Genomic DNA, 69,733 nt, shown 5'->3' on the forward strand with positions numbered 1-69,733 from the left:
CCCCGACGTTAACAAAGTCTTTGTTGTTATGGTGAACTTGTTGGCAAAGCGCCCAGCAGCCGCAGAGCAACATTATCATTCATTTGGAGTCGTGTTTCTGGCCACTCTGTGAATGTACACTCACCAAACACTTTACTATAAACACCATATTAACACTGGGTAGTTCCTCTCTTTGCTCTTAAACAGCCTCGGTTCTTCGTGTCGTTGATTCCGCAAGATGTTGGAATCTTTCCTTTGAGATTCTGCTCCATGCTGACATGACTGTATCACATCATTTCTGCAGATTTGATATCTCCACATTCATGCTGCCAATCTCCTGCTCTACCACAGCTCAAAGGTGTTCTGATGGATTCAGATGTGAAGACTGGGGAGGCCACTGAAGTCCATGACACCAGTTTGAGACAACCTTTGCTTTGTGACATGGTGCGTTATCATGCTTAGAAGTTGCCATTAGAAGACGGTAAACTGTGGCCATAAAGGGATGAATATGGTCAGCAGCAATACTTTGACAGGCTGGGGCATTCAAACCGTGATTGATCGGTATCAGTGTCAAAAACGAACCAAGAAAACATTTCATAACATTTAAGCAATCCAAAAAAAACGTTGCCTGTGAACCTAATCCAGACCGTAATTATGTTTGTCACGATGGTGTCACTGGGAAAACAGTTTAGTAGTAACTAAATATAATTTCTAGAAGGGCAGGGTTTACGTAGAGAAGGACATGAGACGATGAAATGTACAGCGAGGTCAGCGGTGAACACTTTTAGACAGTCTCGGTTGTGCACACAGAAAGCGGCAGAAGTAGCGTGAGGAATGCAAAAGGTTCAGAGGGGAGGCCGGAGCGTCTGCACCACAAGGGACTCTCAACGCTTTAGCGGAGACTGATGGGTAGAGCTGGTGTTTAAACACTGCAGCAGGCTGTAGAGGTGATTGGCTGATGAGTCGCAGGTGCTAAGGTGAATTGGCGGGAGCCGAGACCAGGAAGTCACACCCAGCAGAGACACACACACACACACACACACACACACACACACACACACACACAGGCAGGGAAAAAAGACAAAACCAGGAACGGACAAACACACAAGGGAGTGAGGGAGAGTGCCTTGCTGTGTCTCAATTCACGTACTTCCATACTTACACTTGCTATTTTGATCGCACAAGTGCGTTCACATCGACAAGTATGGCAACATGCAGTGCACTATAAGTACCCGGGTGGTGCACTCAAAACGGTCGAAAAATTGAGTGTAAAGCGATGGACGCTTCTCATCCTTAGCGGTCTCCATCTTAGCTACGTAGCGGAAGGGGAGGGACCACCAACGTATTTTCAAACTTGTTAAAACGGCGACCAAGCAAGGAGGACAGCTTGTCGGGGCCGGTGGCGGTGTAATCTACATGTCGCATGAAACAGGGGGCAAACACAAGAAAGTAAAACATTCATTTTCAAGTGAGCAAAGCAGACTCTGATTCAAGATAACACTACCCAGTCGAAATTCACACACTGCATCATGCGAGTGTACTGACTGAGGTATCCAATTTGAGACACAGCACATGTCTAACCCCTAACACTGCATCCGATGCATACTGAGGCCTTTAATGTCAGGCCAGGAATCCAAAGTGTCATTAACGACAGACTGAATACAACTAGGCTGTTTTACAGGTTTCAGTTTTATTTTCAGCCAGTTAATAATTTCATGGTGTCATTCCCACAATCTAAAAATCACCGCCACCTCTTCCCCTTGCACAAAATATCATCTGTTTTAATGGAGCGTCGCGGTGATACTGTTAATGAAGACATGTTAAGACATCTGCTGATGTGCCCGTCTATCACGTCTAAATCTGTCGGCCCACAGAAGCCGTGTAGAAGCCGACCGCACTTGTTTTAACTACATTCTTTTACAACCATCAAGGTTTTATATCAGTGTCCAGTTGCAGGGCAGCTCCACCTCTCATGTGTACAAGGATGAGGGATATTATAATTCACTATTTATAACCCCCGCTCACCCGGATTGACTTGTGTACAATACAGGCAGCGGCAGAGGTTTGATTCTTGAGAAATCAGGAGGAAAATTTGATTTGTTTCGAGATTTAAAAAAAAAATGCATTATCCTGTTCAGAATACCTGCATCCGGCTTCATGTCTGTGCACATGAGAGCCACCTGACCTGCTAGCAACACTTCCAGGAGAAAATGAAAGCTGATTGTGCTTCACAAGGTGATGGCCTGGGGGCTCTTGCCGGAAGCAGGTAGAACAGAGAAGAGGAAGTGGTGAATCCAGCCCCGGAGGTGGGTGGAGAGGGGAGTGGAGGGGGGTCGAGGGGGTTGGGGTGGACACGCCTGGTTGGCCGTGGCGGCTGTAGTGTCGCTCACACTGTGGCCCCTCTCGCCACCCGTGTCAACACTGATGACTTCAGCGTGTGCCCTTGCGAGCTCACCTTGCTAGAAGAGACGCAGGAAGTGGGATTAGAGCAGTGACAGTGTGGAGGGGGGATAACTGTGTCATACCTGCACTGGAGGGGGTTTCATCTATTAATGTGTGCGCGTTCACATGCACATGCAGCTGCTAATACCTCGGGGTTATCTGTTTCATCTGTGTTTATGGAGCAGATCCCCTGTCCAGGTTGGCTGACCAGTGACCGGCCACGTCCAAACAAGCCACTGGAAGGTCTCAAAGAGCAGAGAGGATGCTGCTTCACTGTTTCACTGAACCACTTTCTCTTTCATCCGGATGATGTGTGATTGGTTGTAACCTGTATGACATCACAAAGACATGCTTTGACAATCACAGTAAATGTTTGTGAAAGTTCATTTTGCATATTTGACTGGTCCCGAAACCTTACCTGACGCTTTCTGCCACCACAAATGAAAACTTCTTTCATCCAAAGTAAGTTCTGTATCAAGTTTACACATTTATTCCTTCTCAGTCCAACATTCAGGAGCATTTAAAGATGCTAATAAACATGCTAATAAACATGCTTGTGGTGACTAACATGGTTTGTGCTGGGAGTAACATCATCTGGGTCTCATCGTGTCTATTCTGAGTGTGGGACATGAAAAGTTTGTTCTCCAGTGCTGACACATTTGGGACAGGTCCTGACTTCTCAGAAAGAAACATCCACTTCAACTAAATCAACATATTCTGTACGTGGCCAAAATGCATTTCATTTCATTAGTATTAATGTATTAACACCACATGCTGGCATGAATATCCTCATATGGGTGTTCATAACAAATAAAAAGCCAGACATACAGTAATAGTTATTGTCAATGTGAATTTCATGAAGGGTCACGTCCTGACCCAAAGCACTTTAATTTGAAAATTCACTTAAAAAGAAAAAAAAGTTTTTCTCTCCTAAAAAATACATGTACAAATGGCATTTCTTTTATTTTGCATGAATTTCCATTTTATGACTCCACACACGTATAACAGCAATAACTGAAATACCTTATTAATGTAGACATGTAATACTTACCCCTACACACGCAGCCACTGGCTTTGTTCCTCCTGCAGAGGAGTATTAAAACTGAAAAAACTTTTTTGAGGTGTTTCTGAGGTGTTTCATGATTCAAATGGAAAATGAAAATTAAATCTGGTTGATGATTCAACCTCTCAACTCATTTATGGTAAGAAAGGACCACAAAAGTGAAGTGGCGCTTCACAGAATTAGGTATGGTTTACTTCAATTATGATAAATCACAGCTTTGTGAATTTAGACAAAGCTTCCTCTCAAATCGGCCAATAAGATAAAGAGAAGTGATTTGAAGGGGAAAAAAAACAAACTAATAATCCGAATTAATCTTCTTCAATATTTGATTTAAAGATAAAACAGGTCGGAAAAATGTGGGAATATTTAAGCTATAAACCACACTGCAGTTTATTTTGCTGTTTAATTATAAAGTGAATTTAATGTGTAAGACACTGTATGAATAACTGGTGCTGTAGTTAAATTATTCAACTAAATAATTATGTTTTAGTTTTAATTCTGTTAGTCTTTAGTTTCGGCTGTAAAAAACAACATCATATTAGGCTATAATTAATTATTCATTAACCTTTAACTAAATATCTTAAATATCCTGTGATGGAACTTTGTGCCGTTCAAGTGCCGAGTCATTTTTTATTTCCTGTGACGTTATTTTTAAACATTCCTACTTATCGATATCTTAAAATTCATTCAAATATCTATTAAATCAACTGCAGCCCTTTTGTTCTTGAAGGGCAGTGTGTGTGTGTGTGTGTGTGTGTGTGTGTGTGTGCGTGTGTGCGTGTGTGTTGTGTAATTTATGTTACTCTGTGATGATGGCGACGCCTCTTTCATATCTGGAGCCTATCACGTCCCCCCTGCGCGTCAGACACACCTCCAAAATATGACCACTTACTAAATGTATATATCATAGGTTAGAGAAGTCAGCCCGAGTCTGAGTCACTGGTAGAGACTCAACACGTCAAAAAAAGACAAGACAATCATCTACTCGGGCAATAAAGAAAGTTTAAAGAGACATAGTCCATTGAGTCTTTATATTAAATGAGTTTTTATATTTGAATGTTGAGGCTCTGAACGAGCGAGACGCCACATCTTAAAGTTAGTGGCATGTCAGAGCGCTGTCAGTCATAGGTGAGGATAACAGTCCAGACTGTGTTGTTTTGTGATTTTTTTTTTTTTTTTATTGTACATGCTCTTATTTGACGGGACACAAGAGCGGAGACTTATGACATTACTCACAGACCGGGAGCGGGGCTGCAAATGGGCGGCATAGGTGGCAATCTCTACCTCAGCATGTTGAATGGGGCTGAAACGCAAACTTTCGGAAAGAACACCGACATCAGCAGTCACCTCCACCGCGGCGGCAAGGATCTAGCCGAGATTAAAATGGGGATTCAGGACGCGAGGTTTTACTACCCGGACTCGGTTCAAAGCGGCCAGGACGCTCTGGCTCTGCCGTACCACTCGGAGCAGGCGGTGGGAGCGTACGGAGCGCAGTCCAGCAGGTTTTACGCACAGACCCTCAGCAGCTGCCCGTACGGCGGCGTGCGGTCGCCGCCGAGAAGCGGAGCCGGGCAGGGTTACATCCCGACGGCAGGAGACGGCTTTCCTACGGGCGGTAAAGACGTGTACTCCCCGTCTCCGGAGAATTACCCAGCGAGCTTTCAGCACGGTTACCAGCGGCCGCCTCTCTACCCTCTACCTGGGCTACAGGTGAGCGGGAAGACTCAGGCTCTGCTCAATAACTACCCGCTATGGGCCAAGTTCCACAAGTTCCAAACCGAGATGATAATCACCAAACAGGGGAGGTAAGTCCGACAGATAACTCCAGAGTTTCTCTCTTATTTTTCCACACCAGTAAAAGTGCAGACTGAGCTGGTTCTCCACCAGTATGGCCTGATTTTGGCTGAGAAAAGGCAGAGCATATTACGCACCGCTGTCCTTTTGGTTTTACACACTTTCTAATTTAGGCTACCAGTCTGACAAACAACCGCCAACATCACAGCAACTCCTTACAATTTAACTCAAAATTCATTTTTTTAAAAGAATGAAATAACATTTTATATCCTTGTAATGCTTCTTATGGGGATCACTGAATACAGGTCACAGGTTACTGATGTTCTGGCTCCTGTTTACTACGGAAATCTGCAGGTATCACCAACACATCACTAGTCAGGTGACGAGGGTGATGGCAGCTTTGAGTTTTTAGTCGACAGAGGGATAATAATGACCTGTGACCCTCATGTTTAGCACATTAAAGTGGAGTTTACACTTTATTTTTGCGCAAAACTGCTCAGAGCTGAGTCATGAGGAATTCAATTAACAAGAAACTTTACAGAACCATTTACAGAAGTTAATCAAAACATGTCCGAATAGAATAAGAACAATAAAAACAAGCGTATTTTATGTAATTAATTTTATTGTAAACCGCATATTTGCTTTTCCAAACTTTCTTTCTTTAAAAATTTGACCAGATCGAAATTCGCTTTGGGCAGAACTTGCGCAGGAGCCAGAGAAATGAAGATGGAGACAACATCAGTCACAGTTTGAGATGCTGGGAAACACTTTGACACCTGTGCTTGACCTTTATAATCACTGAGGTCCCTTCACTTTAACACAGCAGCAGATGAACGCCAAAAAAGGAGGCTAATCAATGACATTTTCTCTCTTTGCAGAGACAAAACGCACATTGTTTTACTTTCTATTCCCACTGGAAGCAGCGGTTCGCTACACCTTTGACTTTTCGTCAAAATAGGCTACTAGAAAAAAAAAAAGGCGTGATTTAATAAATGAGAATAAAATCTCATCAGTGACAAACTTATCTCTGACTGAAAGTATTTTTAAATGAAGAGGTGATAAAGCGATAAACTGACTTTTTGATAATTGAACCTCAGCGCTGTATCGCAGAGTCGGCGGCTTTGGAAACTATGATAGCGAAACTGAGATAGGCCATAAAATGATAATAAGAAGAATAAAAAATATAGTAATAGTAAGTAAAAGTGTGGCAGAGGCAGGTCTCAGCAGAGCAGGGAGCTCCACGCCTGAAATGGATGGATGTGTGTGTGTGTGTGTGTGTGTGTGTGTGTGTGTGTGTCGGGGGGAGGGGGGGGGGGGGGTTAGATGGGTCACCGAGCATTAAGACTCAGCCATCACGTCGATGAGGATTAATTCACTAATACGCCACACTCGTGTTTGACAGAAGGTTTGAGGCCGCGGGTTTCTCATGGCGCAGATCTGTGCACAGAAAACAAGTGCGCTGTCACACAAGAGGACACTGATATTTCCACTGACTTCACTCGGCTTGTCAGCTGAGGACCACATTTTTCATTAAAGTGACTTGAGTCAAAACAAAGATAAATATAATTAGAAATAATTTCGAAACAGTTTTTTTAAATACATTTTTTGTTGGTTTTTTTTTCGTTTTTAAAACCTGGAAGATTCTCAGTTTAACAAGAATTTCAATTTGCCAGCTGCAGGTTCCAGTCTTACTAAATATTCCCCTTTGACCTGCATGGTTTTCTTTACTTTCTGGTTGACTACTGGAGCTACACCTGCCGTCAGGGTTATTCTCACTGCACTTAAATTACATTTTTTTGAAGTTAGAAATGCTTTAAAGTAGCTTCTTGAGATTTTTCTATTTACCTTGAACAAAAAAAAATGCAGGGTTCTTATTGCTCCATTGTTGCATTAAGCACATTTGAAGGTGTGCATGGATTTTGTGAAGTTTTAGCAAAAGCAGAGAAAGTTTCAGGTAGTTTGTGTTGCAAATTTGTATTTTATTGTTTTGTTTTTTTTTGTAATTTGTGTGTGTGTGTGTGTGTGTGTGTGTGTGTGTGTGTGTGTGTGTGTGTGTGTGTGTCTTCTGCCATTTGACATAACCAGTCCTGGCAGATTGCTCTGTAGAAACACACACTGTGATCAAGCTGCCATGTAATTAAAATATTTGATATAATTTTATTTTTACCTGCCTTCAAACCAAAGACAGGGCAACACACGAAAGCACACACTTTCTAGACTTTTTGTGCACAGCTGTGTAAATACTACCCACAATAATAACATGATCGGTGAAATGGGCGCGGAGGTGTTATCCTTCCACTTGCAACAAAAAAGCAAATTTTCTTGTTGCGCAAAAACCACAAACCTCATATTACGAAAATTTCAAATCCTCCCGATGAAAATGTTTTTTCTCGCTTTTATCTCAGGTCCCTCCCTGACCTGCAGAGCTGCAATCACCCAGCACAATAAGCCATGAAGAAGGTGTATAATGACGGAGGGCTGTTTTTGCAACATAACAAAAACTCCCTGCGAGATTTTTGGAGGAGTTGAGAAAAAGAAAAAGATGGTTTTTCAATATCAGAGGCGAAATCCTTCTTAAATTTTCATCCTGGGTTCAGGCTCCCACTGTAATTTTACAGTGTTTTTTTTTTTGAGAGAATTCTGAGGGTCTGCAATGTTCATCAAAACCCTGGTTTCTACAGGAGAAAGGGTGAAAGAAGCTGCAGAGTAGAGTAGAGAGCAGGGTCAAACACCACTGAGCCTTTAGATGGCCACGCTGAGAAGCTGAGGCATCTTTGAAGTTCAGGAAGTCAGAGACGAGATTCTCTTTTTCTTTCTGCTTTCTTCAGCCTGCACTAGATGTTGGCTGCACAGCCCGACAGATCTCTCAGAAGTTTTGCTCATGTACCAAACCTGGGCTTTGAAATCTGTAGACATTTTCATGGGTCTGTGGCAAAGAGAGAAGAGGAGGGGGGCCCGAATTCATCTGCACTTCTCATGAGCCAAATTCAGATCACCACAATCGTTGATGCCATTTCAGGCCCTGCACGGTCTGCGTTTTGACTCACACATTAAGGCAGAGTTCATCGAGGCTGAAACGCGGCATCATTCATGTCGTCCAACAAATCAATGAAAATAAAAAACAGAAGATGGCTTTTTAGCTGCAAAATAATGGGATTTTCTAGTTTAGTAATAATGATAAAAAAAAAAAAAAGAAAAAAAAAAAAAATGAAATGACTAAAACTGAAAAGAGAGAGAGAAGGTTTTTTTTTTCATTTTTCATTTGTCTGACCAATGTGCTGATCCCACACCTGGGGAGTGCTGGGGTGAGTGAGAGATATGAGTTCACACATGAGTCAAGAGGAGAAACTTTTCCCTGTGGTGGTTTTCAAGAAGCACTTTCTTTAAAGGGACTTTTTTATGGAAAATTTAAAATCAAATATAGATTACAAAAAAGACGTATTATCAACCTGTAATCTGCTCGTGATTGAAACAGCAATTCAAACTGTTTTGAGAGATTGAAAGATAAACAATAACCCACAGATCGTGCTACAGAAGCTCTGTTTGACCGTACAGTACGTGATCTAGGAAGGAGATAGGACTGACTGAGTTCTTACCATACAAATCACCTTTCAGGGAAATAGAGCAGAGCTCGACTTCAGAGTCAGAGGAATCATGCTCATGTGCTCTCTCTGCTCCACTGAGTCCAAACTGTGACATGTATCAGTCTGATGTCTGGCAGTTTTTTACAGAGGAAATATTCTTTCATTTATTTGGGTCCCAAGAATAGAAGGTACTTGCAACAAAGTACAGTGATGAGTAGGTGAAGGGCAAGTTTCCTCACCACAAAAAAAAAAAAAACAGAATTAATATCACACATATCTACATATACTGCACATAATCAAAATTGAATATAGTGGGGGTTGTTTTCCAATGGAGTGCAGCTGCTCGATCAAATACAAAGTGAAACATTCTTTACATTTATAAACTCAATGAATAATCAAGCTTCTTTCCAAAGTAGGTTTCGCATAATTTGTAAATTATCACTTCACATCACCAAGGAAATAAGAGTGGGTGTCTTCTCTATGGTGCCTGCTAAAGAGATTTCAATACAGTAATGCCATACATGTCAGTAATCATCACATCAAAAAACAATATGCATTACAAGATGCTGTTTTTAGGAATGTTTGGGAGTCTTGTGCATTAACTCTCTCTCTCTCTCTCTTTCTTTCTCCCTCTCTCTATCTGAAAGCAGAAGTGGGACTATTTCAAGGTTTTGGCACTATGACTTGTCACTTCCTGTTCAGCTGTTTATGTGTGCATATGCAGCTTTTCGCAGAAACATCTACTGCCAATATTTTTCAGACAGCTAAACAAGCACTTCCTCTTACCATGTTATCACCTCTACTAATAACTCAGCGGTGAACTCCACCACTCTTTGAGCCACAGGCATTTTCCTTCTGCCCCCGACAATTTTAGTTTTCATTGGTGTCGCTCTGTATTCGGTTTTCGAGAGAGTTAATTAAAACCTTGAGGGATGAGAGGACTGAAAAATAGTTTATCAGCACAAGATTATTTATTTATACATTTATTTTTTTTAATTACTGGCAACAAAAAACTAACAATAAGTTGATCTAACTAACAAGTGTGTGTATCCAAAGCCTCATATATCTCATTCCTCTGAGCCATAGAGCTCCATTGTTGTTTAAAAACACATCACTGCTGCACTGGGTGACATGTTCCTTCATTAACATGAACACACACCCTGTAGTTTATTTTGACTGTGTGTGGGACTCACACACGCCGTCTTGCTGCCAGAAAGCGCTCACTAGAGCACCAAATGTGTATTAATCCACACAGCTGAAGTAAAAGTCATCAAATGCACTGTTTACTTCAGTTTGCTTAAAACTACCGTCCCCACCTGTTTTAGTTCATTTGAGTCTTTAAAAAAAATTTTTTTATTTATGACCTATTTTGAAGATTTATACCCTCACTATAGGAACAAATGTCGTCAAGGTGTCATAGACAGTCAGTTAAGTCCTGGTTTTGGTGTTTTTATAGGATTGGATGATGCTAAAAAACAATACAGAATAACACCAGCCTTATCCTTTATGAGGCATGAAGCATGAAACAGTATCAGATGAAATTTCAACATCTCTAGTGGCTGAATTTCTCTAAAATAAGTCAACACAGATACAAGAGTGCCTGCGTGTTGAAGAGTGCTTGTGTCCGGCAGCAGCTGTAGACTGGCATGTTTTCGTCACAGATGATCAAGCGTACACACGGTGACAAAAACTGGACCTGAACTCCTGTCCGGATGAATCAGCGGGTGCGCTCATGTAGAAAAGTCTTCTCCCTGGTGAATATCCAGTTCCTTTCCTCCTCTCGAGCCTCTGCCTTGCATCCCCAGGACAAACCCTCCACCCCTCCCTCCCCTCACTCCACCCTCTGCTCTTTCCTTTTCCCCTTTCTCTAACCTCCGTTTCCCCCCCGCGGTTTCCCCTCCCGCGCCCTCTGTCTACCCAAACCCAACCCCCCTCCTCTTCCTCTCTCCCCAACATTCACTCAGTTTATTTTGATTTTTTTTTTTTTTTTTTTTTTTTTTTTTAAATGTCACCACCACCGGTACTGTCTCTGTATTACTGGTTGGTTCACCAAACTCGTCTGTTTCTATGGTGTTTTGTCTGAAAAGAAGACTACAGTTATGAGTATTCATGTGCGTATATACCTGGATTGGGCTGAGGGAGCGCCAGCCATTTGTCGTTACTGTCAAGTTTCCATTGAATCAGAGTGGCACACTGGCAGGTTGGTTAGGGAGTCTGTCCGCTAGCTGCAGAGCTGCCGGTTTGATTCCCACTGGTGTCCAAGCAACTCCACGTATCTGTGTTCCAGCCTGCTGTAAAATCATCTGCTAAGAAACAGCAAACACTTCAGTCTTCCTCATGATTTTAACTGTCACATAAAAATAAAATAATGTATGTGTCACACTGTAGTCAGAAACTGCACCACGCCACCGCCACCACCACCACTGTCATGCTATCATGTGTTTTGGGTTTTTCAGCTTCTCTCGGTGAACTCTGTACATAAAAACCTAAATGCCGCCCCCACATGCAAATACCCCTCTGTGTTGTGTTTTCTATGGTTTCCCCCTTTGCCAAGTACTGATTTCCTATAAAAGCTCTAGTATAAGTGAATTGACAATATCAGTGGAGCAAAAACGATAACTACTCATCTACTTTCTAGATTTATCTCGCACAGTGTAGGTGGGTTCAGCCATTGCTGAACAGCCAAGTTTCTGTTTTCACTTGTATTAAACGCTGCAGCGGAAGAAGAGCCATGTCACCTGTTCTTTGCAAGCCACTAAAGAGCTGCTGCCACGATTGTGTTTCACCCAGAACTATGATTGATTGTTAAACTGGACTCGCCGTGTAGCCAGAAAGACCCAACTGGGACCAGTCAGGGAAGGGTTTTGTCTTACCAGTGAAGGGTAAGGAAGAGCGTGTGTGTCTGTGTGTGTGTGTGTGTGTGCTCAGTCCAGAAAAATAGAGAGCCATCATTAAAAGACTATATTTGTGAATATGTTGAGCTTTTTGAGGAGCCTGCATCACACAAATTCAAGCATATCCATATCTAATCCAATACAGCAAACAACAAGGCCTTAATATAGGGAGGGTAAAGATTTTTGACAGTGTTTTTAATTTATAGCTTTGTTAATATGAGGACATAGATGAGTAGTGTCAGCTCGAGTCTTGTTTCATTATCAATAGGTAGTGATTTAAAAGAAAAAAATACAAATCATTTTCAAAAAAACAACTGCGCCCTTTATTTATTAATCACACGTTACTCAAATAGGAGGAAATGATGCATTGGGGACTATTTTCAGCTGCAGATTAATATACATGCAGGACAGTGTGTGTGAGACTGAGTCAAAATAAACTGCAATGTGTGTGTTCATGGTAATGACGGAACGTGTCATTTTGGACGAGCTCGGTAGCACAGAGGGAACATATGAGGTGTTGGATACACACATGATACTTGGTTTATGATTTGTTGATAATAAGGCAAATATAGAGAATTACCAGCCTTTAATTGGCGTCTAAACAAAAGGCACAGTATGAGAACTTTACCTACACAAAATTAAAATGGAAAAATTATGAGTGACATCAGCATATATGTACTTAAAGAATAAGCAGGCCACACACACACACACACACACACACACACACACACACACACACACACACACACACACACACACACACACACACGCACACAAGCACTCTTCAATGAGGACGGGCCCTCCAGTTGTCCCACCAGTCTGCTGACAGTAGCCTCCAATGCACTCACTTGTTTTTACACCACTAAACGACCAAGTAGCCGCAGGGAGGACTAACTGAATTTAAATGAGATAACAGTTGTGGTAGTTTAAGCCTAAACAGCACTTTTATTCTTGTTCTCTAAAAATGCAAAGGACCAACGTATCACTATGTGATCGAAGGTTGTTTTGTACCAAGACAAAAGCGAGTTAGTGAATTTACAGCAGTAATAGATCTTATCTTATAGTTTCCACCTACAGTAAAATGTTTTAGAAAAGAAATAGCAGTGCATTTCTGATAAGGAAGTTTCTTTTTTTTTCCTTTTTATATGCACGCTTACAATGACTAATTTAAGCCATGCACCGTATAGAACAAAGCAACTCTATACTTCTTATCCCTTTCACTCCATTTGCATTGAAACTTGACAGTTGCAGGCAAAAAAAAAAACAAAGTTGTGCTGCAAAAGTGCTACACCCAGGATATACAGTTTAAGATAAAACTCAATCAAAGGGATGGGATGGGATGGGATGGGGGTGGGAGGGAGTATTTGCTCCATAGCCTCAGGTGCTGTTAGCCAGTGTAAAACAGCTGGGCCAAAATGTCAAACATGTTGCCCTGATTTATTAACACCAACTACACTCCAGTGACCTCATATAGACCGAGACTGCAGCGCTGTGAGTGGTGCATTACTTGGCCAGTCAGACATTGTACTTCTCCTTTAATGAAATAACTTTGCAGAGACTATGAGATGAGTAGATAAATATCACGACCATACCTGCCAAATTAAATGTGTTTCTCTGTAGCGTCCAAACTACTCTGGAGTTTTCCAGCCATTAAAACGCAAACGCCTGGAAAAGCTGCTGGCCTCGTTTTACTTTGAAAACTGATGTGGTGTGTCTTATCAGCCTCATGGTGAAAGCAACATGGATAACTTATTACAAGCGTTACTCACCTTGTTGTCTTTGCTAAATTCTGCATTTTAACGCTACAACTGCCTTCGCTGTTCCTGTATCGTAGTATTTTTAGCAAGTAACCAACTGCGGTGTAGACAGTTCGCTTCCTGTTTACACCGGCACGTGAATGGTCACGTGTTATGCGTAAAATAAGAGCCCACGTAGGAAAATATGGATAATACATACAAATAAAATAAATAACAGAAAGTAAAATAAATGCAACATAAAAATAAGAAATGAAACAAAAATAGTAAAAAAAAACAAAAAAAACAACTTTCCTTTACAGTTTTAAAATGAAAAACGTAGCAGTTTGGACGTAGCGTTAGCTTAGCTAAAAGACTGGGCGTAGAGGGAAACAGCTAGCTCACCCTAAACTTGTTGTTTGTACATTTTAGTGTTTGTACATGTTAATTAATGAGCATTAGTGTTACTGTTTTGTGGACTTGACTCTGAAACATTCCAACAACTATTATGTTGATTGTTTCTTGCTTTGTGTGCTCTATAATGTAAAATGATTACTACTCTGCAGGGTTGGTAACAGAGGCTGGAAGTGCTCCTCTGTCAGCACTAAATGCACTTAGTGTATAAATAACTATGCAACAGTAGCATGTCACAAATATCCATCTGTCATGGTGTGTTTGGGTTAGGGTTTTGTGTATTCAGCGTCCATGTCTCATATTTGTGTGTCTCTTTTTCTCTCGGTTTAACCCAGCCTCTCCCTCTCCTTCACTGGGCCATGGTGCCCAGGGAAAACATTGACCTCCTGGTTACCCCGTCTCACTGAAGCCCTCTGCGATCAAAATGAGTTCAATATGAAAAGCTCCTGCAATCATGAGCAGCTTCTGGAGCATCTTTTATTAACAGCAGCATTAAATATTCACTTACAGTAGGCCTCCCCAACTTCCCCCACCCCCCTTTACTCTGGTTCCTCATCTTTTGAATAAACAGAAAGAGTCTGGTCGTCATGAGGTCCAAACGAGAATCACCTCCCTGCTTTACAACATGCATCATTGTCCTTAAATAGCCTATCACTTATTATATCTTCATTCACAGCAGAGCCATTAGTTGTACAAATGAGGACAAATGGCACAAATGGAACTTAATAATTTAAAAGGGAGCATTGTGATAAACATGTCACACTAGGTTTTGTCACTGTCATTGCTTTGCCTTTAATTTGCAGAATTTGAAAGTGTGAATTTCTTTCATCCTTCCCTGTCTTTCAAGACCCTGTGTTCATTAAAAATACTTTACGCAAAGAAAATACTGCACAGTCTCAGCACAGTTGAAGTCGTACATGCATTTTAAATCCCAAAGAATGCACGCATACTTTGAGAAGTGTTTTTTCTTCAGGTACTTATGTATTTTTTCATTCAAACCAATTGTACTACATTTAACAACTGTCAACTTTCATGATCTTTTTTGAAGGGAACACAAAAACCATTTGCAAAAGGTGTATTAGAATTTCATGTAAATTTTAGCCAGTGGTGGAATGTAACTGCATACATTTACCCAAGCTCTTATGGTACTTTAAGTGTATTTTGATGCAAATACTTACGCATGACTCTTAGTATTGCTACTTTTACTAAAGTAAAAGGTCCGTAAACTTCTTCTGGCATCTATATTCTCAAAAATTATAGACATATGTGTACAAAAGTATAAATAAATATCCCCAAAACCACTAAATCTGACCAGCAGTGAATGTTTTTTCTTTGTGTGTTTATGCAGGAGGATGTTCCCCTTTCTGAGCTTCAACATCAGTGTCCTGGAGCCGTCTGCCCACTATAACGTCTACGTGGACGTGGTTCTGGCAGATCAACACCACTGGAGATACCAGGGCGGCAAGTGGGTCCAGTGTGGGAAGGCAGAAGGTAACATGCCAGGTACGTTTAACTCAATAAAATTCACAGTCACTTAGTCTTAATGACAATAATGATGCTGAAATGTGCTGTGTCTATCTGATAACCAAAAATGATTCAGGCTTTTTGTTGCGAAAGCTTCCATAAACATGATTTCCTTAGAAAGCAGACATTCATTATTGAATCAGATAATGAAAAGACAGATTAGAGAGCAAATAAAAAAGTTCTCTGACTCACTGACAACAAATGTTTTTCCTCTCTAATCGTTTAGTGTTGTGAAATTTGGAGTAATGAGCTCAGCTGTTTGAAGGTTAAAACATCACATCGATTGCAGGAAACATGCTTATTCTTCAATCTCTTTTCAGAGCACTTCGCCCAAACATTATAATTTTGTGTTCAATTACCCCCAGTGGCTGTAAATGAAAAAAAGAAAATCATCACGTTTCTTTCTGTGGCTTCCAAAAGCCAATTCTCACACAAAGTTAATGATGTGAGACCAGCTGATGAACTGAAAATCCTGGTCAGTCAGTGAGCTGGGTCCTCAGCTCAGTGCATGCAAAATGGAAGATGGTGAGGAAGTGGTTGATTTAGCAATATTGTAGCAAACCTACATGCATACAGTAGGGAAACCAAGATGTGCATCATGATGCACAAGTATTCTGAGAGGTTTCTGCGGACTATCTGATATTTGCTTTTGCTGTTATTTGAGTAAGCAGCTTTGTTGTACATTCTGCTGGGAGGATAAATGAGAAATGATGAACCTTTGAAAATCTGATCAAGAGAATTATCTATAAAATTAGAGCTAGATTTATTTTAGTTGTAAGATACCTGCTCTCAACCGTTATGCAACTTGCATCCATCAGCAAAAAAGATTGGGAGTTGGCCCTTTTTAATTTTAATTTCAGCATTTTATACTTTATGGTGCAGTGCAAATTAAATGCATTTTCACATTCAGTCAGTTTTTCTTGATCAAGTTTCAACCACGCTGTCCAGAAAAAAAACAAATACAGTTTTGCTGATTTTTTCAGATAGACTTAAAGTTTAACTCTTTACGGGGTGGAAAAAGTCTCTTATTTGTTGAGTTAAATAAACCATTTAAAATTAAATTAAATTATCTCAAACGTAAATTGTCACAAAGTTTTTTTATCACATGAAAAGTTTGAAGGACAATATTAGTATTTTTGGGATCATCAAAGGGCACTGAACTCATCTTTCTAGTAGTTACATAAATTTGGACATGAACAAAAATTGCGAGTATGGTTGGTCACGTTTCCTTTGCAGCATGAGGTGTACAGAAGTGTCTTGTTATTACATAGAAGTGATCTAATTAGTCATCAAATTCATGCTTCTTCCCAGTATCTTGTCTCAATCTCCCATTTCTGCTTCATCTCTAAAGACTCATCAACAGAGCATTTGATTTAGACCTTACAGTTCTCTGAGAAACATGGATTTGCTTCTTACCTCTGTCTCCATCCATGCCTCATACTCCCTGTGCCCTCTTTTTCCTTTCATTCATTCATTCATTATTTCTTCCTGTTCACACCTCAGAAAAAAAGCAATAGCAAGTCAACCAAGATGACATTTTGTGTGTGATTGATGATAGACAAACCACAATTATATAAATGAGAGAAAGTGCAAGGTGTTGTCACACATGTGCCAGGTGTTGCAGAAAGGTGACTATTGATGTGCTACAGTTGTGGAAACTGTGGTGAAACAGTTTTACTCAATTAGATTTAATAGTGCACTTATGTGGTGTGCTCATATAAGGTTAGCAGGTCATTGTGGTGAATGCTGTGAAATTTCATGGCGCTGAGATTCTATCCTGCAATAAGAATGTATGAAACATAGAAGGGATGGAAAGAATATCACCTTTGTCTGCAGAAACTTTAAACTAAATGTATGTTTTTTAAGGTAAAATATGGTGGGAATGTGGTATTTACATCTCACTCCTTAAACTGAATTAACCACATAAAAGTGATGAATTTTTTTCACATATTGGCAGTAAATCACACCCACAGCAACCCCAGCTATTCATTTGGCATGTTCAGTTTTCTGAAATAAATACATTGTACAGTCCATAGTGGTTGCACCATGAGGAGTTAGTTTCAGAAAATTCCTATATTTGATATTCATTATTAATAATTTAGGAATCAATTCAGATTTATTCCATCTCAAACATCACCATGGTTTCAGGTTGTATGTATATTGGCATTATATGGCTGATGCTGGGATTTCTGCTTGTTAAAGTGACATAATGTGTAAAATATAATGTTTCTTTTTTAGATGTGACGGGTCATATTTAACACTAAATATAATTTAGAAGCCGGTGGAGTCACAGTTGTATGTGTGGCTCATGATTTGCTTTTACGTCCGCAGGGAACAGGATGTACATGCACCCAGACTCTCCCAACACAGGAGCTCACTGGATGAGACAAGAGGTGTCGTTCAGCAAACTCAAGCTCACCAACAACAAGGGCAGCACCAACAATGTGGCACAGGTACTGTCCTTTCCTGCCTTTTTTGTCTCTAATATCTCCATCAGTGCCTGTCTCACTGTATGTAAAGTACATGTTCTGCATCTAGTGGCTGAACCAGTTTATTCTTTATTATTTTAACAAAAGACAGGCATCATATTAATTTTGCAGGTTAAAAAAGATACTGATTCAATTAATTATCTAATGACAAAAACACCGCTTTCAATATTTTGATATAACTGTAACACGAACAGCCACATGGCCTATCCGTGTTGTAAAAGAGAAGTTCATTTTCTGCATCATGCAATATCAAAATGAACCACATTATGGGATGTGACAGTGCAAAAGTGCTCTAAGATGCTTGTATCTGCAACACCCATCCATCCTTACATTTCCCCTCTGACTCTCTACTGTTTTCTATCAAATAAAAGTAAAAAATACCTCAACTACCCGTCCCTCTCCGCTCCAGATGATAGTGCTCCAGTCGCTCCACAAGTACCAGCCTCGTCTCCACATCGTGGAGGTGAAGGAGGACGGCTCGGAGGACCCCTTCCTCTCATCCAAAGCTCAGACCTTTGTCTTCCCGGAGACTCAGTTCATCGCCGTCACCGCCTATCAGAACGCAGATGTAAGTCGCCTCAATCACAAGAAAGTATGGTCAAGATCAGCCCAGTTTTCTCATTTGACTTGTCATTTTGGACAATTGTTATATAACCATAGCAACGCCTGTTATACCTTCTGTCAAAACATCTACATAAGAGTCAGAGTTCAATGATTTATGTCAGAGCCGTGTTTCAGATAGAAGCTTTTTTTTTTTGTTTATGCATGCTTGCATCAAAAATGCACAACACTAATTAACATTACTATAACCTGCTGTAAGTGTTAGCACGTACTATTACCACACAGTGGCTAGGTTCAACTGAGAGTCACCTCAGCTGACCTGAGTACTGTAGCTCTGCCCCCGCCTCCTAGTATGTGCTATATATCTTTAACAGCTGTTCAGATACATTGTGTGAGAGCTGCTGTGCGCCAAGGAAAGACACACTCACCCTGTTGTCTTTGGTGTTTATTGCATCACTACATGTGTATGTGTGGTGTGCCCACTCCTTCCTCCAACAACAAGAAAAAAAACTGCATGTTGTCCTCATTAATTATTAGTCAGCGACCTCTTCTTTTTCTGCTCTCTTGTTGCTTGTGTAGTTGTTCACTCCTTCTCTTTTTCCTATGCCTACATTCTCTCATTGCCCTCCTCCTATTCCCTACACAGATCACTCAGCTGAAAATAGACCATAACCCCTTCGCTAAAGGTTTCCGTGACAATTATGACACGTAAGTAATTTAAAAAAAACTGTTTGTAAAGAGAGAACTCTCCTTTCAGAGAAGATATCTTTATGTAAACCTTAAAACTGTTCACCATAAATAGTGAGGCTGGTAGTTAAATACCCTGAATGCTCATATCACCCCTGTAATATTAGAGTAGATGCAATTACAGCTGTGCTCAAGTATGCTGCAATGACAGGGTGTGAGGGGCTGTGAGATGTTTGATAGATAGTTTGAGGTTTGGGCAGGAAATAACACCTTCTTTTTTTCCTTTTCTTCTCACACTCTCTTCTCTTCCCCTCCTCCTACCTAGGCTGTACGCTCCTCCCGACTCTGATCGCCTCACACCCTCCCCCACAGAGAGCCAGCAGCTGCTGCCAGGGAGCTGCTACCCTCAAGGCTACCTCTCTGAGCAGTACATGAGCCCCCTGCCCCAGAGCCGCTTCTACAGCCGTGAGCCTATTGGCATGGGCCAGCAGCACAAAGACCCGGCCTCAAGCTCCAGCCCTCACAGCCGCTGGTACCTGTCGCCTCAGCAGGGTGTGGCCCCCAACCGGCTTGACTTCACTTCCTCCTATGAGGGGGACTTCTCTGGAAATGGCTTCTACAAGCCTTTCCCCTTGCAGACATCCGCTCACCATGCTCTCAGCTACTACCCAGACCACCCTTTTGCATCTACTAGTGTGTCTGTATCAGGAGCCACCTCAGCAGGCTGGAGCACCAGCCGGCCCACCCCTCAGTACCTTAGTCACCCCAGTAAACCCGGCCCAAGTCTGGGCTGGTTCAGACCCATATCATCTTCTTCCTCCTCCTCATCTTCTTCCACGTCACCTGGCAACCCCAGGCTGCACCCTCCCTCGCTCCTCGAGCCTCTGCAGCCGCCCCTGCTGCAGGAAAAGCCCAAAGACAGTGTGGGAGTGGTGGGAGAGGACCCCTGGCTCGAAACTCCGGCTGTGAAATCAGCAGACTCTGCAGACTCAGGCCTGTTTGAGGGCAGCGTGGGCGACAACAAGAAGAGGAGAGTGTCACCCTACACGTCCAGCACTGAAAACTCCCCACCTCCGCGAAGTGGAGACGTCTGCGAGAAGGACAGCAACAGCAATGCAGACTACTATGGCTACTACACCCACTGAAGACCTCACACGTCACCCAGGTCGCCACAGTCTCTCCCAGCATCCTCTCCCACACCGCCCTCATGGACACGCGTCGGTCTGTCCAGTCAGGTTCAGGTGCTGAAGATAAATACCAGAACCGCGCAACAGAACATGCAACCTCATCTACTGCCACATCACCAGAGTCCACACAGTGTGGCCAGCCTCTCTATAAAGTTCCCTATTCAAAGTGTCAAATGATTACAGGAGGAACTTCCAAGGTTACTGTCAAACTCAGTGTTGAACAGGAGTGGATTTGACTGGTACACTGCCCTAGAGTCACATAAACACCAAACAGACATACAGACCTGTGACTTAAGCCTTTGAAACATCTGGAGGAAAAAAAAACAACAACAAAAAAAACATCTGCATATCTGCTTGCTGACAGACGCCTGCAGGGATTGTCTGTTCTTTATGCATCAAACACTCTCTCCGTCTCCTTTGCTCTGTCTTGTCTCCGCCTGTCTCTTCCTTCTCACACTCAGCAATTCACACCTACTCTAAATATGATCACGTTCATTTCCCCCCTGATCAATGTGAAGCAGAATTAACATATAACTCGCTGCAGCCTCCTCCCCTAATCCGACCCAAGTCGTTTACCGCAGCTCCCACTAGTGGCGGCTCCGTGCAGAGTGTCTGCGTCAACTCATGTCAGGGGGGTTAAGAGAGCTTAGCAAGCACATGCTCTGAAGTAAGGCCGCTAATCTGCCTCAACCCTGCGAGGACAATCTTTTTGTGTGTATTTCTGTGTGTGTGTGTGTGTGTGTGTGTGTCTGTGTGTGTGGTGCTGTTAAGTAAATCAGCAAACACTTGCAGAAGGTACAACTGGAGGCAATCACGGTTTCTATGAATCACTGATGTGGGATTATAGTTTAGTTTACATTTACAGCAACACACTGCCACACTGTCTGGTTGCAGTGTCATGTGATTAAATCCAAACACTGGTTAATATGATAAAATCAAAAGGTTTCAGTTGCTCATGATCGATTCATGACTGAGCCAAACCTCACTTACAGATGTTTAAAGAGGAGGTTTTTTTCGTTTAATCGATTAGATAATTGATTATCGATCTATTTTGAGAATCAAATAATTGTTTTGATCATTTTTAAGTTGATTCTAGCCTCTCACATGTGAGGATTTGCCACTTTTCTTTGTTTTACATGATAGTAAACTGAGCATCTTTGGGTTTTGTGCGGTTGGTCAAACAAAAAGAGACATTTGAAGACATCACCTTGGGCCATTATAAGTTATAGGCTATTGATTATAATTATAACAACTTTCTCTATATTCAGACATTTCATAGACAAAAGCAGAAGATTAAATTAGCAGATTAATTGATTATGAAAATAATCTTAAATTGCTCAATAAGAAAAATTCTCAACACAAGATCCAACTTAGTTGTTTCCAAAGTTTTCAGGCGCATCTCATGGCCTTCTTCATTGAATGGAGTTGCCTAGTTGTAATGGAGATTATCAGGTGACTGAAATGTGGAACTTCAGTCACAAGTGTTCAAAGATGGTTTCTGGCATCAGTAAACTGACTCCTGGTTGATGACCTTTGACCTGCTGTGACTGGTTTTGGTCTGGGGTTGCCCCTTTTCTGGGCTTCATTCAGCGTCTTATCCAGGGTTTAACAGATGTAGAGTAGGCACATCTACACCACAAAATTACAAATTTTGATGTGAACTAATAGTGAAAAAACACATACACAAAAAACAGATGTGTGACGTGTGTGAAAATGCTTCTATTTTAAGGCGTAGCTCAACTTCTCCTTGTGCATCAGCTTTAAGGTCATTTAAAGAGATGGATGAACAGATGCAGTAAGGTTGAGCTGCTTGCTACCCGTCGTAAAAAACAAGGCCAGCTCCACACTTCCTGCGTTGATAGAGTGAAAAAAGCCTCATTATAGCAAAGGCTCAGCCCTCTCCTACAATCAGTCGATTTGAAAACGCTTCTGTCACCACACCATGTAATAAAGCCCAGGATCAATAAGAGCATTGATAATGGCGTAACTGGAAAACAGTATTGGCAGAGGGAAGTGTGACAGCTTAAAACACAAACACAATCTCCACCAGTGTACATGAACAAAACGTGGTCCACAGTACAGTAATATAACAATATCATCTATAAATTTATAAAAATTATCCATTTTGAGGCTCATGGAAAAACAAAGTAGTAGGACTAATGATACTCCCTAATCCTGTATCTGTTCCCCATACAGTTCCCTTACAGGAGCAGAGCAACAGTGCTAAAAGTGGGTCATTCAGTACAGCCACATAAACCTGCAGGTAAACAGACAAGGCACTGTCACCCTCAGACCACCATGAACAGGAAGCACAAAGTGACCAGACAGACACTCTGAACCCCCCCCCCACCACCACCACCACCACCACCACCACCACCACCACCATCACCACCACCGCCACCACCACCAGTCCGTTGACCTATCATGTGGTGACACTGGTTGACAGAGGGGCCCGGCTCCCGGCCTGGTGACAGAAATGAAGAGTGAGGCTGCAGTCGGTGCTGATCAGAGATCTGCTCCTCATTCCTCACCAGGTGTGCTAATGGCCTCAGACAACACTGGGGGCGACAGACAGGCACTCAGTCAGACAAGATGGAGCAGGGTTACTGAAGTCTTTTTACTGGGAGAGATGAAATTACTTGCTTTTTTTATGAGCTGATGAAAACAGTCTATGCTGTATATACTGTTGTATATTTACAATGCTCTGATTTCTAAGATAGGAGAACAACCAGGCAAAAAAAAATCATTTAGATTCTGCTTAAGGAAATATTTTTATTAATTAATTAATATTTGCTTCTGTCTTGCTGATTGATACACTAAAAATGGAGCTAGAGCCAGAAGCTGCTTAGCTTAGCTTAGTTTAGCTTAGTATAAAGCCTGGAAACAGGGGGAAAAAGTTAGCCTAGCTCATTCACCAAGAAATAATCTGGCACAGGACCCTTCATAAAAACGTAAATTGTCAGTTTTCCTTAAATTAAACAAAACAAGATATAATTTCAATCAGTGAGCTTTAAAGGTGTTTCTAGTGTAGACTGGTGTTTCCAGTCTTTATGCTAACCTAGGTTAAGCTAACTCTTACTGTAGCTTCATCTTTTCCATACAGACATGAGTGTTATCAGTCAATAAGCGTATTTTCCAAAAATGTTAAACAATTTCTTCACATTAGTAGAAAAACAGTAAAAAAAAAAACTTGATCGAATGATCGAAGCACATGCCACCATGCATTTTGTACATAAATGTGGAAATATAACTAACTGCTTTAGCTGCCATTGAGGACACTGAGGTCGTGTCATCTGGCTTTATTTCAGTCAATTATTTTGTGGGTATTTTACTGGCTGATTCCGGTATTTTAAGACTCAACATATTTGAATTTGATGAGATTTAAACCAGCAAAAATTGAACTAATTGAGGAGTTCCCATCCTGGCAGAGCAGAGAGGTCTTTGAACCAACATTTGGACCTTTATGTTGGGAGCTGAATTTATAAAATATGAATTAGACAATTTTACCTTTTGTTTTTGGTGTCTGGTCACTTTTCCAAAAGGATGTAGGGTTGTTTTATGGGGGATTTATTTCTATATATTTCTAAAATCCTGGCTACTGTTTGCCTTATTTCACATGTCAACACTCTCAGTTAAAGACTTTTAGCTCTTTTCTGAGCTGAGCTGATTTAATACAAGTGTTGTATAAAACACTTACACTGGATCTACTGGAAGTTAAATATAATTACAAGATATAAGATAGACAAAAATCTCTCTTCTGCAGCACTTGGTCTTAACGGCGATGTTGATGCAAAAAGGACAAACTGTGTGACAGTTCAGTCCTTTAAATGAGCATTTAAATAATGAAGTTAAATGATAATGAAGTGATTTTATGCTGAAAAGAGAATGGATATATTGTATGATGAAAAATATGATGTATGACGTGTGTTGCTTGTGTAACATTTCCAAAAGTTGTACCATTTAATGTTTATGTTGACATCTGTCACGGAAAGATGATGATGATTCTTAATGTACCTTAAGGAAGGTGTACAATGGACAATTCTTGTTTCAAGTGCAATTAATAGAAAGAAAATTAGTTTAGAATTGAAGATGACATTTTAAAAAAAACAAAACAATGAGCACTGGCCTGTGGACAATGTCAGTTATTTATTCTATGTGCTGTGGTTTGTTGCGTGGTACTCTCAGTGACCCTGCACCTACACAAGTGCAAGATCTCACATCAAACAGCAGCAGAGAAAAAAGCTTTCACACGCCTCAGGAACGACCCCTGCTGGATATCTCAGCTATCACAATCAACTTCAGCCAATGAACCACAAACCCCTGGCGTCACCTCCATTTCCCATGAGTCCGTGTTTCCCTTGAACACACATCTCTGTTGGCAGGAGACGAAGACTGTGCGTGGGAGCTGTCTTTCCACAGATTTTACTGTATAGTATAGAAATAGAGGAGTGAAGAAGGGAGAGCGGTCAAGGCAGAGCAACAAGCATGTTTTTTTTTTTTTTTTTTGTGTGTGTGTGATCCATGTGCACTGTCTTTGTCAAGGGAGCAATAATCCTCCTTTGACTCTTTCATTGAGAGCTTATAAATTCAGAAACAAATAAGAGATGAAGAGTTCTGAGGGGGAAACTGTTATTTATTAAAGGTGGCTTAATTGTGTAATGTACTGTTGTTTTTTTATTCATGAAATTAAAGCTTACACATGACGAATCTCGACTGTTTTGATGTGTTTTATGTAGGAAGGTATGTTCATTTTTCATGTGCATGTATAATAAATGAATTTCCACTCAAAAATAAAAACACAGTTGTGATGTTGACAGTTTAATGTACTGTATAAATACAGTATTTACATGTTTCCAACCAGCTGGATATTCTTTTCACTATTAATGACATAAAAATACAATATGATATATTTTCTCTTCTTTTTAAATGATTAATGAGTGTTTCCAGTAATTGTTATTTTTAAATAGTTACATGTTCAAAAAGAAACAAATTAAAAAAATTAAAACAGTAGATCTATGTTTGCAATGACAGAAGTATTTAGACAGATACTGTCTTAAATGTTTTCCTCCTTTCGGTCGCTGATGACGACGGCGATCATCTTCAACATCATACTCGCTTGTTAGTCATGCGGAAGCCACAGACACCAAGTTGGAGTAATTCATGTGCAATACATCAGTCCTCGCGCCCCCCCCCCCCTATTTGTAATAATTTGGTTGAATACAAACATAAATTTATTTAGGTGTATCCACCATGCACAGACTAGATGGGTAATACTGCATCATCTGCCTTAAACCTGCAATAACTGATTTTTCTTTTGTATGGAAAAAAACATTGACATATTATCACCTTTTAAGTTTGTTTGGTGAACTTATTAGTAAACAGCTGCTTATTCATATTTATAATATTCTATACTCTTAGCTGTTTTTGTTCTATTTCTTAATCAAGTCTATGGATGCGTGCGTATGTATATGTTTGCATGTTGATTTATATCTAGCTTTTGTGGGTATGTTTGCATTTATTTATTTGTTCATTTATTTGTTCATTTATTTATTTTTCCTGGGAAGACGGGGAGGGGTCAGCGGGTGTGGGAGGGGTTGGACCCGGGAGAGCTTGTGTGTATGTGAATGTAATCGTGCTATTGTGCTTTGTGTATTGCGTTTTGTGTTGAGGACCCCCTTGGTTCATCTCAAAGGGTTTATCTTTCCAATAAACATGTAATCAATAATTGTCTCATTGTTTTTTTCTCTCTTCTTTTTTATTAAACAGCTGACACTGTCATTTGACAGATTGTGATCTTTAAAAATATCCCTTATAGCCACTTTGAGGTTCTCGTCTTTATTGGGCTTTATTGGTGCATATTCCCGTATAAATCTGCATTAAATCAAATTATCACAAACCAGCTGACCCCCTCGTGGGTCTGGGGTCTGACTGTAGCAGCGACTTCAGTACATTTATACAGTCCAACAACTTTAGTTATTATAAACTGAGCTGTCAGCTGGTTGAGAGGAGGACTGAATGTTTACAGACAGTACACTAATATAACAGGCCTCTTTCTAACCTGACAGAAAAATATAATTTTGACAACTTTTTATTTCCAGTCATTTGTTGCTGCGTCACAGTCTTTTCAGCAAAAAAACAAAAACAAAAACAGTGAAATTCTCACAAGTATAAAGATATATAAGTTGAGTGATGTCATCTAAAAACTCCAGGTAACCCGACAGGTGACTCTCTGAGACTATATCAGGTGCTGACGGTTCCCATGAGCCAGTCATGGGTGTACAGAAGACGTAAGAAGAGCTCAGCAGCACCATCTCCTCTCTGCACCTTCCTCAGAGCGGTTCATATATGCTGCTCAGAATATCCAGCACTGATATTTTTCAGTCTCTCGACTCATGTGCTTTTTTCTTTTTTTTTTTTTGTTTGTTCCTGCTCATCGCTGCCGTCTCATCACCACAGAGTTATGTTTTCAATCTTAGCAAAACCTGGATTCTCCCTGAGCTTCCAGTAGGTCCCGTTGGTCAACCACACGTCCCGTCCGCAGGAGTCTTTGGCTTTCCTTCAGGAGAAAAAGGAAAACAATCGTTCAAAAACTTTACCAAATTTCTATGAATTATTATTTGCAAACAGTGAGAAAAACCTGAGAACAGAAACTTACTTGAAAAAACGTGGGGCATGCTCTTCACCCTTTTTGCCGAGCTCTTTCCTCCGCTCCCTCTGAAACTCCTCTATCTCGTCTTTCTTTATGTCTGCTTCTTCCACCTTTCCCTCCTCCAGCAATCTAGAAGAAAAAAAAAAGAAGTGACATCAGCCTTAATATTTTACTTTTCCAGACTTTGAAGATTTCTCCCAGCTCTGCTCACCTTTGGTCCGGGCGCAGGCGGCTGTCTGTAGGAGGCAGGAGAGGCTTCAGGTGTGGGGTGACTTCATTCAGCTCCATGGCAAAGGTGGAGAAGCCATAGTAGATCAGGTGATCCTTTGGCTGGGGATCTGCGGGGTGACACAAGCGACACTCAAGTGAGCTGCTGCACAAACGTGACGCTTGGATTTATGCTGATTAGAGGTTTTGGCAGCAGGGGTTGCTTGATCGTCTCACTTCACTGCCATTTAAACCTCTAAAGCAGTCTCTGCTTTAGAGCTAATTACATCAACGTGACACAGAAGACTCAAAACACAAAATTATATCATCGGGAAGAAGGACACAAATCGTGAATGATAGCATTTAAGGTTGAAAAACACTTGAGTAAACAGTCTTAAGTCTTGTTTTGGACGTTCATGGACTCACTTGGCTTCCAGACACATTTCGGAGTCGGGAGAGTGTCACAGAAGATGCCTTCATGCCACAGGCCTCCAAACCGGTGAATCACACTCCCGCTTTGGTCCAGCACCGTGCCCTGCACCTCGTTCTTGTTTGTGTCTGAGCCCCAGTATCGAGACTACAACAAAAGAACATTTTTTATTTTTTTGGAAAAACTGACAAAAAAAAAAAAAAAGTCACCTACAAAAAACCAACTTAGAAAAGAGAAGCAGCATCTAAATGTTTCATTCACCTTGACGAAGGTAATCTTGCAGGTGCAGACGTTGCTTTTGAGGTTTCGGATGGTGACCTCGCCGTAATGCTCCAGATAGCGCTGCTGACTGAGCACATTGTGGATGCAGGTCACTACTTTGTTCCACTCGTAGTGGTCGCCATACCTGGACAAATTTGGCAAATGTAGTTAGTAGTGAAACAGTTCAGCGACCGACAAAACAGACCGACGACTCTTTTGAAGTCGTTCATTAAGCAAAAAACGGCAAACGCTCTGATTCCAGCTTCTCAGGAGGTGAGGATTCGGGGCTTTTCTGTGTTTTATATTATTGTAAACTGAATATTTTGGGGGTTTTTAGCTGCTGGTCGGACAAAAAAAAAAAAGATTCATTTAAAGACATTAACATGGATTTTAAGGAACTGTGACGGACATTTGTCACCGTTCTATGACATCTGTTACCTGAAAACAGTAATCAACAGACAAATCCATGATGAAAACAAACACTAGTTGGGCACCCAGATGTCTAATGGTTAAGGTGCAAGCTATTTAGCCACAATGTCCCTTCTGTTTCTGCTGGGGACATTTGTTTGTCACACCCCTGTCTCTCTCTCCTCCAAGATCCTGCGTCTCTCTCCACACCTACTGTCAAATAAAGGAAAAATTAAAAAAATAAAAAACTAAAAACTAAAATTCAGAATTACTCTACTATCAACAGACACGAAAAAAACAACTTCTTTATGCGTTAGTTATTACATCACCTCATTATGTATAATCGGTCAAATGCAGAAGCGCTCGAGCAACATCTGGACAGATGGTTGAAAGTTTGTCTTGTCTGTGGTTCCTGAGACTGAATGATGGTGATAATGGTGATATTCATACAAAGTACGTCATGTCTCATTGCTCCCAACTGATCTCTGATGGATCCTTTATCATTTCACATAAAGTATGATTCCCAGTTACACATAATGGCCAGTTTCGCGCCTCATCTGACACAGACACTGTGATAAATTTGCAAACACAGACTCCGCCCGGTGAAAAGAAATTCAGGCTGTTTACCTTGGCAGAGTCACATTCACCATTCCTGTTGGCAGAATCTCCAGAGACTTCCCCCAGAACTTGTTTTTCCATCGCTGGTCTGGTGAGGAAGATAAACAAGTATTCATGATGATATTTCACAAATGCACGTCCAAAGGCAGCCTTGTTTTTAAAATCAGAGGACACAAAACACTTGGATTGATTGGACAGATGTTGGTTTGATAGTGAAAGCTCACTGAAGAGTCTCACCTTGCCAAAAAGAGAAGTTGTCTGAGTCTGCGTGGCAGGCAGAGATGGGCGGATGGTGGCAGACCTGGTACAGAAAAAGAGAAATGCAGCTTAAATAAATTTCCACACCACCTTTCTGCCTCTCTCTAATACGGCGAATGACACCGCCTCATTAAAATTAACATTTTCTCCTGACGGGCATCACTGCTGCCGAAAAGATCCTAGCTTTACATTGGAAACCCCCACACACGGTCACAAAAACTCAATGGATTAACACATATATTGATATTATTAATATGGAGCTGTCGGTGACGAGGGTGCATGATGCTGGAGCTGGGACTACTGCAGCATGGCAAACGATGGCACATAAAATGAAGGAACTGCGGTCATCACCATTTCTATTCTCTGGTAAATTTTGGATCCTGCTATCCTGCACATATTGAATATAAATGGAGACCTATAGGGCGGGGAGGGAGGGAGGGGTCACCACAGGGCTTTTTGTGTTTATATATGTTTTGATTTTTGTATTGTTTCGTCTCTGTTGTGTTATGTTTTGTGGTAGGTATACAGTATATCTGCCTGTCACAAAAGAACAATAAAAAAAATTGATCACAAAAAAAAAAAATAAGGATGAATTGATCGATCAAATTCATCTTTAACTTTGTTTATTGTGCTTTTTTTTCTCTTTTTTTTAGCAAATAAATCAGACTCAAATACGAGTGTAGGGAAGTGGAGAGAGTCCATTAAGTGTAATTGTTCTTTCTGTTGTGTACAGTAATGTGAAAAGTCAACAAGATGAACTGATAAACAAACGATCCACAAGGCTTAACATCTACCATTACCATATTATCATATGAGTATTATTAACACAATGTCAATATTTCATTTTTTATATATCACAGCATCGTCAGTACTGGTATATCGCAACTCTGCTACAGCATTAGAAGCTGCTGCAAAAGAAAACCAAAGAAACACACTGTGAATGAATAACTGTTATTTAAATGATTCAGATCAGACTGATCTGTCAGATTTAACCGATCTGTTAAATTCCTCTTAAAATATACTTTTATTAAAGAGCACATCCTTATTTTTTTATTTGAGTTTTTACTTTATTTATTCCATTTATAATTTCTTTTCTCTTTTTATCCAGTTTTATTGATCTGCCCTGTTGAAGCAGACTGTAACTTTATTGTATATTTAATTTGGTGGCCCTTGTGTCGCTTTGTAACCTGAGTTTTGAAAAGTGCCCTTCAAATAAATATTATCTTTATGTATACAACGCTGCCAACCACAAATCATACGTCGCTCAGGAACTACATCGCTAAGCTAATGTTCAAGAAATTAACTGCTTTGCTGAAGACTGACGTTTAATTATTTTCACTTAATTGCTATCACTTCTAAATAAATGACTGAAGCATTTGTGTTAATTTTTGATGACATGATTAGTTAACAGAGTGTTATTAAAGCTATAAATCACTCCACAGATCTGAGCGGCTCAATTAAACCGGTGAGTGATTCATCTTAATTTACCACGGGGGGGGGGGGCAAATTCCCATCATCTTTTCCCTAATTTTTAGTTTAATGGTACTCTGCGGCCTGTTGTGTTGGTGAAGTTGTTTCTTGCTCTACCTGCTCGCTGATGAGGCGGAAGCCCCGGTCCTCTCTGATGCACTCGTAGGTCTCCCCCAGCACCGGGTTGAAGGGCTTGTAGCGGTTCCTAAACGTCGCAGTGGAGTAACCAGAGATAGCGAAGGCAGCAATGTAAACCTGAAAGAGATAAAACACAAAATCGTTCAAAGATCAAGTTCATTTTTTTGGATGGAAAAATAAAAAGGTTATAGATCTGGTCTGACCGGTGTGGATGTTGTTGCTCAGTTTGCTTTGTACACACACTTCTCTCTTATCCTCAGGCGCCTGAGCTTATGTGTGATAATCTCATTTTGTCACCTGCGCCTGGCGTTCTAACTCAGTGTTGTTGTCGGTTGCTCCATATGATAATAATGCTGTTTGATGTCTGTCTTTGGCTGTAATGTCTTTTGCTGTTGTTGTATTTGTCTGAAAAGTGCCACAGACACAAAAAGAATGTCTGAAAGGAAAATAAATGGAACCAACTACAAACTATTATCTGTCCTTATAGTTTATTAAAACTAAAGTCCACTGTCAGCACATCTCTGCACACCATGAACTGTATGCTGAGATATTGTTTTATTTAGTTTTTAGTAGTATTCATTATTGCTACTAGGTATGTAGAGCTATTTCATTTTATTTTTTAAATTTTCTTATTTGTTGTGTATGTATATTGAGCTATTTTATTTTATTTTGTTATTCGTTTATTTTCTACACAGCTGCTGTAACATAACAATTTCCCTATCTATTAAAACAGGGTCACCTGGTTGCTCATATAACTGCCTGTTAATAGACAATTCTATGTTCAAAATAAATTGATTTTAAACAAAACAAAATTTTTGCAGCCTCCCATTCTTGCGCTACTTTCTCAGTTTAATGAGAATAAAGACAGCTGCACTATAATATTCCTGTGTTTTAATCACCATGTAATAATAAATTGTCTTTATAGGCTACATTATTAACATCCAGCAGGTGAATATGCACATTTATCAGGTCTTTAACAGCATCATCAACAGCAACCAGATCTGACAGCGTTGACGTTGTTTCTTATCCATCTTACACTACAAAAGAAGTGCATGTTTGGGCAGCCTCACCATCCTCTGGTAGGGGTCAGGCGTGTTGTTGGCAGTGTCCAGCAGCTCGCTGTACTCCAGCTCCTCACACAGCCGCTGCAGCAGGTTAACAGGCTCGTTGAGGGCAGCGGGCATGGACACTCGAGCCAAGTCTTTACCTGAGGAAGGAAAACGAGCACGTGAGCCTCAGAAAAAAAGATACACAGCGATGGGACTTTATCAATACAGGTTTTTAAGTCCAGGTCCTTGCCTATGTTGTTGTAGAGGATAGCCATGAGGCCCACGTGGCCGTTGTCAGGACAGTGAGCAGGAAGTGTGCGACGCCCGGTGCTCTTGGGAACGACACTGTTAGGAGTCTTGGAAATGCTCGCACGGTACTTGCGTGTGGCTGATGCTGTAATGTAGGTGAAAGGAAATCATATTAATTATTCAGAACTGAGACTGACATTAATTCTTAAGAGCAAAAGTGTCATTTGCATGGATGAATGTACTCGTATACATGCACCCACCGTGTCCTTCCTCCGGCTCTGAGTTGGTGGTGCTTCCATCACTAAGTCCTGATTCTTCAGACACCTCGGAGGAACTACCACAAAGGATGTCGTCGCTGGCGTCGAAATACTCCGCCGCTGAATCTGCCACTGAAGGAGGCCCATTGGATGAATGCCTCCCTGCTGCGGGCTGACGAGGGAGGAACAAAGAAAAACCAGCCATCAAAAAAACCACATGGGGAGAGGTGCCAGAGACTCCGCATCACAGTAACGGCATGAATCTTACCACAGCTAATGTGTTAGACTGGTGGATGTTGTTAGATTCCCAGACTTCTTGCAGTTTCTGCCTCTCCTGGGACAGAGTCTCATGAACCGTCTTCAGGGATGCAAGCACTGAAGGGGAATAAGAAGACAAAGAGGACTCATTCATTTACTGTTGCACACATCTTTAAATATAGACGTATATAACAATATTTTTCTTTATATTGTCCTTAGCCTTGATCCCACGAGTATATATGCATTGTATTTGTTTCACTGACCTCGTAGCGACATGGCGCAGATGTCCTGCTGGATTTTCTTGCCCTCCGGAGATGTGACAGTAGGAGGGGACAGCTGAGAGTAGACGTAGTCAGGGATAGAGGGGACGGACGCACCAAGGTGAGAGGAGCTGTTCAGGTGACTGGAGGACAGCTGCGAGGTGAACAGAGGAGGATGGGAAATGATCGATTCATTAGTTCATTTGAGAATCTCCTTGTTATCTGTCCATAAACCCACTCCCGCTGCTCCGTATAACTGCAGAACCTGCCTGAGAATTATCACGTTTTCTACTTTTCTTCAATATCAGAGTAACTCAGTGATAGTTGCCTGTAAATCCATTCAAACACAGCACTAAGGAACTGCTAGTAGTGAATTGGGCAAACTTGATTTTCAAAATGTAAACAAATATAGACCAAAATGCACCGTGGTTGCAACGTGCTAATAAAAGTGCTTTAGAGGTGTTTCTAGGCAGATTTTGTTTCCTTTGGACAGAATCAGGCTAGCTGTTTCCCCCTGTTTCCAGTCTTTGTGCTAAGCTAAGCTAAAGCTTATATTTATGCTACTTAAATTTTAGACTGGTATCAATATTCTCATGTAGCTCTTGGCATTAAAGTGAATAAGAATATTTTCCAAAATGTCAAACTATTACTTGAATACAAAGCATAGCACACTCTGTATTGACAATAAATGTAACCTCTCTTTAGTTTCACATTAAAAATATGATTTTTTTTTTTTTTAAACACAGGTGTCACTAATTTAATCATACCTTTATCATGTGCTCATTGACACCCATGTGAAAGTTTAATTGTTTTATTGTTTTTTGCATTGTGTTGACTTACTTACTCCGGGATTAAAGAAATTAAATTGAATTAAATTGAATTAACCCTAATCCTAACCAAAATGGAACAGAGCCATTATCAACGTCACTCCTGCGCTTTTTCTGCTGCGACACATCCAAATCAAAGCTGAGAGGCAGGTATGCGTAGTGTAGTATAATTACAGTAATGGCATCAGGGACTAATTTAAACATCAGGTTGACTACCTTTTCATGGCTCGAGCACCACGGCCCTGCAGGTTTACTGTCCTACCAGCTTCTTAACTGTGTTTCATGTTTGAGTCAGGACGCGTTTACTCGGTAGGAAAGAAAACCTTCAGAGATGTAATACTGTGAGCGGCAGGACAGACGACCAAAGAACAGGAATCAGAGCTACAGATCTAGCATCTAAACTAAACACAGGATTACATGATTGATCTAATAATTTACTCACTCTACAATAACACATGTCATGTCATTCAATGCAATTACAACAAAACACATTTACCATTTAAACCTGAAAGAAAACTATTTTTTGTCCTGTCATTATTTACACAGTCACAATTCATTTCCAGTGTGTAAATGGAGAACAGTGAATATTTTTTTCTGAATCAGGTTGTTTCATGTTCTGTCAATTGGCGACTCACCGATTTAGTAATCCCACGAATAGGCTTTGGATTAGAGAAAGGCCCCAAAATGTTACAGAAGGGTTGGGATGTCAAATACTTAAACCCAGTATGTTAAAAGAATTACCAGTAAGCAAAGACCAATTAGTATTTTAAATCAACTTCAAAATGTTAACATTTAATAATGTCAAATTAATCTACTAATCAATGTTAGATGATATTATCCATAGCATTCAGCCTACATATTATCAGACTAAGTTACAGATCATTCTTACCATTCCCAGAGCCTCCACTCTGGACAGTGTGCGAGAGTGGCCCCACATCTTCCCCGACTTCGGCTTCTTCGGCTTCTCAAGTGACAGATTCTGTAAAGAAAATATTAAAGAGTAATACCATAAATACTTAAGTTTGGATGTGATGCTGCCTAGAAATGAGAAGTTATTCGGTCTTGCTGTTAAAAATCAACAGCACCAGACGCCTCAGCCGTCTACCTGTATGCTGATGATTCGCTGCAGGTCTCCGTTAGTGAAAGCCTGGCCCACCTCCAGCGCCTGCAGCCTCTGGATTAAGCGGTTTAGCTCAGACAGGTCCAAGTGACATCGGTTCAACTCTGCAAGAAACCATGAGAGGTATAATCTTCCATTACAGTCCACTGAGTAGATGGTCAGGTAAGATTCCTGTGGTGTGGTCTCGATCGCATTTGACAGCGAAAAAGTTACGAGAAAAACACGAATATGCAAATATTTTTTTACATGTTACGACAGATACCTTGAACACAGGCGTCTGGGTCGTGGCTTTGCTGCAGCCAGGCAGAGACTTTGCTGTTCACAGCAGTGTTAGCTGAGGGCAGCACACCTGACGCTCCGGCAGGATCTGGAGCCCCTGCAGAGCTCTGGTAACATGAACACAGAAGAAGAAAACGCAGAAGTTTGTCTAAGACTTATTTGGATTCACTGGTACAGACTGTTGACTTGATTGTTTCTTTGATAGTCACCAAATCTCCATTTCTCTGAGCCTCTCCGGCTGCAGCGCTGTGGGACAGAGTGTGGATGAAGCCGCTGTGGACGTACGCTGCCTCGTTCTTCTTGAACAAGCGGTGGGCTTGTAGCTTGGTCACCCAGATGTAGAAGAGCTCATGGCTCTTTGCCTTGGTGAGAAAAGAAAAGTCATGTAGCACCTTTGTCTTCTTCATCTGAGGGGAAACCATGTATTTGATAACTACTGTTTTACCTTCATGTGATAGAGGATGTCTCCTGCATCCAGGTCGAAGCGGTTTGATTTCTTATTTATTGACATCACAGCGAGGCTAACGTCAAGGGAGCCCTGGACTCGTCCCCTGGAGACCTTGAGAGGAAAAAAAGTTCACGTGTTCAAAGTTCAAAGTGTTTTCAAATGTAGTAGGTAAAAAGAATCCTGTCAGGAAATTCAAAGTTCACTCACATCTTGTTGATTTTTGCAGTAGCGCAAGATCCCGGCTTCCAAGACAAAGTATCGCTGCGGGAGAGATCGAATGTCACCATTTCAAAAACTGACTTTATTTATAAAGTCGACATCTCCATGGAATGAAAGATAACGGGCTGGTTGGATTTCTCACCTTGTGCCAGCCTTTAAGTGGCCACTTCCTCCTCTTGAGCAGATATCCTTCACAGATACCCGGGGTCGTCATGTCCTGAGGGTTGTCGCCTCCTGACTGCATCTCTACATGGAGGTCGTCAATCACTTCCCAATCTTTGATGATCTATGGAGTGCAAGAAAAAACGCTTGAGGTTTATTTTTGACTTTTTTCTGTTTAATTCTTCTTTTTAACGTAACTGTACAAAAGCACCACAGCCATCATGACTGACTCGCTTCTGCACTCTACATATTGTGATGATGGCTGCAACTTAACGCTTGTTTTCTCACTTTACTGACTGATTGTTTAGTCTATAAAGTGCCATCATTTCCAAAATTAAAAAAGGTGCTATAATTTCCTAAAGCCCAAGATGATGATGCTGTAACGCCAAAATATTCAGTTACAATCAGATACGGAAAACAACAAGGAAAAGCAGCAAATCATCACATCTGAGAAGCTTTGACCAGCAAATATTAAAGATTTCTTGTCTGAAAAATGTGTGAAATCAGCAATTGATTAGCAAAATAGTTGCCAATTAGTTTCCTGACAATCAATCAATCAACTAATTGTCAGTGAATAGCGTCAAAACGTGAATATTTTTGGCATCCGGATGCGAGACTACAAAATGGAAATGGTTTTTAACCTTCTCCCAAATGTTTAGAAAATAAGAGAAGATGAGTAGATATCAAATGTTGCATTAATTTTTAATTGTTAGTTGCAGCATTACCTGTATACGCTGCACTCTGGGCCTGGTTTACATTAATTAGCGGTGTCTTGTAAGGACATACAGGCTGCAGATATTCAGACACAATGGTAAAAATCAACATCATCGCCATGTGGTGCTTGATTTTATTGCGACTGCTTTTCTGCCTTTCACATTAATATGCAAAACATCTGTCTCTCTAATCTCAAAACAAGAACAGCCAGAGTCAGTCAGAGTGAAAACAGAAGCGCTGAAGCTACAGCAGAGGTCTGATGTTATTCTGGGTCTTGTTGTGGTGAGGGTGTGTCCTCAAAAGGAAGGAAGACTGTTCACTGTTTCTGCACCAGCTTCTCTTTTGTAGTGCCGGAAAAATCTCACGATGGTTACGCATGAGATGTGAGAACCAGCAACATAAGAAGAGCAGCGTAGCGTACATACACCTGTCATCCCCCTCGTATGATCAGCTGACCGACCCGCGACTCACCTGTCTGGAGTGGCGGGACGACAGAGTGCTGCTGCTGCGAGAGTGGGAGGGCTTGTTCCACGTGGGCGAAGTCTTCTCCAGGCCGCTCGCCAGCGACTGGCTGCGGTTGAGTGAGGAGCCGTATGAGTCCATTTCACAGAGCAGATCTCAGACTCCTGACCCCGGTATGATCGGCTGGTTGACGAGAGAGATCCGCTGCAATCCACCGAAAGACCCCTGCGATGTCAGGACGAGTAGAGAATATGATTAGAAATAAGAAAAAAAAAAAAACACATCAACGAGCAAAGTAGAGCCACAGGATTGTTCCATTCATCGATCAACAGGAAATTAATCAGCAACTGTTCTGACTGTTGTTTTAGTCATTATTAACCAAAAATGTCAAACAGTTGTTGTTTCCAACTTTTAAAATGTCAGAGTTTAATGTTTTTCTTTTTCACATGATAATAAACTGAATCTTTTTGGGTTTTGAACCATTTCTCAGACGAAACAAGAAATCTGAACTGTGCTGTGGGAAATTATAACGAGAGTTTTGACAAGTTTTTCTAGCATTTTTTATGCAAATGATAAATTGATTAATCAAAAAAATAATGGTTACCTGCAGCCGTGTAGAAAAGATATATTTTCAAGAACGTATAGTGAAATGTGAGGACGTCTGAGTTGTGACTATTTTTACCCTTTCACTGCAATTTCAATCTATCTATTAGTTTAGTCTATAAATGTCAGGAAAAATAAAAGCACGTTGTTGCTCATCATGGCCTAAGTGGAGTACATAACTAAGATATGTTCTTGCATAAACAAACTACTACAGTATAACTTTAAAAATACACTGCACCAGCAGTTATTTAAATTTTGCAGGGGATTCAGCTCTTAATTCGATGTTTTACACGTGAAGTCTGATAGCGTCCTTTATGAAGAGCTGCACGATGCCACAGCACAATAACAAACCAAAGTGAAAGTGTTCAACAGACTCCACAGAGCAGAGGAGGAGATAGGACTCTGAGTAATCCAGTTACCTAACAGAGGTGAGAGCTGAGCTGTGGGTTCAAGCCTGTGATGCCGTAAATGCTACCTGGATACGGTACAGTATATCCTGGACCTGGATCCTCATCCAGATCACTCTGGATCTTAAAGTCACATTTCACTGAGCAGAAAAACAAAACTTGTGCCAAACTCAGACACTTAACATATCCCCAAATGAATGAAATAAATTGTTTGTTTCCAGATTATCATACGTGGGCAACTCAAACTTTAAGGTCAAACATTATCTGTGTCGAAAAAGCAAAAACAGAGAAAAAAGAGGTTGTTAATGTTGTATCTGAGCAGAGTTTTCCCTTTCTAACATTCCAACAGGAACAGCCTTTGTCTCTTGTCATTCTTTTAGAAACTGTGTCACTAAATAATCTGTTAATCTCAGATCTTTTGAAGATGGGAGGGGGCTGTTCAAAAAACACGAACATCCTGTAACATGCTCCAATCCAATACATCAGCCCTGCAACAAAAATATGTCAATGCGAAGCTGATTATGTTCATTTTTAGAGCATGTCAGAGAATTATTCTCCAATATATGAGGTTCCTGTTATTTTGTTGTCTGTTTAAAAAGGGAATATAATCATTTTCATGCTACTGATTAATAGTGGCTCTTTGTAAGCATAATAATTGCATCAAATAGATTAAAATACAATGAATTCCAGGAAATGCTAAAACATAGAGAAATAAAACTATATGTGATATAAAAAGAAAACAAAATATAAAAAGACCAACATAAAACCATTGGAAATGAAGTGCAACATCCTCACACGTGCCACTGTATGATTTGCACATGCTGGTATAATGGCTATGTGACAGCATGGCCGGCACCGTCTGCAGGGAGAGGATTACCAACCTCTGCTTAATTGGTTTTTCAAGGGATGTTTTTAGCAACTTGTCACTCGGACCTGGAGCAACAAGATCCCAAAGCGGAGAGGCACCGACATCAAACAGTGCAGAGACGCCCACCACAGTCACAGCAGGACGACGGTCAGGAAAATGGAAACCTAATGGAGTGGCATCAAGGTGGTTTGACATTTAGATGAAATCGTGATAATAAGAAGAAGAAGATGAAGCAGCAGGTGTAAAGATCTAAACTTTAGAACAATGAGAATCTAGGCCATCTCACATGCAAAAACGGTGCTCTACATTCAAACTGATATCCGTCTAAATCTGGGCAGAACCAGCCCGGCTCTCTGTTATGTAAGGCCAGCAGAGGATGAGAGTAACTGACCTCAGTGATGACAGCATGTGGTGGAAACAGGATGAAGGGATTTGCAGGTTTCTGAGCTCACTTACTCAAGGAGGAGCGCAAAAAAAAAAAAAAAAAATTGGTTTTGATCTCAAGTTAAGGCTTTAAGGATTTCAGATTTGAAGCTTTCGCAAAAACACAACATCCATGTCAGAACTCACTTTTCCACATTGTCTTGTAGAAAATCTGTAATTTTAAATGTGCAAACTACAGCTGAAGGTGTGCACTTTGAGGAAACGTACAACAATCACAATCCAATGCAGTAAAGCATTTAAAGGGCTGTTCAAACGCAACCAAAACAGACAAGTTATTGTTGGACAAAGCCCCATTTTTCCTCATATCTGAACCAGAGCAGAGGAGATAATATGCAAACTGATGGATGAGTGACATCATGAGCTCATTACATGGAAGTGGATGCCAACAAAACAAGTCAGAAGCCACTAAATTGCATCATGCCAGAAGATGGGGAGATTATAACAGTTATAATCTCTTTTTTTTCTTCTTTGGACTAAAAACTGCAGCCAATAAAAATGTGGATGAGATCAAAATATTTATGAATGAGTGGGAAATATCTCAGCCTCACTTTGCTTACAGCACAAACATTTTAAACAGATAAAGTGAGGCTTATTAAATCTAAGCACGGTGACTCAGTATGTTTGTAATCCAGCATCACATGTGAGGAAATGTTAATAATTTGATGACAGTCCCTTGTGAGGAGCACATGGTCTTTTAACACCTGTAAATGTGTGTGATTGTTGGTAGAGAAACACACACTCTGCACAATTAAGAAGCAGCTAGACTGATGTATTTCAGTGGCAACAGTCCTTAATGAGCAGCCAGGCTGATTTTACTTCCTTAGTTGATGTCACACGTGTTCTTTAGGGCCTCTTTGAACTATTCAGGGCCACCTAGGCTCTTATCTAAAGCCCATTAACATATCACTGCTCCAGCACACAGAGAAGTGCCGGTTCTTTTGTTGTTGTCACAAATCTATCCAAATGTTTTTATGTATTTTAACATTTAAACACGTTCCAAACGTAAATTATTGCAGAAATATACAAAATATGTAAATTAAACTGGATGTTCTGGTGACTTTATTTGGTATTTTTCTTCAGAATTAAAACAAAATGTTACGTTTTTATTTCGTGTTTTCTGAGTTAAGGCCTAAAAACCAGGAAAAGAAGTCTTACCTTAAATTCAGCCTCGACTCTCATCATCTGTTGCGGTCCTCCGCGTCTGATAAATCCAACAAAACTCTCATGTGGCGTTTAACAACCTGTGGGAAATCACCATTTCGACGAACGAAGCGTTTTCCCATGGAGATGAGTTTAAAAAAAAAAAAAAAAAGGGAAGTCAAACTACATGTTTCCTCCACAGATAATCACTTATTGTGACCACATAAGCTCAGCGGCGGCCGTGCCCTCTCTCTGCCGGCGGGTGACTCCCTCCAAATCCAAGGAGAGCTGCGCGTCGCAGGGAGCGCGCGTCGTGCGCAATGTGTCCTGGGCATTATCCGCATTAGCGGGAATTACACAGAGTGTCTAGCACGGATGTAGTGGAGGGTAAATCTAGCCGACCTCCACTCACTCTGCCCGCTTAGTTTACACATTTTCAATCTTAAAGCAAAGGGCGTGAGTTTACCTAGAGCTTTATCATAGTAGAAGGTGTTGCAGTTTATAAAATAAGGTATTTTATCATATCATATCATATTTTAGGGTGATATATAGGTTTACATGTCAACAATACAATAAACATCAATATTTGGGTTCTTATTTTTTCATCATACCCTGTATTTAACACACTACCAGTAATTTGTTTGTGATAAATATAAAAATCAAAGCATCTTCAGACTTTTATTTTGATGTGTAAAAACTGTGAAAATATGCACCTTTAATTTCTGAATCATAATGTGTTTTCAGACAGTGTTGACAGTCCCTCTCTTGCAGAGGAGTGTGGTGTTGAGGAGAGCGTCTGAGCAATGTTTGTCTCTCTCAGAAAAGCAGGCCATAATAGACTAACTGACCCAGATTAACATGCTGTAATCTGCAGATTAACGTTATCAGGATCTGTGACCACTTGTGTTTATTTTGGCTGAACTGTTTTTCATGATGCCACTTATGCTGTACGATAATGCAGCCACTCTAGCTGCTAATGTATACTGACCTGGGCAAAACAGAGGTAAAGAATCTGCATTTAATTTAACAATTTAAAAAAAAAGTCTAATAAATTGGAATATCTTTGCAGCAATCCTGCAGTAGCCAACATGAGACTGATGGAACAGTTACAAAATGTATCGAATACAAAAATGTATGAGTCTGATGAATAGACTGAGTTGATATAATTTATTTTTATGTGACAATACCCTTAAATGAAGTAAAAGCTTGAGTAACAATGATATTTTTTGCAGCATTGTCCATCCAAAAGCACTGACACCAGTCAAGTCTGCAGAATCTTTCAGTCACCATAATGAATGAACAGCGCTCCTATGGTCAGATGCACACTGGAGGATTTAGTTGAATTTAGTGCCAGCTGAATATTCAACATCTTTTTGCAGGCTTTTTCCCCAATCCCAAAAAAATCTGCCTGGAACATTGCTACTAAATTAAAATAAATGTTAAAGTGTGCATCTGACTCTATAGTCCCTCGTCGTTCCAAGCGGCAGCAAATCTGCGAGGTTAACAGTCCCGGTAACTTCCTCTGAAGCTCTACGTGGCCTCCTCTGCTTTAGGAGCTCCCTCTGTGCTGCTGTCCGGGCTCTGCTGCTTGACGTACTGCTGGAGGAGGGCTGACAGGTGTGCCGGGTGGCGCTGCAGCATGGAGGCAGTGTAGGAGGTGAGCATTGTCAGCCCGCTGACCAGCTGACCCTGGACGACAGTCATTGACGGCATTCTGGAGTAGCTCACTACCCCGTCTGCACTCAGTAGTGTGTTCTCTATGCAGGCTCCTGTAGAGAGAGGAGACGTGCTGCAGTTAAATGTTCATGATAACAGATACTCTGAAATTATTACTTTTTCTAGCTCCTCAAATGTGAGGATTTGCTGCTTTCTTTGTCTTTTATGATATCAAATAATACATTTTGCATTTCAGGCAGTCGGATGGACTGAAAAAGCAAAAGGGAGGTAAACGGTGTTGGACATAGAAGATAAACATACCCAGGAGTGTCATCTGTGGACTGGACCTCAGAGCAACCAGCATCTCCCTCGCCTTTGGCTCTTTACTGACAATCAGAACTGTTGGACCGATGAACAGAGGAGCCATGTTGCAATAAATACTGTCCTTCAGGAATGACCGCATCACCTGAAAATGAGTATGATTAAAGATTTGTTTAACACGTAATGATCTTAAAAGTGTAATTAGGTTTAAAAAAAATGAGATTACAGCGGTTCAAAGATGGGTAGCATGTTGCAATCAGTCCCGTTCTTATCAACTTTGATTGGTTATTTTGTTAATATGTAGTAGCTGCAGAGATGATGTGGTGTTTCACAGCCCAGAATTTATTTATGGAGACAGAAGGAGTGAGACCAAGGCAGGTGTTTGCTAAAAGATTTAATTTCAACCATTTACAACTAAACTGTGTGAAATATCAACATCAGCAACGGCTTCAATGTTACTGTCCTTTCTAACAGCAGAGGTTATGTGATCCTTAGTTGGTAAAATCATGTGGTGTGAGTCCGTTAGTTGGAGGGAAATGTTACACAACGCTAGATTTTATGATTTTAAATCCCAATCAAAATGCAAAAACTAGGTTCTTTAGTGGCCTAGGAGTCACCTGCCTCGGACATTTGTTGCACGTTTTTTCCTCAACTCTCTCCCTAATGTCCCCTCTATTGTTAGCTATCTAATTAACTCAATAAAAAAGTAAATACCCAGAAGTAACTTCATCTGAGCAAGCTACAAACAGGGGAAGGCAGAAGGGCTGCTTGCATGAAAATCTCGCTTTCACAATCAATAATGCCTAGAAAAATGGTCACAAGGATACATATAAAACAATGTAAGCATTACCTGGTTGGGGAAGAACTTGACAGTGATGCCATGTTTATGAAGTCTGTTCTTGAGAGTCATCATATCTTCAGCGTTGCTGGCGTTGTTCTGGGCTGCAGCAATCATCTTATAGTCCTGGAACACTTTCTTCACCTCCCTCTTCATGAGTAACATCAATGCATTATCCTGATGAAATAAAAGAAAAGAGTTTGTCACAATGTGATGTACAACAGAAATGGATTTCAACAGGGCTACCGACCTCCGGTTAAACAACAAGAAACAAAAGATGGTCCTTTCAGTAAGATCAATGTTAATGATGGGGTTGTTGGGGTTTTTTAAAGCTCGGGATTGTTCAAGGTTTTTTGGTCACATAACAGTCACATATGGGTGTAATGTTTTTTGTCACACACTTTTGGCCACGTATTGGTCTGGAAATCCATCAGTGATATATGACGGGACGTTACCTCCTGGACTTCTTTGGGTTTGGATGGATAAGCGCCTGGAGGAACGACCCTTGTAGGAGGAATGTACTTCGTGACAGCCAGGAGCTTCTGTCTGAGGATGTGTACTGGTTTCCTGTGGCGAGTCACAGCCTTGGAGCCGTGCCGGACACTCTGAGTCAGGGGAAGCCATCCTGAAAGACACAAAGTCTGATAAACATCTGGGAATTCAACTCTTTACTAGCTACTGTGCTAACATCGGCTAACTGAGCAGCAGCATTCCTGAACAGCAGTTTATCTGAAGCAAAACTAACATTAGCTAGCTGTAGAAAGAACAGGGGCGAAGCACCAACCCGCTCCGGACAGAAAGTTTAAGTTAGAAATACAGTGTTGACTATATTACCCTGTTTAGGTAGTAATTTTACACACAAGGTCGCCGCCATCTTTGCCAGGAAAGCATCGTCACTTCCTAAGTGACGATAGTAGAAATGCTGCGTTCAGGTCACGTAGGCAAAAGAACGGATAACTGTGGAAATCGATTCTAAAACATATTTATTACGTTACGTTACATATTCGTGTATACACTAAGCAATGAATTGAGAAACCGAGTAACAGTGTATGTAGATTTAGACACAGTACCAATCAAACGTTTGGACGTTTTGAACTTAGCTCGAACTTAGCTCAGACTTAGTTCAAACCATATAACAAATATATACGTTGTAAACCCTTAATGTTATGTCTTTATTACATTACATAAAACTTATGTTTGGACAGTTTAAGCAGTTCAAGAAAAATGCAATATGAATAAAATGTGTTCGAAACTTTATTTTAAAAATTAATATATAATTAAATATAAAATATGCAATTTAAAGGTAGCTTAATTGAATGAAATAAAGTTAATTGCACTGGCGTCAGCGGCAATTGCTGCCAAGCTAGTTTTAGCTTTACCTCTGTTAGACAGCATTTACCAGCCAGGACTAGTTTAGCCAACATTAATGTTTCTTTTCTTCTCTCCATTGTGATTTAAGATTTAGCTAATGTCAAATGTGTACAATGATGGAGCATAAAAGCTGATTTTCAGTTGGAAGCTGGAAAAAGTGTGTAAGTTAGCTTTAGCAATGGCAACCTCACTAGCTAGCCTTAACTAGATGAGGGGCAGTCACTGCAGTTTGCACTTTTAAAGAAAAAAAATCTCTGTTTTCTAGTTGTCATGAATTTTTAATGCTCAAGGAATTAAGGTTAAGGTTAATTAAGGGGTTTTCCCACTTTGTAGCTCATAATAACAATTATGCCATGAACGCAGCATGGCTCATCGATGTGTAGTTTAAATCATCGCTTTATCATCGCTGTTCAGATTATTTTGTGTTTAAATCATATCTGCTCTACGCACAACATTATTCTTATCTTTATCCAAAGCCCGGGTGTAAAATACGATTTCAAAATCGTCTTTCTACATTTGGTCCAGTTCAGGGATGTATTATAGGGTGTTATGATACATCCATGGTCCAGTTACAAAACTCTCCGCTCTCTTTGCATAATGTTTTACGTAAGGGGGGACGGGGGTTACGTCAGCGTCAAATTGACAAGCATGAGGCGCATACTCAGTACGAATTTATTCAGGTATATCACTTTATTTGGGAGAAATCTTCCGTCCCGTGTCTCTCTGACAGTGGGTCAGCAAAGCGTTTTTGCACCGCATTTCTGCAGGAAATCGACGACTGACAGCACAAGCATGGACCTGAGTGACATGAGGAAGAAATACAAAGGAGACGAGGAGGTGAGCAGTCATACTGAGTCATTTTACTTACAAATTCAATAATCATATCTGTGTAACTGCAAGGTTACGATGACCTGTGCTTGTAAGGCAGAGGTTCATGAGCAAATCCTGCATCATGCGTCGGTCATGTATGTACTCGGCTGGATAGAGTATGTGCTACAGCTGCAGAAAGCAGGTATCTGTGTTTTCATGTTCACCAGATGTAGTCTGGCCTGCACAGACAATTCAAATAAGCTAATACAGACCTCATGTATAGTTGTATCACATATTTTTATTGAGCTTTGAGGTGAAAATAAGTAAATACAACCTCTGCAGGAAACACATAAAAAAAAATAGCCTTTTCTTCAGATGCAAATGCATTGTTAGTTTTTATTTCATGAATTTAAAGAATAATTGTAGCATGTACAAGAGTTTGGGCAACCTACTGAGTCAGTACCACTTTGCCAGCTTTCAATGGGGGTGGAAATATTCTGCTTTGGGGGTCTGTAGCACAGGGAATAGTGCAAATGTCCTGCTGTCAGTCAAGGAAGTGAAACTGAAATTGGACTGGCTTCTACAATGGGAGGATGATCTAAAGCAGATCTCAAAATCCACCATGAACCACCTCAAGAAACACAAGCTGAAGCTTTTGGAACGACCCTTATTAAAAATCTGTGGGTAGATCTTTAACATGCTGCAAAGAAGAGTGGTTTATAATCCCTAAATAAAGAGTAGAAAGGCTCTTAGCTGCTGCAAAGAGCATTGGGAAACTGTGATATGTGTCGAAGAGTGATTACTAAATACTTGCATACAAATGTAAGTTATTAAGTGAGTCATTCAAGTTCTGCGTGAAGTTTATGTTGTAGTAATAGCATCTTTTCCCCATTGCATTCATATATGATTGTGATTTGTGTTCACAGTGCTTTGAAGAGAGTCAGCTTGTGTCTCTGGACCCAATCAAGCAATTTGGAAACTGGTTTGATCAAGCCACAAAGTGCCCTGAAATCGGAGAGGCCAACGCCATGTGCATCGCCACTGCCACCAAGTAGGTAACGCCACCACCTAAAATGAAAAGTGCTGATTTTCTTCCACAGTATTTCACAGTTTACTATCAATCTCATCTCTGTCTGTTCAGGGACGGACGCCCGTCTGCTCGTATGGTTCTCCTGAAAGGCTACAGCAACGACGGTTTCCGCTTCTTTACAAACTATGAGAGCAGAAAGGGTTCAGAGCTGGTAAGTAATGACTCTCTCTTTCTCTCTGACTCTCATACAGTGTCTTTTTTCTACAATTTGGTATTTTTACTTTTTTATGTCAGTGCCACTGATCTTTGTCCACAGGAGAGCAATCCATATGCATGCCTGGTCTTCTACTGGGAGCCCCTAAACAGACAGGTACAAGAACGTTCATGTTCCTATCAATTTCTGTCTTATTAATAATATTTTCGTGTTTTTGGGGGGGGGTTTTCAACTGTGAATGTCGGTTTATTTTAATTTTTATATCCAGATTCGCATTGAGGGCAATGTGGAGCGGATCCCCTACCAGACCTCCTGTGAATACTTCCACTCCCGGCCAAAGAGCAGCCAGATCGGGGCTGTTGTGAGTCGACAGAGCACTCCTGTTCCCAACAGAGATGTAAGAACCAAAGCTCTGCTGTGTTATGTAGGAAATGCATCAATGTTCAAGGCTCAGTTTTCACCTTGTCCTTTCTTTCAGTATCTCAGGGAGAAAAATGCAGAACTGGAGGAGAAGTACAAGGACACAGACGTGCCTATGCCCGGCTACTGGTGAGCACCGCTTTCTATTCTGTGGGATCAAACTATAAAATCTTAAAACGATTGGAAAGGTGAAGGAGCTTTCGGTACGTTTTGCTTGCATGATTTCATAGTATTAAAACTATAGTTTGACTATCTTGTCTCATAGAGATTTAGATGACAAGATTGGCACCCCTTCTATTCATTTCTTGATCCTGGCCAGGAAATAGTGCGGCACATAACCACATTAAAACGGCTAATTGTGCTCACAGTTTCTTCTTTTTACAGTATAGAGAGAGGTCAAAACTCCAGCAACAAACAGATAAACTTAATTAGACCGGCTTGGGGCCTTCGTCATGGTCACCCGGACGGCCCTGATGAGGGTGACGTTTCAGGGTCATCCATGGCCTGGTGACACCCAGACTTGTACATTAAACCAAATATCACCTGTTACTTCGTAAGATTCACAAGTGCTAGTAGGTAGATTATGTTATATTTAGACAGAGCCCTCTGTTTCCAGTCTTTATGCTAAGCTATAATAACAGTAAAATAATAATTCCTAAAATATGTTATATATAAGTTTTTATTTCCAGTCTTGTTCATATTTTGTTCATGTCCTAACTGTCCTGCTCCTTGCTAACAGGGGCGGCTACATGGTCAGGCCTTACATGATGGAGTTCTGGCAGGGTCAGACCAACAGACTTCACGACCGCATCGTCTTCACCAAACCCAAGGACGGAGAGTCTGAGCTGGGAGAGTTCCAGCACGCCGCAGAGGGAGGCTGGGTGTACCAGCGACTGTCTCCATGAGAGGTACCTGAGCAGACTGTCGCATACAGGGAAGAACAGAAACCTCATCTAGAATCTGACTCTATCATCACCATCTTTACCTCACTTCAAGTAATTGCTCATCTGTACAGTAGGTACTGACAGAAACCATTTGATGCTGATTAAATAGGTGCTGCTGCTGCGTTTAGGATTTATCAACAAGCCAAAAGTCACTGTGTCGTCCTTGAACTTAAACCATGTGATGTTCTTTATGTCGGGTCACATTCTAAGTGGATAAGAGCGGTGTGATGTAACCTTACTGTGCCAACTTCACATTTCCATGCATTAGGAAATGAAAATGTGCTGAACGGAAAGTGCACTGACTGACACAGGAGAGCAAACTCCACGTGGTTTTGTTAAATAATGACTGACCGTAATGTTGGTTATTCAACAGTAGCTGTTGTCGACCTTTAGGACCAGGAAGCGTTCTCATTTTTCTAAAAGCACAATCTGCACCACTGACTCTTCAGTTATCCTTCATCACTGTTAACTGTTGGTCCATTTTCAGTGTTGAAATAATTGGCAACACTTCATTTTACAGGTTTGTAATTTCCTAATAATCTCCAAGAAAGATTACAAGAAGTAGAGTTTGTAATTTTGTACTATTTATAGGTAAATGGAGAGTTTAGAAGCAGTTTCCTTTAAAAGAATTGATCCATTTAAACCAAAACATAGTGTATTTTCATTCTTGGAAACTGTATTCTACATTTTTGCATGTTCATCTGACCTTCTGAGCTCTTACAGAGGATTATCAAGGTTATATTAGCACTTAATTGGAGGTGAAATGAACAATTATAAATTGTACAAAATGTTAGTAATTTCTAGGAACCTTCCTATGAATATTATTTAATTTCTTGGATATTAAAGGAGAATATTTGACCCATACAGTAAGGTGTTTCCAGATAATTCATGTAGGCTTTACAGTTGACTTCAATTAACTATGAACTGATTGTAACAGTCTTTGACAATTGATCCAACTGCCTTTTAATAATGAGATTAAAAGAGCTGATGATGTTTTTTGTGCCAATTATCTTGTGTACGTCTTGTGTGATCTGAAGGTGTGATTGTTGTTTGTTGTTTACTGAAATGTTTGTTTTTTTTGACTTGAATTAACTGTGGAATAAATAAAGTTTAATTTGTAACTCAGACTAAGTGCATTGTGTGGCCAGCAGATGTCAGCAGTACGACACTTGCAGACATCAAAGATCAACAAAACAAAGTTACAGCGAGGCTCAAAAGAGGAAATATTCTCATGCATTAACAGCTGGAAAGAGGTTTTTTTTTAATTTTTTTTATCTCTATGAATAACTAGAGTGTATCTGCAGTCAGTCTGTGCACTGACATAAGGGATTTGGTATTACAAAGTGCAGGAGCACACCATGCGGTATCAAATGTCAGTGTCTGCTTACCATCACCATGCCAGCGAAATCAGCCACCACAGGCTCAGGTGAAATAACAAACTCGTCTCTGTCGCTTAAGAAAACAACGTCACCAACATTAAGACTCTAAGTCACTTAAATCATTGATCTACATGTTCAAACAACTGTGAGATAACTCAGTGAGAGCACCTGCCTGCAGCCTCCTGCACAAATACGCAGCACTCCTTCATGTTAACACATCATGATACATTTATTAAAAACAAAATACAATTTTTTTTTTAAAGATTCCATAAAAGATCATATAAACAGTATATTTTTTTAATTTACCATATCTGCGGAGCATCAACGATGTCTCACACAGTCATTAAAATCAAGTGTCTATTTGCTTTGGTCACAAAAATGTAATAAAAATTTACTGTGCTTTGGTTGCACCCTACACAAACATATCTTCACCTGTGTATCGATTGAATAAAACTTTTTTTTTTAAAAAAGGAAGTTGAATTCTCAAACTCTACATCTATAATAATAAAAAAAAATTCAATCATGAGGATGAAGATGTATGAGGTTAGGCAGTTTTATTTTTTTTACTTTTCCTTCATGTCAGTGATCATATTTAAAGATATATAACAACAATGTGAGCACAAGAAAGTTAATGGGAGATTTAATGTTCAGTAAAAGTAGTAAAACCTTTTGATATTTTCCAAAGAAAAATGCCTCATACTTTGTTTAAGCCTCTGTTCTGTCAAAGTGTAATGGCTGATACCACTTGTTTGTTTAGGTGTGAGTTCATTGGTTACAGTATCTGCCTGGGTGTGGTGCAGCAAGTGTTTGTCCACCTTGCACGCTGCACATGTGCTGCAACATGGTTGTGTTTGCATGTGTTTTAGCCTCCGTCGAAGCTTTCATAGGTGTGACATTGACATATGACACGTTTGTGATCAAGTATGTGCATTTTTGGTTTGTGTTTTCAGGAGCCGGTGTCACTATTTGTCAGTCTTCTTTTTATGGTTCTCGTCACTGAGGTTGTGCTCCGCAAACAGGTTTGGGTTCTCGGCCAGCGTGGCACGGACCTTCTTCTTCTCCTTGAAGCGACCGGAGTGGGAGACCTTGACGTGGCGGCCCTTGGTGGCAGATTTATCCACAATCTTCTCCAGTCTGGCATTGAACTGACTGTCCATATGGTCCGGAGGGGGATTATTGCCTGAGTGCTCTTTGTTGCCGGTGTTGCTGCCATACTCGGCTGGGATCTCGTACAGAACCTTAGATTCAGATTTCTTCTTGCGGGAGAAGGTCAGCTTCCACCAGCTTGGGTCAGCCATGGCACCGACAGAGACTGGAGGACTGACCTGACAGCACATAGACACAACAGTGGTTATATCTGCAGCTGGCATTAACATTTCAGTGAAAATACAAGATACGTTAAATGCAAGTTTGAGAAGGTTCCTCCTTGGCTTACAACTTTATTGTGCCATTAGATTTTAGATACTGTTTCCTAGAAACATGTTGGGACAATAACATTCATTAAAAGGATTAAGTTGCCACAATTTGGGACACCAAGCTAATTTCCCCTGTAGAGTTTTCTGGGGATTTTTAACCACCTTAGGACACACATTATACATGGTGTGATCTGACACCTGATCTTTAAGTTTGGATGTGTTTAAGCCAAAAATATTCATTTCATTTAACATCTAAGAAATCTATCTCCTATCTCCTGTCAGTGTGGAGGCTTTGAAACAGCATTTAGAACAACATGCAGTGAAATAAAACATATAGAAAATATGATTAAAGTCATTTTCAGCTTGATTAAATACTTTACATTTTACAAAACTGTGCACAACTTAGCCACAGGGTGCAGGCCAGCACAAGACCATAAGACATAAGACAGTCAGAGCTAATGGGGCACAAGAAATTAGATTACTGGTGCATCAATGTTAATGTACAGTTAAATGTTTTTGTGTTTTTATATGGTATTTTGTACTTATATATTTGTATATAAAGTCTTGATCTGTAAAGTAACTGCTGTCAAATAAATGTAGTGGAGTGAAAAAGTACAATATTCCCCTCTGAAGTATAAAATTGTATCAAATGGAAATCTAAATTCAACATTGTACCCAAAACACACTCACACACCAGCACACTTATAACAGTAAACATATGGGTTACATGCGTTTGCACTTAAAGTATTCATGTTTTCTGGCTCTGGCAATTAATAACTGAAAATTACTGTATACATATACAGTATTACATCTTTAAAATTGATTATATTTAAAATCTAAGTATTACAGTTTTCTATAGGCAAGTTACTTTCCACCACTGATGATCGCTTTAATTTCATTGTCAAGATCAGCTGTAAATTTGGCTTAAATACATTCATGATCTGTGCTGCAGTTTTATTTTGAAATTAGTCCATGGTGGCCATCATGCTGTGTGTACGCTGCTGTACGGTGCAGACCCTTCCTTAGAAAGCAGACAGTCACTGTGGATGTGGATGGCTTCTTTTCATCCGTGGCACATCTCCATGATTAGGAGGTGTAACCTAACGGGGGGGGGGGGGGGGGGGGGGGACACCTGACACTCTGCTCTCAGCTGATGAATTAATGAGCATCTGAACAGTATCCGCTGTCCCTCCCATGTGATCTGATATGAAGTCAGAGAAAAAAGAAAGAAAAAAAGCCTCTGACCGATGAGGAAGCAAGCTGTCGTCTTCATGCTGCTCCTGGAGCTGAGAAATTTCTTATATAACAGTAACGTAAAATGAAGGAAACTAAAATAACTAAATAACTCTGGATGATCCATTTATATGAATTCATCTGTGGTGATTCAGATTTATAGATCCACGTAGACACAGGCAGCAATTACAGATCCGTTATGTTACACCCAGCTGTTATGATCCTCAGTCACATAGCAACCGTACAACTAAAACAACTTCCTCATGAAATGATTATTGACTCAGTCTTTCATGATAACAGTCTCTGTGTCACATGCATCATAACATAAATCGACCTGCAGTACTCATAATACACGGAAAACTTGTGCTTTGATGCTGATTTTGTTAATTGTGTCTTTTCATTATTTGTATGCTTATGCTTTTAACATTTCCTTATGTTTCATTTCTATCTTTTCTTTAAGCACTTGTTTCTGACGTTAACCTGCTTGGCCTCGCCGTGAGGCTTTTATCAGCTTTCAGCCACATCATCTTACTTTCTTCATCAGCCTGAAACTCCAGAAAAAGCCGGAAAGTGAGCCATTGTGATTCATTTCCAGTCAATGAGCTTATCGATTAATTGATTGTTGCAGCTGCTTCCATCCTGATAAAGCTTGTTGGACTGTGAGAACAACAATGGAAATAAATCCAGGACATTATTGTTCTGTACCTAACAAAGTCTAATATGTTGCTTTTTAAAAAAAAATAAAACTGCTGTATTAGAATCATAACGAATCAGTAATTTAAACCAAATGGTCATTGTTGAAGGTGTAATAAAAATAAACCTGCCTTCCTGCCTTGAAGTAAACTACTACTAGAAGGAGGTCTTTGCCCAAGCTCTACTTACTAGCTTTTTCCCGAGCTTTCAACCAACTTTATCAGCAGATGGAGTTTCCTCAGACGCTCTGGATAAACCTAATGAGTGAAGCCGGATTTAAAATTAATGATTTGTTTTTTCAAAGTACTATTTCCCAGCATCGTGTTGACCTACAGTGGATAAGGTGCACACTAGAGCTGCAACGACTAGTCGATTAATAGATTAGTTAACTGACAGAACATTAGTCAGCAACTATTTTGATAATTGATTAATCAATTCAATCATTTTTCAAGCTAAAAATGCCAAGATATTTGACAGTTCCAGGTTCTCAAATATGAGAATTGGCTGCTTCTCTTGGTCAAACATGATAGTAAACTGAATATTATTTTGAAGGTTTTAAACTTTTGGGGGTTGCTTGGACAAAACATGAAATTCACTGGGGTCATCTTGCGCATTAGGATATCCTGATGAGCTTTTTTCACTAATGTTTTACACACCAAACAATCGTTTAATCACCAGATTAATCAAGAAAGTTTGTCTAAGGCTGTGAACCTTTGCTGCAGGTCATATCCCTCTCTCTCTCTCTCTCTGTATATACACTCACAACTGTCTAACATGGGCACATAATGCCATAAGAATCTATTAAGAATAACCTTTAGCAGCTGATTTTCTTAAAATCCCAAATCTGAAATTCAAGATATCTAGAAATTTAGGTTGAATAGTAAAAATAATGCATCTTCCTCATTGTAAGAAATCATCAACACCATGAGTAAATTAAAACTGTGAGGTTTAGTTGCAAAGTCTCTATTTACTCAGTTACTGAGGTACTTTACTTGAGTGTTTCCATTTAATGCTACTTTTACTTCACTACAGGGGGAACTATTGTACTTTTTACACGCTACATTTAGCATTAGCTTCAATTTTAGCATTTGGATGACTGTGGCTAATAAATAGTTTTTTATGAGTTTGCCAAATGCTACGATTCCAGCTTTATGAGGGCTGACAGGAAGCAATGAACTGCACAAATCCTGTGTTGGTGTGGTCATTTTATCGTGAAGCACCTATGCAAATAAAGAGTCCATGCCCTTTGCAGAAACACTCATCTTACTCTTATCTGAACCATGTGATGTTGGGCACCAGGCACGAACAAGCAGTGCAAAGGTTCAAGACAGACGCAGCGGAGGAAACAATTGACTTGTTGATGTTTTTTATTGTATATTTTGGATGGAGTTTGAATAGTAACTTTTAATCTATCATCAAAGGACAGATTTAAAGGACAGTTGTTACATAAGAGCACCTGTACTTTAGTCGTCTGCCCCACTAATGTCTAATTGTGTTTATTTCTGACCTAGTTGTGTACACACTCTCAGGTAACAGATAGTGCTGCTGACCGAGAAGAGCTTTTATGAGTCCCCCCCCCCCCCCCCCCCCCCCGGTGGCTGCAGCATCCGTCTCACGCCAGTGTTTACGTCTGTTTACCAGCTTCTGTCATTATTTCTAGATTCAAGTCCTAAATCTAAAGTTAATTCTCTTTTTTCAGCAAAGTGGATGCTTTTTTCTTCAACAAAGCACAGGCTGCTCCATAACAAACATTTACACAGCATTTGCATCGTGTTGTTGACTTTCTATCAAAACAGTTTCTGCAGAACAAAGTAACTTCGAGGGCCCGAGCAGCACTTTCACACCGTGTTAAGTAAGAGAACACAGCAGTGAACAATATTAACACATATTTCTTTTAGTCCTTCCATGTTTGACTTAGATGTGACCTTTGAAACAAAAAGCCCTGTTGACACAAAAGAGGCCCTCCATAGTTCTCTTTAATAAGTTACCATGTATTTTGTTATGTGTGGGTGAGCTGCTCAGCAAAGCCTCAGAGATCAGAGCAGGAAGGGAACGCTGCGGCCACGTTTGGAAATCACTAACCAGCTGCAAAGTCTTTTCAATAGAGCTGCAGAGAGAGAGAAAGAGAGAGAGAGAGAGAGAGAGAGAGAGAGAGAGAGGAGAGAGAGAGAGAGAGGGAGAGAGAGAGAGAGACAGAGGAGGCTCCAAGGGCACCAGTGACTGTTCTGCCCTCATAATTGAGCTGAAGGTTCATTAGATTCTCAGATTTCATCCTTTGTGCCAGCTTCACTGTTGACCCGTGACAGCAAAGTTGAACGAGTTGATGAAGGGACCGTGGGTGTTCTCTGTCTATGTTTGTATTAATAATAATAATTTGTGCCTATGTAAGTGTGTGTAATTCTTTTTATTGCTCGTTCTGTGGGCATTTTTACTCTCTGTAGTTTCTTTAAAACTTCTTATAATGAGACATTATATTCTGATAAGGTCCAGAAATGTCATTAGATTCATGACTATAAGGAAGTTATAGTATTCTGACATAGGGTTTAAACCACATTTGGTAAAACCACATAAAAACAGTGAAAAAGGTCCATCACAATATCCTAGAGCGCCTGTTGATATCATTAAATGTCTTTTTTGGCCGACCAACACTCCAAAACTTCATACAGTTTACTATCATGTATGACAAAGAAAAGTGTGAAATCATCACATTTGAGAAGCCGGACAGATAAAATGTTTTGGCATTTTAAAAATTGCCTAAATGACTAATCAATCAGTGACATTTTCTTTCAATCGACTAATTAGTTCATCGATTGTTGTTGCAGTTCCACCATCTTGCATCTGTGCAGGGACAATGTTAGAAATGAGTCTTGGGCTTTATTTCTCTAAGTCTGACAGAGTCTGATGTGTTATATTTTATAAATATACTTTATTAGACTGATAATAAACCAAACTAATACTTTCAACCATATTACTGGATATACTCTGAGATCAATGTGCATTCTGTTGCCAAGCAAATAAAACTCTCACAGGAACAGTTTCTGCAGCAGTTTATATGAGACATAAAATAGCTTTCAGGTGCTTGAATGAGTTTTCTTACCCTGATGACGACGAGCTGGCTGAAGGAGATTCTCTCAGATGTGATACTGCACCGCCATGTTTATGAATTCTTTAACTCCTCTCTGTTTTCTTTTTTCTTCTTCTTCTTCTTCTTCTTCTCCTCCTCAGGTGATCACTCACAGGTGCAGCATCTCTTCCTCTCTGCCTCTTCGCTCTCTGACCTTGTCCCTCTGTACTCCACTCCAGCACACACCCTCCTCAAACACACACACACCTAAAGCCCGCCCAGCTGAGTGCATGAGTGAGTAAATGACTGTTGTAACCATGTGATTTAGTGAGACTCTCCTTTGGGCCAGATTACTGACAGCAGGGTTAATGTGAACTTGAGAGGTGAGCATTTTTCCAAACTGCAAATAAATTACTTCTATCTGTGTCATGTTAAAACCCAGTCTTCATTTAGTATGGAATTTGGATCTAGAGTCAAGTGTAGAGTCTTTGTATTTAAGTTTCCTGTTACACAAGTGTTAATTTAAACTGGACAAAAAGAGTCAGAGAGAGAGACAGCTATGGACTCGCTGAAAGATCATCTGAATGAGGGGAGTGTCCCTGATGCTTTGCATATGTTGTGCAAAATCACGAACAGTGAATTGACATGTACTTTGCAAGTTTGGTCACCATTCAAATGACCTGAAATTAGGTTACTTGAGAGGCTCTGCTGCTGTTGCTGTACATGAAGGGACTTAATGGCCTTCTGTCCAGCAGACACCAAAGTGTTACATCATTCACAGTGGTAAAAGAAGTACTCAGATCCTTTACTTTACTTAGGTATTTTTTTCATACAAAACATAAACAGAAATGATAAAATACGATGCATTGTTATAATTAAACTACTCAATAGTAGGCTATATAGAATTATTTAAGTTATTTTTCCATTCTCTTATAAGTGAAAATTTACTGCTTTTCCTTGTCTTAAAATCCACACACGGAGCAATAAATGACTGTTATAAATAAAATAGAAAAACAGTAATAACAGGAACTGAGGAGACACTATCGTGAATCTCATAAATGTGCAATGAGGAAACACCAAAGAAATGAAAACAAAGATAAAGATAGACTGATAAAGAGAAAATATTCAAATACTAAAAGAGATGAGATATATTGAAGTGAGTTAAACCAGAAATGAGAAGTAGGCCATTTAAAGGAAGACGATCCAGGAAATAAAAACATAGATATATAGATGTAAATAAATGAAATAAAATAAAATAAAATGACTTTGACTTGCCTTTAAACAACGACATCGCCCTCTGCTGACGGTTTTAAGAAGTGCAACAAATCATATTGACCAATCAGCTGCAGCTATCAGTATAGTGAAACGTCATTGGTCAATTTTTTTGCTGAATGTAACACCGCCTCCTCCTATTGGCTCTCCTTTTTGTAACGTGTCGTAAACAGTGAAATCCGGATGGTAAGAATGATTTTGGATGTAAACCTTTTAAACAAACATATTATAAACAAACGTATTTTATTATTAAGCCATAAAACATCTTAGAAGCAAATAAAGTGAAGAGACAATGGAGGTAAGCTGAAATAACCGCTGTCTCACTCGGTTTTAATCAGCCTGCTAGCTAACGTTAGCTGGTTGTCACACAGTCAAAGTACAGTTAAATGAAAAATAATCACTTTCAGAAATTAGTAAAGATAATAGTTGTTATTGTGCTGTTAGTTGTGATGTGTTTTTGTTATCAGTTCAGCTGAAGAATATACAGTTTTCTCCCTCTGATTGGTACTGCTTGAAAATATGGAATAAATAGTAAATAACTGATGATTTCTTTGCTGTCTTCACACTTCAACAGAATATTCAAAACCTTCCCATCGACATTCAGACCAGCAAGCTTCTGGGTAAGGCAAAACACACGATGACAAAACAGCCTTTTTATTGTATTTATTCTGTTTTGAATCTATGTCAAACATATAAAACATGATATTTAAAAAGAGCTACTAGTAGTATATATGCACGTATACACACACATGTACATGGAGTATATACTATACTATACTATATGTACACATATATGCTAAATAAGTTAAATCAGATTTAAGTAAAACGAAGACAACAATAGTTAAACGAACAGATGGAAGGCAACTATTGACGGTGTACAGTTTGTCCAAGCTTAATTAAATCACAACTTTATACTTCAAGATAAATAAAAATCTTGTATTGGTAAATCCTGCATGGGTCCCCACATCTTTGGATTTTCCCTTTAATCCAAGTGTTAATTTTCCCACAGATAACAAGCCCTTTAGCTATCAATTAAGATAAAGCTTTAGTGGATATTTCCAGCACTGGTGTGCTGATGACAAAAATATAGCACTTTTTCTTCCCAAAGGAATATTATAATTAACAATATGAGTACCACTGTCTTACAGAAATGTTTGCATTGGTCTTGTTTAACTTGCTTGAAGTAAAATGGGTTCTCATTAAGCATTTAAACTTGTGAAACAAACAAATCTGTTTCTACTCTTTCTTGTTTCTTCTCCAATATCATTATTCCAAGCAAATCTTTTACTTTCTGATGAGTCTCAGAAAAATGTCTTTACCTGTTTTACCTAAGGAATTATGTTGTGCTTAAACAAAATTAATGAAAAAAAAAGTAAAGGACTGTTAATACCATGCATTATTGTAACTGTGTATGAATTAGGGACTGTGTATCTTCTACAGCAGAACTATAACCAACAGCTGCTATACTGATCCTGTACAGTTCTCACATGTTGCCTCCGATAGATTAGTCAAATAACGCCATAATCTAAAGATATTAATTCTAATGAATTATTCTCTGTCCACAGACTGGCTGCTGGATCGACGACACTGTAATCTGAAATGGCAGAGTGCAGTAAAAGGGATCAGAGAGAAGATCAATGCTGCCATCCAGGACATGCCAGAGAACGAGGAGATCAAACAGCTTCTCTCCGGCTCCTGTAGGTCCCTTATACCCCCAGACTGTCACTGCCACAGAGCTAAGCATCCATTTTTATGAAACATAAATTACCACAGTTTTGAAGATATTTCCAGGTTCCTCAGAGACACTTCTTACCAACTGGATAAAAAAAAAGACAATAAAAAAGTATCAATTTGTACTACAACTAAAAAAACAGTCATACTTATACTTTATATTTTTTATTATGTTTTCTTGTTTCGTACAAAATACAGTAAAAATTATAGTAAAAGTTACGTGTGTGTGTGTGTGTGTGAGTGTGTGTGTGTGTGTGTGTCTGTCTAACTGTTACTTTCTACTATTTTATAAAAAAAATTGTAGATGTAACTTCCAGGTAGAGTTGCAGTTTAGGTGTTGTTAAATGATCGCATGGACCTTTTTCAAAGATCAACAGTGATTTATCTCTCAGAAAAACTAATGATTAAGTCTGTGACATGAATAAACTGATAACGCATGAGAGGCACAAAGTAGGGCTAGATGAGCTGTATTAATATGTGTTTTGTTATATAATGTAGTATAATTATTGTGTACGTGTTAGTTTCTGTTGTTAGCTTTTTATTTAATTGCTAGTTGTTACCTGTTGTCCTCCTCTTCCTCTGTATGAATGCTTATAAACTCAAGTACTTATGTTTGTTTGTACTGATAGACATTCACTACTTTCACTGCTTGAGGATAGTGGAGATACTGAAGGGAACAGAAGCTTCCTCTAAGAACATTTTCGGCAGATATTCATCTCAGAGGATGAAGGTGAGAGGAATCAGAAAAGCTTCTATTGTCTCACAGCATGTCACTCAGTCAGCCAGATGTTTATAATTAGTATCTCAAACCAAGTGGTGTGAGGAGATTTTTTGTAGCATGTTTCTCTGCTGTTAAAACTACTAAAACTCTTAAAATTTGGATTTGAATTGTGTTTTTGTTTGTTTTTGTTACAGGACTGGCAGGAGATTGTGTCCCTTTATGAGGCAGATAATGTCTATTTGGGTAAGTTTAACATAAAAAGCTATGTCTTATGTATTTATTATAGTATGACAGCATCTGCAAAAACATTTAGACTTCATTTCTCATACTTTATATGGAAGGAAGTTATTTTGAGAAAGAAAAACTATTTTTGATTCAAATAACTGTTGATATTCTCCTGGAAACCGGAAAAAGTTTTTGTTGCTGCTGCTCAGGTTATTTTTGCAATATTGTCATAGAATATGGGGGAGTAGCATCTGGCTACAAACAAATTAATTGCATGTACAGAATTCTTTAATACTAAAAAATCTGTTTGTATGACCCAGCGGAGGTGGCCAGCTTGCTGAGTCGCAATGTGAGCTACGAAGGCCCGGCTCTGAGGAAGCAGCTGGCCAAAGCCCAGCAGCTGCAGCAGGAGCTGAGCAGGCGGGAAGTGGAGTGCCAGAGCTCAGCCGCAGATCTGAGGGAACGATACTATGCCGCCTGCAAAAAGTATGGCATCACAGTAAGTGCAAACACGTGCACACCAACTGGAGAATACTTAGACACATACACTGACATCCTGCAAATATTCAGAATCATACATTTTATTAAAAGACGGATTACTGGCATGCTGATTGGTCAGACTCTTGCTCTCTGTGTAGCCATTCATCATCCTGTTGCTTTACTTTTTTTCTTCTGCCAGGGAGAAAATGTGGCTCGTGAGCTTCAGGCTCTGGTGAAAGACCTGCCAGCGGTTCTTGAGGAAGTTGGGAAGGACTCAGCAAAATTAGAGGCACAAATCCGACTTTATGCTGCTTTCACAAACTTTGTATGTGAGTGGTGAGTATATCATCAATGCCGTCACTCTGGCTTTCCCTTTACTTTCCCTGCTTACACTGTGAAGCTCAGTGATATGACTACCACTGATTCAGCAAGCCCGTAAGAAGTTTCAAAATACAAATATATTTCTTAGTATACATACAAATCCCTCACAGCAGTCTAAATAAAGTGTAGAACTGTCGGTATAAAACAGTTATTTTAACTGTAAAAACCATGGGGATTTTTTTTATTTGTGGTCACATGAGCTCATATGTTGTTATTTGTAGGTCTGATCCAGTCTTGCCCATGCTGACACTGGCCCAGAAGAGAGGGAACACAACGTTTTATGAGTGGAGGACAGGGAAAGTCCCTGCAGTTGTTGACAGGCCAGTCGTGGACGATGCACCTCCTGATACAGTCACAGAGGACACGGTTAGTTTGACTGACTCTATATTGAGCATTGATCAGAGTCAAATTACAAAAACTTCTCATGTTTAATCCAAAGAAAAATCTCCTGAGTCAAATTTAGTTTTCTTCATTTATAAATTCTTCCTAAATCCATTTTATTATACAGTTTCAATTTTCTGAATAAGCAAATTAACATGGTTTCTAAACAGATTTCAGTGTTACAGCCCCAGGACTCATGTGGCAGCTCAGTACTACCGACTGTGTGTTTCTGTGTTGTGTTTTAAAAACTGCTTCAGATCGACTGGGGCAACTTTGGCGAAGGAACAGACAGTGTGGGTGTTAATGCTGGCATCACAGTTGAGGATGATATAGACTGGGGTATCAGTCTGGAGCCAACCTCTGAGGTATGACACCTCCACATATAGATACATATGCATTTTGATTTTATGTGCTGTGCATAGTCTTTGTTCACCTTATATTTTTCAATTATTAATATCTGTCTTTACAAAAAGTTTACATTCAGTATTTATCTGTATTAATTACATTAAGTATTACATAGAGGTTTAAATGTCCAGTTTCTGCTTTAAATGGTATCCAAACTGTACTAAACGTACTTAATATTACTGTAATAATATTCACTTTTATATAATTAACAGTGTTAAGGAACATCCAGTTTAAAGTTGGTAATCTTGCTCAAAAATACCAACATCCGTCTGTCTCCCTCAACAGGATGCTGGTGCAGGAGGTATCGACTGGGGTGACAGTGACGCTGCTCCCATAGAAATCGAAGTTGTAGACGTGGGCACAGACTGTGAGTTTTTTTTTTTTTTTTTTTTTTAATCACCATTACGCCTCCAGCTAAACTTAACCACATGCTCAGCTGTTGAAATGTGTGTTTGCTAAGGACGAGCGTGTCATCTTGTAGGTCCTGAAGGCGTGGCAAGGGGCGAGGATGCTTTGACTCTACTGGAGAACTCTCAGTCACGCGGCCAGTTCATTGATGAGTTAATGGAGGTAAAGAGTACGGTCATCAGAAGGGTCTAATTACCTCTCTAACCCTGTGTGTCCACTAATGTCATCAGAATTATGAATAAAACAAACAAAGATGTCATTATTTGTGCAGGAAAAAAATAGAGCGTAGTAAAAAATGTGCATAATGCTTGTCATATGATGTCAGGTTTTGTCCCACAAACTGTTAAAAATCCAAAGATGTTGAATTTACAATGATACAGAAAAACAGTAAATTCTTACATTTGTAAAACTAGAACCAGTAAATATTTGATAAATGACTTAAAAAGATAACTTGATATCCCTCTATAATAAATGTAAAATTGATTTAAAAAAAAACAAAATATTCTCAGATATGGATTGTGTGCTTTTGCAGGTTATGATGAGTAACAGTAAATGGGATACTTAAAGTTGCCTCAATCGATACTTTTATATTAACAAGGGATCAAATGGCTCTGCAGGTGAAAGGCTTGTGATGAACACAGATAATTATTGTCTGCATATGCAGCCCACCTCAGCTCTGCAGAGCTTTGTGGTTCACTCTCACCACTCTCATAGTGTAGTTTTTAGTTGTGTTAGATGATTTTTTTTTCAGCAAAAAAGCTTTAAAAATCCTCTGTACACTGCCTACCCGGGAGTTGACCAAACAGAGCTAAAAGAAGAGTGAAAATTGGACTTATATAAATCAGGTGGACACAGACAAGCCTCCAAATGAATGATATTGTTTCTCTGTCTCTGTTGGATGTCTAAATAAGCTACTGTTCGCTAACAAGTATCCCGTATCAACTTAATAATGTGATACCATAACAGATTTTGTGTTTACAGCTTGTTTCTGCTGCCCCAAAGTGGCCAAAAAATCTGTTCATGCTCAGTAATCTTTTTGTGTTAGCAACTAAACATTTATATTTACATATGCAAATTCAAAGCCACAACAACTATGGGTTTGAAAGGAATTCACAGTGTATATTTTAACTTGCATTTGACAATCGCAGCAAAGCAGACTAAATAGAAATTCATTATTGTGGGGTTATAGGGGATGGAGGCTGAACAGTCATTTATTTGATAGTATTTAAATCATCAATCACTAAGACATGACACTGGTTTCATATGTTGGTGCAGCTGGAAGTTTTCCTAACCCAGCGCATCAGTGAGATGGGAGATGAGGGAGATGTGGTTTCCATGAGCCAGTTCCAGCTGGCCCCTTCTGTCATCCAAGGCCAGACCCGGGAGCAGACCCGGGAGATGCTGTCTGAGGTGCAAGACCTTCTGGGCCGGCTCACCTCTCTCCGGATGCAACACCTCTTTATGATCCAGGCCTCACCACGGTACACTACACATTTGTCATTGCACAGAATTTGATGAAACTCGAACAACAATGCAGAAATCTGGTATGGACAGAAGGGGAAAATCCTTGCTTTATTTCTATAATGTTACATGCGTCTTTTCTCATTATTCATTATATATAATATATGTGTTTAGGTATGTTGAGCGTGTGTCGGAGGTGCTGAGGCAGAAGCTGAAGCAGGCAGAGATCCTGGTGCTGAAAGGTGTCACAATGGCAGAGAAAAGGCAGGAAGCCCTGGAGGAGCAGTCCAGACTGGAGCCTCGTGTCGACCTGCTGGCAGGATGCACCCGGGAACTCCAGAAACTGGTATTGGATTACTGTTTCATTTTATTTATGTTTACAGGGTTGGTGATTCCCCAGCTCACTAGAATGAGAAGTTTGTGCAGCATTTTTCTCATCCCTAAGGGTTCAGTTAACATTGGGAGGCAGCTTAACTGATTAACTGAAAGGAATGTATACTGCACAGCACAACTTATAATTACTCTATGTTATACCTTGGAGGTTCTCAGTAGTATTGTGTATTATTACTGTTATTTCTGACTGTCAACTGTAATTTGTTTTTGCAGATCGAAGCAGACATTTCGAAGCGATACCACAACAGGCCTGTCAACCTGATGGGGGTTAATATATAGTGAGCTTCACAGACACTCACAAAAAATATTTTGTCATGATCTACAAGGAGAAATAAAAGGAGTATTTAATTATAAGTCTTTTGTGTTCTTTACATTTTCTGGATTTAAATTTAAACATTTGATGTTTTACAGATCATTTAAGTTTTTTTTAACAGAACTGTTTTGACAAATTAATAAATGGCTGACGTTGCTGGCCAAATATCAATATCATTGATTTGTTTTCATGACTTTCAGTAACTTCTAATACTTACTAGGCCTTTACTTTCCTCGATTATTTCTGATTTAATTTACTTCATATTGGTACTCCACTACCACATTTCAGAGGGAAATATTGCACTTTGTACTCCACTACATTTATGTGACAGCTGGAGTTACATTAAAAACTTATAATAAGTATAATTTTTTTAAATACAATACAATACAATACTCTGAGGCCACTTGTCATGTTTCAGATGTCTAGGAGTTGTTTTTCCACCAAATACATTTTTTTTAAACAGCAACCAGTCCTGACATCATACCTGCATGCTTGCCTTATCTGCTCTCATTTGTTTGGCTTCTTGTCTGTGTTCGTCAGACTGTGTCCCATCTGGTTTTATCATCTGTAATCTAATTTATTGTTAGCTTAACATTGTTTTATATTTACTGCCTGCATTGTACATGCATTCTAAGCTTCTTATCCTATAGTTCTGTGTCATAGTTTTACATGTATGGTATTAATGGCTCATTTAACATCTTGCCAAGGAACATTGCTCTACAGATTGTCACGCCCCTTGAGGAAAAATATTTCAATGTGATACTGAGGATACAAAAAAAATTTACTTAACTTTTGGCTAATACTGGCACTTTTGCAGTGATGTTGATTAATGTGCATTATAAGGAAATAAATCAAAAGAAAATGCTTTGATCACAGTGTGCTGATTTTATTAATTAAATATTTTTTTGAATGTAGTTATCTACTTGTAGTCCTGAGTATTTTTACATTGTATTGGTAAGTAAAGGATTTCCACCGCTGGCTTTTTAAAATTTGTTTGGAATAAATAAAATGCAGTCAAGAGGCTGGTCCGACTGAATATGTTAAAAAAAAATTGGAGTTTATTGGTATAAAATATGTATAAAATGTTTAATATTACTCGTGCTGAAAGCTGATGAAAGCTTGCCACTAGAATGTTCTACGCATGCTCAGTGTGAAAGCGTGTTTTGGTGTCAAGCGGCGCTGCTAGGCTAGCCGGGCCAGCTAGCAATTTTGCAAGTCATGGTGGGCCATTCAGTGAGGAAAGGCTAAATCGGGCAGCACTGTGGAACTTTTAATGAAAACAGGATTTGAATCCTGGCATTAGCTGATAGCGGACTTTTGGGCATGGAGACACAGTTCATGCGTAAGTACCAAATCAAGAGGTTTTCAATTAACTAATGCGTTACAAGCCGCTACATGGATTGCACTGATTCGTGGTACTAGCTAACGTTAGCGGACCCGTAGATTAATAAGAAGTATTTATGTGCGAATGAATGGACATCGCAGAGTGTGTTGTTTAAGTTACTTTTCAAAGTAGTTGAATTGTTACGGTAGTTAGCAGCAAACTAGCTAACGAGGCTAGCACCGTGTAGGGTCAGACTTCCAATAGTAATTTAGAGTTTTCTTCAAGCCCCACCCACGGTGTATTTTTATTGGCTGGGCTGGCTGGAGTCATGTGTCGTCACCGCGCTTGAGTCCTATGAATGGCTGAATAAACTGTCAGTCACCTTTTCACCACTTGTTGCCAGGGAGATTGTTTGATGCCAGTAGATAAATGCCAGTAGAGGTACCTGTCACTTTTTAGGGTAAACAGAGATGCAAGTTGACTAGCTGATGTGGCGACACCTCTTATTATTGCCAACAAGGCCATTATACGTCTATAATGGCTGTAGCCGGGCTCTCAAAACACAAGGTAGCCTCAGAGCTAACGTCGTAAGCGGCGAAGAGGAGGGAGGGACCCTGTCCGCCACCTAACGTTGTCGTTGGTGCGTGTGCTAGCCAGCCCAGCGAGCTTTCTCGACTCCCTCATTCACCTTCAGCAGCACCCACAAGAAGTAGTTGTCCTGTCAAGGGTGGGGTGATGCCTACTAAAGCTGTGTGTTCATCATCTCTTGTCTGCTGAATTTTCAAGAATGAAAAAGGCATTGCGCGGTGCGAGCCGACATCACTTCTCTAGTCTTGGGAGGATGGAGTGGCTGCAGTGGGCTAGCAAGTCCTGATTTCTTTTTAATTTTATTAACATGTGCTTAATGCAAATGTAGGTAGGTAAGACTTGTGTGTCTCAGGGCTGAAAGCAGCGCGATTATAATGTTGATGTAATATAGTTTGCAGCAGAGCAATAAAATGTCATGTCTTACTTTTGTCAGGAATGGGAACATGAGAACCTTATGAAGAACAAAGCTCTGAGCACAAACTGGACTCGCAGAAGTGGAAACCCCATCTTGGATCCTAAATGCCTTTTAAACTTACAGAATCCTGTTGAAGACCCTGTCCCCTCACCATCTTTAACCACTTTTTATGCTCATGTATCCATCTCCATCTTCTAGTACTAGTACAGAAGTATTGATCCAAGGTAGTTGGCCCCGTTTTTGTTTTTATTTTTTACTTTCACCTTTTGTTCCTTTGTAAAGAAATGCTTTACCTGAAAAAGTACTTCACAGAGGGCCTGATTCAGTTCACCATCCTTCTGAGTCTCATTGGGGTGCGGGTGGACGTTGACACCTATCTAAGCAATCAGCTACCCCCACTGAGAGAGATCATCCTGGGCCCTAGCTCAGCCTACACCCAGACACAGTTTCACAACCTGCGCAACACGCTGGACGGCTATGGCATCCATCCAAAGAGTGTGGACCTCGACCATTTCTTCACTACTCGACGGCTGCTGAACCAGGTGCGCCAGCTGGATCGCCTCTCTGTGCCCAGTACCGAGCTCAACACCTGGCTAGTGCATCGTGACTCTGAGACTGTGGTGTCCGCCAGCAGCCAGTCCAGCCCCAGCATTACCCTGGACAATGGGGCCGGCCTAGAGGACGTTGACAACCCTGACGCTACCCCGGCCATGAGGGGAGGAAGTGGAGCACCTGAATCCACGTACAACCTGAACGCAGCGGACAGCAGCCTGGGAGCTGTGGCCCTCGAGGGCAACCAGGAGCAGGGCAGCAGGGATGGCAATGACGACCTCACCAAAGAGGTACTGCAGCTAACACCTGGGAAGCAACTGTTTCAAGTAGGGGGCAAACACCTCCTTGTGACAGTTGTTCAACGCTGTCCCACACCAGGATTTGATCATGCTTGATTATATTCATGTTAAAATAGACCCAGTAGTGAGAATTCAAATGTTAGGTTGTAAATACATGTTTTGAATGTCCTAACTAATCTTCCAGGTAAACAAAAATCAATTATATATTCAGAACAATTCAAGTTTTTCTTCACTTAAGTTGCCCAATGACAACATAACAATCAATCTGATATTGTTGTTTACTGTAAATAAGTTTCAGTACAATTTTTGTTTCGTCAGCATAAAACACAAGTTAAGCATGTTCCAAAAAATGCAAAAAGTATAAACCCAGTTTATGTAACATTACACACTGGTATCTTTCCTGGTCCACACCCCTGGTCTTTCTATCAGTGTCAGATATTTTTAGTCAAACCAGTTGAGTCACATTGACTACAGCTGTGATTCTGGTCACATTTAATGTTGTCCATTAGAGTGTAACTTTTAAATGCACAGCAAATAGTCATCTTCCTTAATTCACTCTCTTAAAACGGCACAAAAGAAACAATAGCTATGCTATTTTTAGTTGTTATATATTAGCAACATTTCTATGTATAGTAGTTTATTGTTAGTGGTTATTTTCTCTATTTGTCTTTTATCTAAGTTACTTTAGAAAACTTGCAAAGAATGGCTTTATTGATGCAGTGGAGTAATGGGTCATTCTTGTGCTGTAATACACCGAGACTTCTATCTGATCACATGATAACCACCATGCCAAAGTGTGTATGTCATGGTTACATCATCTGACCATATTTCTGTTACATGATCTGCCTCTCTCCTTCTAAAATAACCCACTCGAATGGAATCAAAAGCCAGACTGCTTATATAAAAGATAAACAGTATAAGTGTTAGCTTATTAACATAAAAAAGTAAATATTTTCAGCTATAAAAATGAATTAGAGTTTAGTACAGTAAATGCCTACCCAATACATGGTTATTAAAGTAACTTTTCTCTACAGGGCCATTTTTCAATGGTTGCTATATGTTTTTCTAGGACATTGACTTGATTGACATCCTATGGCGACAGGACATCGACCTTGGAGCAGGGAGAGAAGTGTTCAACTACAGCAACCGTCAGAAGGAGAGTGAGGAGGAGAAGCCCAACCCACAGGAGAACAAAGACGGGAATGAGGAACAGGAGAGCTGGAGAAATGGAGTAAACCTACAAGGGGCGCAGCCAGTGGACGGGGAGACTGGAGAGAGTATTCCAGAGCAGGTTGGTAGACTTAACGGATCTTCATATCCTAGTGTTTTGTCCAGTGGGAGGTGGTACATTTAACTGCCTTATGCTTCATAAGAACAAAATGGAAACCTGGGAGCTGCACACTGGTGATAAAAGATTTTTTTTTTTTCCTGCTGAAAATGAGGTTTTACTCGTGGAGATATTTCCATACAGTTAATTTTCAACTAAAACAGTGTGGACTGAGAAAAAGGATTCACCATAAAATTGCTCAGTTTGCATATAATAGTGTCATCTCGTGTCGATGACTTAGGTCTCAGATAATGAAAAGTGAGATAAAGAAAATGAAGCTGTTGCAGTTTGATGCAGACACTTTTTTAAAAAGCTGTACACAAGCTGATTTTAACAAGTTGCTTTACAACTGCATCACATTTATTTCAGGAATTAACATCCAAGTGAAGTTTTCAGTGGACCACTGGTCATTGAGAATCTCCAGACCTGGTAACATATCAATGTAATTGTGAAAACACTTGCATCACATCCAGTGCTGGTATCTGTGGTATTCATGGTATCTGTGGCATCGGTAATGTTTTTCTGATTAAGAAGCACAGGCTTAAAAAACTGTTCTCCTTTTGATATTGTATTAGAACAGTGACCACAGTAGTTGAGCATCAACTAGGCCAATACACAGAGTATTTTTCAACAGTACAAAATATTAATAATGTAAAAACTTAGGACTGTTTAGGACACATAAGTAAAATAGACTTTTATTAAGACATAAAACAGCAGAAAGGACTGTGAGATTTGGAAACAAGATTGTCAGAATGATGGATGCTGTCACATACAGCAGCATACACATCCTGTGTGGTTAACACAAAATCTAGTGTTAGCCCATTGTCTTCAGTTCGTTTGGGCTCGTGTGAAAGCTGTCAATCGAACCCTGGTGTGGACTAAACAACAGCACCAACCCACATCCAAGCAGACTCTGGTGCGGTTTGACAGAAGATATCTGATTTTTAGCATGAATTCATAAGCTAAACTACCATTGAATCCATCTGCTCATCAAAAACTGTTAAGAGAGGGATCTCACGACCTGTATAGGGTTGTGAAGTGTGTGAGGCCACTGGTTTCAGAAGTGTTTTTTCAACATTTTGTATTCCCATTTCAGTTTTTTCTTAAAGCGAT

At 40.0% G+C, this 69,733-nt stretch overlaps 7 protein-coding genes across 11 annotated transcripts in view; 4 read left to right on the plus strand and 3 right to left on the minus strand.

The window, feature by feature from the left end:
* Positions 1-4,240: 4,240 nt before the first annotated feature.
* tbx21 (T-box transcription factor 21) lies at positions 4,241-25,054 on the plus strand. The gene is made up of 6 exons (XM_056366270.1): positions 4,241-5,289; positions 15,252-15,406; positions 17,759-17,880; positions 18,326-18,484; positions 19,124-19,185; positions 19,490-25,054. The coding sequence occupies exons 1-6, from the start codon at positions 4,742-4,744 to the stop codon at positions 20,307-20,309; spliced, it is 1,866 nt and encodes a 621-aa protein (XP_056222245.1). The 5' UTR covers positions 4,241-4,741; the 3' UTR covers positions 20,310-25,054.
* A 1,030-nt stretch (positions 25,055-26,084) lies between these two features.
* Positions 26,085-40,800, minus strand: osbpl7 (oxysterol binding protein-like 7). The gene is made up of 22 exons (XM_056366269.1): positions 40,572-40,800; positions 37,104-37,319; positions 35,899-36,042; positions 35,745-35,798; positions 35,535-35,648; positions 35,299-35,451; positions 35,073-35,196; positions 34,796-34,914; positions 34,580-34,669; positions 32,867-33,017; positions 32,614-32,720; positions 32,349-32,517; positions 32,090-32,233; positions 31,861-31,997; positions 30,770-30,907; positions 29,162-29,225; positions 28,934-29,012; positions 27,899-28,043; positions 27,634-27,784; positions 27,212-27,338; positions 27,007-27,129; positions 26,085-26,907 (listed from the first exon to the last, which is right to left on the minus strand). Exons 2-22 carry the CDS (start codon positions 37,233-37,235, stop codon positions 26,799-26,801), a joined length of 2,574 nt encoding a protein of 857 aa, XP_056222244.1. The 5' UTR covers positions 37,236-37,319; positions 40,572-40,800; the 3' UTR covers positions 26,085-26,798.
* A 908-nt stretch (positions 40,801-41,708) lies between these two features.
* mrpl10 (mitochondrial ribosomal protein L10) lies at positions 41,709-44,282 on the minus strand. The gene is made up of 5 exons (XM_056366149.1): positions 44,206-44,282; positions 43,827-43,996; positions 43,384-43,548; positions 42,534-42,678; positions 41,709-42,325 (listed from the first exon to the last, which is right to left on the minus strand). The coding sequence occupies exons 1-5, from the start codon at positions 44,243-44,245 to the stop codon at positions 42,087-42,089; spliced, it is 759 nt and encodes a 252-aa protein (XP_056222124.1). The 5' UTR covers positions 44,246-44,282; the 3' UTR covers positions 41,709-42,086.
* Positions 44,283-45,377: 1,095 nt separating this feature from the next.
* pnpo (pyridoxamine 5'-phosphate oxidase) lies at positions 45,378-49,281 on the plus strand. The gene is made up of 7 exons (XM_056366496.1): positions 45,378-45,579; positions 46,479-46,603; positions 46,694-46,793; positions 46,899-46,952; positions 47,065-47,193; positions 47,275-47,345; positions 47,956-49,281. Exons 1-7 carry the CDS (start codon positions 45,391-45,393, stop codon positions 48,119-48,121), a joined length of 834 nt encoding a protein of 277 aa, XP_056222471.1. The 5' UTR covers positions 45,378-45,390; the 3' UTR covers positions 48,122-49,281.
* Positions 49,282-49,747: 466 nt separating this feature from the next.
* Positions 49,748-56,190, minus strand: prr15lb (proline rich 15 like b). 2 transcript variants are annotated; one of them, XM_056366498.1, is made up of 3 exons: positions 55,978-56,190; positions 53,070-53,137; positions 49,748-50,864 (listed from the first exon to the last, which is right to left on the minus strand). In XM_056366498.1, the coding sequence occupies exon 3, from the start codon at positions 50,835-50,837 to the stop codon at positions 50,502-50,504; it is 336 nt and encodes a 111-aa protein (XP_056222473.1). In that variant the 5' UTR covers positions 50,838-50,864; positions 53,070-53,137; positions 55,978-56,190; the 3' UTR covers positions 49,748-50,501. The 2 variants fall into 2 exon arrangements, with proteins under 2 accessions (XP_056222473.1, XP_056222472.1); XM_056366497.1 differs by lacking the exon at positions 53,070-53,137 and having other exon boundaries at positions 55,978-56,185.
* Positions 56,191-57,343: 1,153 nt separating this feature from the next.
* cdk5rap3 (CDK5 regulatory subunit associated protein 3) lies at positions 57,344-64,985 on the plus strand. 2 transcript variants are annotated; one of them, XM_056366757.1, is made up of 14 exons: positions 57,344-57,402; positions 57,791-57,836; positions 58,782-58,913; positions 59,577-59,677; positions 59,863-59,911; positions 60,214-60,392; positions 60,573-60,709; positions 60,976-61,120; positions 61,393-61,500; positions 61,826-61,907; positions 62,022-62,110; positions 63,224-63,429; positions 63,584-63,755; positions 64,016-64,985. In XM_056366757.1, the coding sequence occupies exons 1-14, from the start codon at positions 57,400-57,402 to the stop codon at positions 64,079-64,081; spliced, it is 1,515 nt and encodes a 504-aa protein (XP_056222732.1). In that variant the 5' UTR covers positions 57,344-57,399; the 3' UTR covers positions 64,082-64,985. The 2 variants fall into 2 exon arrangements, with proteins under 2 accessions (XP_056222732.1, XP_056222731.1); XM_056366756.1 differs by having other exon boundaries at positions 57,379-57,514.
* A 294-nt stretch (positions 64,986-65,279) lies between these two features.
* Positions 65,280-69,733, plus strand: part of nfe2l1b (nfe2 like bZIP transcription factor 1b) — a 10,274-nt gene continuing 5,820 nt past the window's right edge. The window contains exons 1-3 of one of the 3 annotated variants that reach the window (XM_056365783.1): positions 65,280-65,457; positions 66,461-67,284; positions 68,363-68,584. In XM_056365783.1, coding sequence (XP_056221758.1) covers positions 66,727-67,284; positions 68,363-68,584 — 780 coding nt within the window. In that variant the 5' untranslated portion in view covers positions 65,280-65,457; positions 66,461-66,726. Of the gene's footprint in view, positions 65,458-65,868; positions 66,356-66,460; positions 67,285-68,362; positions 68,585-69,733 lie in introns of those variants that run through there. The other 2 variants (XM_056365785.1, XM_056365784.1) reach the window with 2 other exon arrangements.

The sequence above is a fragment of the Seriola aureovittata genome, chromosome 21, assembly GCF_021018895.1.
Source record: "Seriola aureovittata isolate HTS-2021-v1 ecotype China chromosome 21, ASM2101889v1, whole genome shotgun sequence".
NCBI lineage: Eukaryota > Metazoa > Chordata > Actinopteri > Carangiformes > Carangidae > Seriola > Seriola aureovittata.

Bases quoted from the DNA above. Each gene is read 5' to 3' on its own strand.
- tbx21 (XM_056366270.1), top strand. From the start codon at position 4,742: ATGGGCGGCATAGGTGGCAATCTCTACCTCAGCATGTTGAATGGGGCT. The intron at 15,407-17,758 runs GTACGTTTAACT...TTACGTCCGCAG, and splicing joins GGCAGAAGGTAACATGCCAG to GGAACAGGATGTACATGCAC. The intron at 19,186-19,489 runs GTAAGTAATTTA...CCTCCTACCTAG, and splicing joins TTCCGTGACAATTATGACAC to GCTGTACGCTCCTCCCGACT.
- osbpl7 (XM_056366269.1), bottom strand. From the start codon at position 37,235: ATGGACTCATACGGCTCCTCACTCAACCGCAGCCAGTCGCTGGCGAGC. The intron at 33,018-34,579 runs GTAAGAATGATC...TTCACCTCGCAG, and splicing joins GAGTGGAGGCTCTGGGAATG to CTGTCCTCCAGTCACCTGAA. The intron at 30,908-31,860 runs GTGAGGCTGCCC...TATCTCTTTCAG, and splicing joins CTGACCCCTACCAGAGGATG to GTTTACATTGCTGCCTTCGC.
- mrpl10 (XM_056366149.1), bottom strand. From the start codon at position 44,245: ATGGCGGCGACCTTGTGTGTAAAATTACTACCTAAACAGG. The intron at 42,679-43,383 runs GTAATGCTTACA...ACTCATTTTCAG, and splicing joins TCAAGTTCTTCCCCAACCAG to GTGATGCGGTCATTCCTGAA. The intron at 42,326-42,533 runs GTATGTTTATCT...CTCTCTCTACAG, and splicing joins TCCACAGATGACACTCCTGG to GAGCCTGCATAGAGAACACA.
- pnpo (XM_056366496.1), top strand. From the start codon at position 45,391: ATGAGGCGCATACTCAGTACGAATTTATTCAGGTATATCACTTTATTT. The intron at 45,580-46,478 runs GTGAGCAGTCAT...TTGTGTTCACAG, and splicing joins AATACAAAGGAGACGAGGAG to TGCTTTGAAGAGAGTCAGCT. The intron at 46,604-46,693 runs GTAGGTAACGCC...CTGTCTGTTCAG, and splicing joins TGCATCGCCACTGCCACCAA to GGACGGACGCCCGTCTGCTC.
- prr15lb (XM_056366498.1), bottom strand. From the start codon at position 50,837: ATGGCTGACCCAAGCTGGTGGAAGCTGACCTTCTCCCGCAAGAAGAAA.
- cdk5rap3 (XM_056366756.1), top strand. The intron at 61,908-62,021 runs GTGAGTTTTTTT...GTCATCTTGTAG, and splicing joins TGTAGACGTGGGCACAGACT to GTCCTGAAGGCGTGGCAAGG. The intron at 63,756-64,015 runs GTATTGGATTAC...TTGTTTTTGCAG, and splicing joins CCCGGGAACTCCAGAAACTG to ATCGAAGCAGACATTTCGAA.